The sequence below is a fragment of the Hemitrygon akajei genome, chromosome 16 (genome assembly GCF_048418815.1).
Source record: "Hemitrygon akajei chromosome 16, sHemAka1.3, whole genome shotgun sequence".
In the NCBI taxonomy this organism is placed as follows: domain Eukaryota; kingdom Metazoa; phylum Chordata; class Chondrichthyes; order Myliobatiformes; family Dasyatidae; genus Hemitrygon; species Hemitrygon akajei.
Window position 1 is genome coordinate 29,072,446 of NC_133139.1, and position 72,089 is coordinate 29,144,534.

General features: G+C 46.2%; 1 protein-coding gene across 1 annotated transcript; it reads right to left on the bottom strand.

Annotated features, from left to right (window-relative positions):
• Window positions 1-5,816: 5,816 nt before the first annotated feature.
• cilp2 (cartilage intermediate layer protein 2) lies at window positions 5,817-56,061 on the bottom strand. The gene is made up of 9 exons (XM_073068565.1): window positions 55,865-56,061; window positions 52,228-52,320; window positions 45,905-46,174; window positions 45,029-45,211; window positions 25,233-25,391; window positions 23,203-23,517; window positions 22,360-22,468; window positions 21,475-21,623; window positions 5,817-8,641 (listed from the first exon to the last, which is right to left on the bottom strand). Exons 1-9 carry the CDS (start codon window positions 55,929-55,931, stop codon window positions 6,270-6,272), a joined length of 3,717 nt encoding a protein of 1,238 aa, XP_072924666.1. The 5' UTR covers window positions 55,932-56,061; the 3' UTR covers window positions 5,817-6,269.
• Window positions 56,062-72,089: the final 16,028 nt, after the last annotated feature.

Here is a 72,089-nt window from a genome sequence, read left to right on the forward strand (position 1 = left end):
AGAATGCAAACTAGAAGTGAACAATTACACCTCTCCCCATGTGCCAAAGTTACTGTGAAATTGAAACTCAACAGACCCTGGAAATGCTTTTGAGGCTGAGGCAAGATGCTGGCTTGCCACGACCTTCAGATACAATGAAGTATTTCTCAAGTGTTGTCAACAAAGTAACGTGGAAAACACTGAAAATTCTACACCAAGATAATAATTCCCAGCGTTGGGGCCCTTTGAAAACATTGGCGAATAGTTCATTTGATTTCTTAAACCTTGGAAGTAATTTTTTATTTGTTTCTTGGCAGGAGGCTGATGTTTGGAATGCATAATCAGTTCCCTTTTGCCAAGATATTTCAGTGTCATTGGCCCAATTTTCTGCAATCATCTGCTTGCAGTGTGGCTTACAAAGCTGGACTGTCTGTCATTTCATATTTACAATCAGAGCCTTTAATGAAAGTCCAAGACCCATTGCTGATGGGATTAGGGAGGGCTTTCAAAACAAAGGAAGAACTTGAATTTTTCAGTGCTATTCATAACTCTAGGACATCCCAAAGTGCTTCCATGCCAATGAGATCCAGTATGTATACTTTTTGTTGTAATACTTGAAACAAAAAGTGTTGATCGCCAATTCTGGGGTCTGTTGTCAGTAGAAGCAAAAGAAAATTCAATATATTTGCGATATTCGGAAGGAATATGGGAGAATTAATGCTAAACCGAGTTAGACTGACCTCTTCAAGTCTGAGTTTTCTTTGGACTATCAATATTTACACAAGTTCTTCCCTCTTTTAATTCAAACACCCCCGAGTCTTCCAATCTTCCCAAATCTGCAGGCTCCTTCATTTGTGGCACCTGGCAAATCCCCAGTTTCTATCAGTTCATTTTTGGAGGCTGAACCTTCATGAACCTAAGCCTAAATTATGAAATTTCCTCCCTAGATTTCTCTGATTTATTTCTCCCCCTCTCGTTAAGCCTACAGTATCTCTCTGACCAAACAATTGGGCATCTGTCTTAATAGTTCCTTACTTGGCCCAGTGTCGGGTTTGGTTTGATAAGTCTGGTGAAGCTCAGGAGAAGTTTTACTGTGTTCAGGGCAGTAATTGAATTCAATTTGTTGTGATTTGATACAATTGCTAGAAGTCAAAAAGTCGGCCAGGGCTGGTTTTGTTCCCTAAAGGACGTAAGTGATTCAAATGTTTATGCCAAATATCAGTAATATTTACTGAGTCCAATATGCTACTTCCAGATTTCCACTGGTAGGAACTGGCTGGGAGCAAAGGAATTGTTTGAAATGAACATCCCAAAAGCCTGTCTAGTTGGCCTCTGCCATCATGACATTATGAAAGCAAGGTTGCTGTCTAATTACTGTAATAATCTCAGCGAGTGAGTTTGCAACAAACCCAGGCTAAGGAAGTTATGGTCACCTACCTACAGGAAAGGTGTAAATAAGGTTGAAAGAGGACAAGGATGTTGCTGGGTCTGGAAGATCTGAGTTATAAGGAAAGTTTGAATAGGTTAGGTATATGGAGAGCTATGGTCCCGGTGCAGTTCAATGGCAGGCAGTTTAAATAGTTTGGCATGGACTAGATGGGCCAAAGGGCCTGATTCTGTGCTGTACTTTTCTATGACTGTAAGCCCTTTCTGTTAGACTGTTATAGGACCTGGAACATAGAAGAGCACAGGAGAGGAACAGGCCCTTCAGCCCTCTATGGCTGTGCCAGCCAGGAACATTTCAACTAATCCCATCTGCCTGCCCATGACCTATATCCCTCCAATCCCACCATTTCCTGCCTGTTCATGTGTCTGGCCAAATGTTTTTTAACGGTTACTATCATATCTGCTTCACCCATTTTCCCTGAGAATGCATTCCAGATACCTACCACACTGTGTGTAAAAAGACTTGCTGTATAACCCTCCTTTAGACATTTCTGCTCTCACCTTAAAGCTATGCCAGCTAATATTTGATTATTTCCACCCCAGGTAAAGCACCCTGACTACTTACCCTATCCATGCCCCTCATAATCTTACATACTTCTGTTCCTCAATGCCCAATACTCTTGAGAATGCAATCTAAGTGGATCAGGCTCTGAAGTAACCCAGCACAGTATCATGGGCCCAGATGAAGCAGCTTTTCAGTCATAGTGGGGTGTTTTTCATTACTGGAGCAAAGTTGGTGCTTGTGAGTAATCTGATTGTTATTGATGTTGGGAGGATTCCTAAGAGTGAACATCACCGATTGCCTGTCACGGTCCAACCGCGTTGACATCATGGCCAAAACAGCTGGCCAGTTCCTACACTTCCTTGGGAAGCGAAAGGAATTTGGCGTGTCCGCATCTACTCTTACAGATTTAATTGACGCACCGATCTGGATGCACGCGGCTTATTATTGCAACTGCTCTGCACGTGACCACAAGCTGCAAGAGTTGTGTACACACAGCTCGCACATCACGGAAACCAGCCTCCCCTCTATAGACTCTGTCTATACTTCTCGCTGCCTCAGTAAAGCTGGCACCGCAATCAAAAACCCCACCCATCCCAGACATTCTCTCTTCTCCCCTCTCCTACCAGTCAGGAGATACAAAAGCCTGAAAGCTCGTCCCACCAGGCTCAAAGACAGCTTCTACCCAGCTGTTGTAAGACTTGGTAAATGGATCCCTAAGATGGACTCTAGACTTCGTAATCTACCACATTTTGATCTTGTATCTTATTGTTTGCTGCACTGCTCTTCCTCTCTGGCTGTTACATTTCATTTTACGTTGTTACTGTTTTAACTTGTTCTGCCTCAGTGCACTGTGTAATGATTTGGCCACCATGAAGTCTGCAAGACACTTTTCAATGTTTCGGCAATGATAAACCAGTTCCAAGATGTGTGCTATTCACAGATAAGTTTGATTTATATTGTAAGTTCACAAAGGAAATATCTTACATACAATCTGCTTTGTGTCTAGTCTTTCTGTAGCTAAACTGGACAGTTTCATCAGCACAGTACACTTCTGTTTTACAATGAATCTTGAAAAGAAACCTTACTTCATATTATTGAAACAATCTGCACCCACCCCCGCCGTGCATCCATCCTTCTCACCAATACATCTGGCCATCAGTGTTGTGCCTCCAAGTGGACCACAGCCATGTCGTTGGGTTTGGAGGCTCACGTCCCTCGATGACCCAGAGAGCTATATTGGCTGGAGTCGGGGCTTTATGCTTTGGCTCTTGGTAGGGTCACCCATGCCGAACAGGTCAAAGGTCAGTGGCCAGTGGTCCACCAGTCCTCCAGGTTTGTGGGGGGAGGGGTGGGGTGGGTGTTCAGCTCAGGGCTAACAACCCTGACAGGTAAAATGAAACTATCAACAGAGACAGCAATGAAGAATCATTACACATCTGAGTGTGACGGAATTCCTGAGTTTCCACCCAGAACTTGCGTGACTGGCAGAAGTGAAATCCGAGTGACGTGCTAATGGAAGCCTGAACTGTGTTAAGGATGGAAGATGTTCGTTGCTGCCCTAAACGGCAGGGGCATAACAGGCCTGGTGTCTCAATCAGGAGCAACGCACAGATCCAAGGCGGGGAAGGATAACAGGTTTCATTCTATATCTTTATTTGGGCAGCCTGATTGCTTTCGATACTCATTACTTATTGACAGGTTTTGAAGTAAACAGGATTGAATTCTCTGACTGCTCTTGGCAGGATTTCAACTGCCTTCCTTTAAGCCAAGGGTTCCCAACCTGGGGTCAGCTGGCCCCCGGTTAATGGTAGGAGTCTATGGTAGGTCGGGAAGCCCTCCACCATAAATCCAGTACCACTGTTTAGTATACCACCAGATCACTCTAACAATAACTCACCAGAGGCACTAACCCCCACCCCCCACGCCCAGCCACTGCTGAGAAGCATCGCACTGAACAGAGCAAGACCACTCTGTCCTGAGCTGCAGCATCAGCTCCACCACAGAGCAGCTTGAGATGGTCTCTCTAACCCCTTCCCCACATAACCCACCCTCTGGCTTCAGGTCACGCAGAAACCCCTGACCACCTCGTCTCTTCATAATTACAGGAGGCTTCAGTCACGTTAAGCTGCAGGACATTTTACCCAAATTCCAGCAGCACATCACCGTGGCCGTTAGGGAACAAATAGACTGGACCACGCTTATACAAAGCCACCCCACACCCTCATCTTGGCCTCTTGGCCACGTCTCCATAATGTTAATCCCAGTGTACTGACCTCTTTTGAAAATGGAGAAACCAGCCAAGAAGACCTACACTGTATGGCCTATGCTCAAGGAGCCCGTCACAAATGAAGAAGACTCAGACCTCGAGGAATACGCCTCATCTGTTACCGGCTACATCAGTAAGCTTGTAGATGGTGTTGGTACCTCAGGAAGGGTCACCCCACGGCCGGCCAGAAGCCCTGGCCGAACGCAAAGGTGCGCTGCCTACTTAGACCCCAGGACATTACTGTCAGGTCCAGTGGCAGAGCAACCAGGAGAAACCTCATCTCAGGCATCAAGAGGGCAACTACCTACACACTGAAAATTCAGGAATACCTGCCTGATAACAAACTCTGATGTATGTGGCTGACTATGCAGGAAAAACACCGTGGACTGTACCAGTGACACTGCCCTCCCTGACGCCCTAAACAACTTCTATACATGCCTCGAGGCATGCAACACAACAGCGTCCAAGAAAGCTACGCCCCTCCCAGGAGAGCAGCCGCTGTCTGGATCAGAAGCAGATGTGAGAAGGACTTTGCAGAGAGTCAACCCCCATAAGGCACTGGGCCAGACAACATCCCTGGCTGAGTACTCGGGGAGCGTGGCGTCTTCACGGACATCTTCAACACTTCACTCACCTAAGCTGCTGTCCCCATGTGCTTCAAATCAGCCACCCAAAGAAACTCTACACCTTCAGAACTAAACAACCACCGCCCAGTGGCACTGACACCAATTGTCAAGAAGTGCTTTGAACAGCTGATAATGGTACATATCACAAGCTCCATGCCTGGACACTCACGAGTATGCTTACTGACAGACGCCATAGCATTGTTACATTGTCAAGTTCACCGATGACATGACAGTGGTGGGGCTGATCACTAACAACGATGAGACGGCCTACAGAGAGGAGATGGAAGAGCTCGAGGACTAGCGCCAGGCAAATAGCCTCTTCTATAATGTTAAGAAGACAGAGGGGATGGTTAACAACTTCAGGAGAACTCTCTCCACTCACACCCCTCTTTACATCGGCAGCACAGCGGTGGAAACTACAAGCAGTTTCAAACTCCAGGGAGTGCACATCACACACAAATTCTCATGATCCCAGGACACATCCTATACAGTCCGGAAAGCTCTGAGGAAGCTGAAGAGAGCTGGACTATGCACATCCATACTCACGTCATTCTACATATGCACAGGAGAAAGCATCCTAGCAAAACGCATCTCTGCTTGGTACGGAAACTGCATCACAGCACAGAGGAAGGCCCTACAACGGGTAGTCAAAACTGCCCAACCCATCTCCGGCACCAGCCTACCCGCCAAAGGGCATATATACAAAAAGATGCCAGGAAAGGGCCAGTAACATCATGAAGGATCCCAACCACCCTGCTCGCGGACTGTTTGCCCCACTCCCATCACGGAGGAGGCTATGTAGCGTCCACACCAGGGCCACCAGACTCAGAAACAATTACTTTCCCCAAGCAGTAAGGCCGATCAATGCCTCCACCCACTAACCCACCCCTCCACACCCCCAAACATCACTGCTTTATCATTTGCTTTAGTCACCTCATGTACGGACACCCCTGTGCCTAGTGTCACTTTCTGAAAATACAATCAATCTGTTTAAAAGCTATCTTATGTATTTATATTTATTGTGTTTTTTAAATATTTTTACCGTGTTCTTTATCTTTTGTGGGATTTTTTTTGTGCTGCATCAGATTTGGAGTAGCAATTATTATTTTGTTCTCCTTTACACTTGTGTACAGGAAATGACATTAATCAACAGTCTTGAATCTTGAATCAAAACCCCCCAGTCCATTAGTTTATGCTTTTGTTCAGACCAGGATCCCAGAAGAGAAAGGATGAAACTTCAGCCAGAGAGGTATCACAATGAAGGGTTCACGTTTCACAATTGGGTGTGATCTTCCTTGACTGTGTCCACTGTTGTAGAATTCTTCACTTCTTGACTCAAAATATATAAAAAGTCACTTGGAAAACAAGCTGCAGTCACTATAGAGTTCAGTATGTACAGATTTTACAATTGAGCTGCCAATTCAGGGTCAAGGAAAGTCCATGCTGTCTACTGCCGGGCTTCTCTGCTCCTCTGATCATTTCCCCGGATCCTGCGATTCCTTTGCCCCAAGGGGTAGGGCACAATCCGTGACTGCACGGGTCGTGTTTGGACCATTCTCCTCATTTCCGCACCAATTTCTGCTATGGTCTCAGTCGGAGAGTTCTGGAGGCGCTGGAAGAGACTCTGGCGGGTCACAGGCTTCTCCTGACAGCTGAAGGTCAGTGCATTGCCTATGTTCACCTTCATCTCGCGGGAAAAGCCGTCCGAGGTGCCGTCAAAGCAGCGGCCAATGGCGATCTCCTTGGCCACCCTGGGGTTCTGGTCCGTCACTGTGTAGATGCCATAATTGTGGCCCAAAGGGTCAACGGGGGCCAGCATGCTAAATGCTGACGTGTCGTTGTTCACGGCCAATGGCGGGTGCCTGCGCAGGTACTCCTGCAACAGGCTGTTAATTGCAGTTCGGCGGCAGTTGCCCTGGGGTATCAGCGTCACAAGAGTGCGGTCCACTGCGCTTTGGTCGAACAGCATGCCACCGCACTTGAACTCGACGCAAGCCGACGAAACGTTGGCCCTGACCAGGTCGTGGACGCTGCGGGAGTCGCGGATCCCGTACAGCTGCCCCGTCGTCGCTGGGTGAGTGCCGCCGTAATTTCGCGACCTCACCATGACCTCCACTGGTCCATTTACCTTGACCTTGATGTAGCAGGCACGGAACTCTTGTGGGTTTGGCCACCAGGCGAGGTGGTCACCGGTCCAGCTGGTCAAGTCATTCTCCTCAAAAGGAACCACGTTGTATTCATACTTGTCCTTCTCCACTTTGTAAAACCTGAAGTGGTTGGCCGAGACCGGGGCGTTCTCGCAGTCCCTCATGTTCTGATATGCATATATCGGCCCATCGGTTTCGTCAATGTTGTTTGCGTTGGGCTTGGGAAGGTTGATTCTAAAGGCCGTTTTCTTCAGCTGCTTGTCATCGTGGTCGGTCCTCCTGTAGTCCAGCTTGCCCAGGAAGGGCTGAGATACCCCAATCACATTGGGGTTCATCTTAGGGCTTGAGGCAGCGGCTTCCAGCTCCTCGGCACCAAGAGTGGCTGTGACGTAAGCAGTGTAGGCATCCGGCCGGTCGGCGTCACAGAAGGCGGGGAGGCAGGCTCCATTGGGCCCGGTTATTACACTGTCAAAACGCCCCCAGGCCCGAGGGTTGGCCTTATAGCCGGGCAGCGGCTCAAGATTAATCAGCGAAACCACCGCTCCCTCCAACTGCTCTCCAGACAGGAACTTCTCACTCATGTAGGCCCGAACTTTAACATAGCAGCGCCTGCTCTCGGGAACGTCCAGGTTGAACAGCCGCCGCTCCCGGATCTCCATGTTGCCGATCAGGAACGTCCTCTCCTCGCGCTTGTTCCGCTTCCTCTTCTCAGCGTGGAAGAGGCTCTCCTCCTCCCAGAAACCGGTGTCTGGATTCAGTGACCAGAGCTTCATCTTCTGAATGTGCTCCGGCATCTTGACGCTGGCTGCGTCCAGGTACACCTGCGCTCCAGCCACATCCAGAGGCTGGTTAGACGCCTCCTCCCAGAAGTCTGCTGAAAACATGCCATAGGTTCTCAGTGGCTGGGCGTTGCCCTCACTGTCCACAAACCTGAGGTCGCTCGAAGCCGTCATGGCCAGACTGATATTCCTGGGGTCCAGAAAGGTCACACTAGCTTTGACCTTTCCACTGTAGCTCTCCCCGTTTCTTCGATGGAAGGAATTGGGTGGAATGTTAATCTCCCCAATGGTGTCCTCCCCTTCCATTTCCCCCAGAGGTATGGTGATGCCTTTACGGGAATCAACTTCGATTGTTTCTGACCTTCTCATCAGTTTAACCGTGTAGTACACCGCACCACTCCTGCGGTCAAAGGGCAAGACTTTAACCGTGTCCACAAACTTGCCCAGCCTGTCCACAAACTGCACAACGAGCCTTTCTGTCTCGTGAGGCACCTGAACGGTGAAGGTCCCCTTGTAGCTAGTCAGGCCGACGTGCTCACCCCCGATGAAGATCTGTCCGAACCGGAGGGGCTCCCCATTATCCGCTGCCACTGCCTGCCCTCGGATCAGCACTCTGGGCTCCGTGCACCTCTTGCAGCCGCACTTGGTTACCACCTTGACAGGGAGGGTGTATCCCTGGCAAGCGATCTCCTTGCGCTTCATCCGCTTCACCCCACAGCAGTAGCTGGTACCGTCCTTACACTGGAACTTGTTGTTCAAATTGCCAGCACAACCAACACTGGGACACTTGCCGACGTTGTAGTAGAAGGAATTGGTAGCGGGCTGGAAGCAGTCCTCGGGAAGTTTGATGAAGTGCTCCACTGGTTCTGACTTACAATTTGGTTGTCCTTTGGCTGAGGAAAAAAAGAGATACAAGCACAAAGAGATTAGGGTCAAAGCATTTGCAGCTGGCAAACAGGCCACTTAGCAACAAAGGTGAACATACAACACATTTCAGGGGACTCCACAGGGCAGCATGCACTCAAACACTGGCATTAGGACAAATGACCATATTCTTCATGAAAGGACAAGGAGTTAAAGAGCATTAGGTGGGCAGAAGATTTAGGGAGGAAGTTCCAGAACTTAGGGGTGAAAAGTAATCTACTGGAGGACCTCAGCGTGGTAGGCAGGAGCTGTGGGACGAGAGCAAATGTCAACATTTCGGGTCAAAGGACTGCATCGTGAGTGGTGCTGCTCTAATTTTGCTCTTGCTAATTGATCAGCTGAGCAGGTTTGTGATAAACCTTCAAACACGCAGGGCTGTGCCAATCTGCCACGAGGGTCCTTGTCAAATGCCTTATTAATATCCATGTGGATAACACCCACAGCCCTACCTTCATCAGTCACCTTTGTTACCACCTCGAAAAACTCAGTCAAGTTAGTAAGGCACAACTTACCCCACACAAAGTCATGCTAATTGTCCCAAATGCTCATAAATCCTATCCCTAAGAATCCTCTCCAGTATCTTCCTTACCACTGAAATGAGACTCACAGGTCTATAGTTCCCACGGTTATACTTCAATATTGGAAAAACATTGGCTCCTTGCTAGTCCCACAGGACCTGTGGCAAGAGAGGACAAGAAGATCTTGGTCAAGGCCCCAGTCATCTCTTTTCTTGCTGTCCTCCGTAACCAAGGGTATATGCCATCATCCCTAGGGGGACTTTTCCACCCTAATGCTCTTCAAGATTTCTTCTCAAAATGCCTTACCATATCAGCATGCTCCACACTGATCTTACTACCCTCCATGTCCGTCTCCTTGATTAATATGGATGCAATGTACTCATTTAGGATGTCACCCAACTCCTTGCCTCCAAGCACAAGGTAATTCTTTTTATCCTTGAGTTGTCAAACCTAGTTATCCTCTTGCTCTTGATTAATGCGTAGAATGCCCTGGGATTCTCTTTAATCCTTCTTGCCAAGGACTTTTCTTGACCATTCAATTTTATCATCCTAATCCTTACATATGGTTCCTTTTCCATCTTGATATAGCTCATCACTTCTCTTGACATCCAAGATTACTTTACTTAGCCATCCTTGTCCTTCCTTCTGACTGGAACGTACCTGCCCGGCTCATCTTTAAAACACCCTCCACATGTCAGATGTGAACCTGCCCAAACAGAGCAGTTCCAAATTAACTCTGCCAAGCTCCCGTCTAATACTCTTGTAATTTCCCCTTCTCCAATGTAATATTCTTCCTCAAGGGTAAAAGACACAAATTTAATAAATTCTCAAGGGGGATCTGCACAGATTTTAAAAAGTTTAATAAAACAGGATTGAAGGGGAAAAGCATTAGGAGCTGGCACAGGCATGGTGGGCCAAGTTTACTATTGTCGCATATACCAAGATACAGGGAGAAGCTTGTCTTGCACACTGTTTATACAGAACAAAATCATTACACAGAACATTGAGCTGGAATAAGGTAAAACGAACAGCACAGAATGAAATGTGGTAGCTACTGAAAAAGGTGTAGTGCAGGTAAACAATAAAGTGCAGGATCATTAAGGTAGAGGGTGAGGTCAAGAGTCCAACTTATCGTACAAGAGATCTGTTTAAGAATTAAGTAACAGTGGAATAGAAGCTGTCCTTAAAGGAATTTGATAACACCAGGCAAACTGCCTATAGAACAACGAGGATTTCCAAAGTTCATTCTGTACACGAAGCAATGTGGATCATCAAAAAAGTGCATCAAAGGAGTCTATTCAGCCCATTATGACCACACCATTTGAGAAAAGGGTTTCCAGCACTAATCCTCTGGCATTTCCTTTCTATTGTATGGATGGAAAAATGTGTTTCCTTATCTCCCCTCGTCCTTTAATTATCATAACTGGTATCTCCCCTTGGCTCCTAACCCCTGCACTAAGGGGAAGAGGCTTTCCTATTGAACTCTTAAGCCTCCATATGATCCACAAAAGTTTCTGTTTTTTTTTAAATATGCTATCTCCCTTATTCTCCATGGTTCTGCGAAGAAGAGGGTGCTGGATTACGAATAGTCTCCTGGCGTTTTTGAAGAGAACCTTGGAAGCTCTTATCTTTGTCATAGAACCATGGAGCGCTACAGCACAGAAACAGGCCCTTCAGCCCATCTAATCCATGCGATCTATTACTCCGCCCAGTCCCCCCCCCCACCCACGCCTGGAAAAGAGCCCTCCAACCCCCCTCCCATCCACGTATTTATCCGAATTTCTCTTAAATGTTGAAATTGAAACCACATCCACCTCTTCTGCTGGCAGCTTGTTCCACACCCACGTCACCCTCTTCAGCTTCTGGCTAATATTTAGCTTCAGCCAAAGTCAGCAGTCCAGAAAGTGATCCTCATCCCTTTTATAGGTGTACTACAAGTTAAATGCCTGGTTGCCACCTCAGCAAAAACCTGAGAAACCGGGTAAAATAAAAATGTTAGCATGAAAAAGGTGAGCTGCTATAAAAGGGTTCCTGTCAGGAGCTGCATAGCTCACAGCTCCTGTGCCACTGTCACATTGAATCCTCCAAGCTCAGAGTATTTTCAATGGCAGCCAAGTCCCATTGGGCTGAGAGGCACTTTCCACATTATCTTGTGCGCTAATCAACTCCCGTGCCCTGCGGTGCTGCAAGATACAGGCTCAGCAAACAGCTGTGATGTAACTTGGAAAAAAAAGGGTAGCAGACAGTGAATAAACTCAGCCTGGGAGATCCTGTGTACGAGACTGCAATGTTCCTTCAAACCCAACGTGGGCAGGAACCCGAAAGAAATGGATACGAGGGCCTTGGCCCTGCAACCTCAAGAAGAATATCTGGCCTACAATATTAAATACCTGTTTTAATAAATGTCAAAACTGAGAACAAATCAGAGCTCAGAAAAACATAATCATAGCACATCTTCAAGGCTAAAATGATAGCAACCACCTCAGACATGAATACTGATAATCTTTTCTTAACAGACACCTGAAACTTTGGAACATTAATAGAAACACACTGGGTCTTTTGAACCATCTCTGTAGATATGTAAGAAACCATATCTACCTCACATACATTGCTGAACTTCCTGTGCCACTAATATGCAACCAATCTTCTTTTTGATCTTTTCTTGAAGGCTTAAATCAGCCGCAGGCAAAGGGAAAACGAAGGGGGGTGTGACAGAAAAGGGTACATTGGCACCATTCAACAATCCAAGATTTTGTGTCCATTCATTTCCCATCCACCCAAACTGAAGACCTTACGAATACACTGCTCCCAACACTCTATTAATGTTGCCAGTATTGGATGAACAACTCTGTCCTTTTAAATGAACCCAATAAACCACTGCTACTGTAACCTGTGCAGATGTAAAAGTACTTCACCCATTTCTGCCAGTAGTGCCGAAAATGGGGATGATATAATCTCACCACAACATAATTTCAGTGCTTTGAGTTTGAACTTTATCTAGGAGCGTTAAGACTTCTGGTGAGGTGACCCACAAGCAACACGTCCATAATCAAAGACAGATCTGATTAAAGCAATATACATTTGTTTAAGTGACTTCCTACTTGCACCCCAATCACCTGAGCACATTAAAGACATTTTTACACTTCTCTAGAATTTTACTCACATGCACTTTCCATGTTAGCCTTGTATCCATCCACGTACCTAGAAACTTTACCACTGTTTAAGACTCTTGTTACTGTATAACTTGTGGTCAATGGTGGTTGTAATGTTCCTTTCAGAAAAACAAGTAACTCGAGTCTTTGCAGTTACTGACTTTCCCGTTCCTCTGCTTCATTAGTAGCTGCCTGCATTTTCCTAACTATATTGTTTATATTCCTACCTCTCTTCCACACTGTACCATCAGCATTTATTGATTTGGAAATGTCTGAGCCAACATTTAAGAAAATGTCATTCATCAACTGAACCTCTTGACCATGGCAGCATGCATTTGTGCACTGAGTTGCTGCCATATGATTGGCTGATTAGATATTTGCAAGTGTAGCTTCTAAAATGGCCAGGGCGCATAGAAAAGCAGGATATCACTTAAATGGAGAGTACAGCAAAGTGCTGCTGCCTAGAGGGATTTAGATGCCATTGTGCTTTCTGTTTCAGTTACTCCTTTCGGGAACGTGAATGTTATCAGGAATGCCAGTATTCATTGTCCACCCTGAGCAGGGAGACACACAGGTCAAACCGGGTAAGGACAGAAGATTTCTGTCTTTGAAAGATAGAAAGTTAGTACAAAGATTTAACAGCATTTGGGAACACAAGCAGAATGTTGTCCTTTACTATAAAGCAGGTAGAATAAAAATATAAAAGTCTGCTTTCAACTTTCGAGGCTGTTGATGAGACCGCACCTGGAGGACTGTGCATAGTTTTGGTTTCCTTATTTAATGATGGACATATATGTATTGGAAATAGTTCGGAGAAGGTTCATTAAGTTCAGTCCTGGGACGGAAGAGTTGTTTCGAGAGGAAAGCTTGGCCTGTACTTGTATGTGTTTAGAAGCTTCTCAGGGGTTTGACACAATAGATGCTGAGATGATATTTCCCCATGAGAAAGTCTAGATCTAGACATTGTTTCAGAATATGGACTCTCTAACTAAAGGTACAGATTAAAAGAATTCCTTCACTTAGAGACTGTGTATCTTTAGAATACCCTCTATCACAGGCCACTGAGAAGGAGTTACTGAATTCATTCATGGTGGAGGTAGATAGATTTTTGGTCTATGGATGTAGTTGTGTGTGTTTTTTTTGGGGGTGGGTGAAGGTTATACGTAATCAAGCTTTATGAGAAACGGGCAGGAGAGTGCAGCTTGGGCCAAAATCAGATTAATAATAATGTTACTGAATAGCCTCTTGCTACTGTTTCTTACATTCTTCAGAAAAACAAACATAAATGGATCTAATTTCTGGTCTGTTATTGGACTTCATAGGTTGTTATATTTGGAAAATTGCCTCGCATAAATTGGAATGCGAATTTTTCACACCATAACAATAAGCATATTTATAAGCGCTTCATTCTCTGCAAAGTTATTCAGGATAATCAGTGGTTGCAAGACGCAAATCATTCTTAGCTTACTCTGAACTGGCAGCACTCACTAGGAGCTGCTGTTGAGGGAAGATTTCACATTCTGGCTCTTGCTTGGAAATCCTTCTACCTTCCAGCCAGCCTCCCATCAGCTGAACGTCTGACAAAGCAGCAGGTAATGATCGGGTTTTCTTGCTCTGGGTCATTCCCCAGCCACACCACTTACCCTCAGGAAAACTATTGTGAGTTTGACGTGCCTCTAATATTGCAACTGTTCATAACTAAGAAATATCTTAAGTCTTCTCCATAAACGCCAACATAGCCACCCGGAGTACTGCAGTAGCAGCTCCACCTTCTTCCAAGCTCCTTATTTTGCTACAAGTGCACTTTGTTCTATATTGGCAAGAACTTACGCATCTGTCAACATCCTGAAACCAGTTATTTTTGCTTGTATTTTGTTCTCTGGTGGACTCACTGGGAAATTTTATATAGCCATTTATGTGAAACAATCTGAAGTTCCCTTTGAGCCTCTCCCATGTTAAATTGATGTGCAGCGACACAGCCCGGGGCATTTTAATAACAAGGACTAAGATTGGTTGAACCACGGCCTGGTCCAGCATCTATGTATACAAGACCGCTGACAATTGCTGGCCACAGAGTTATGTCTTCACTTCTTGAAAATAAAATGTAACTGCAGATGCTGCAAAGCTGAAATAAAGACAAAAAAACTGCTGGAAACTCTCGGTAGCTCAGGCAGTGTCCATACTTTTGTTTGTAGCTTTATTCCTCATCTGTTCTGCCTGGTGCTATCTGAACTCATGTAGTGGTCAGCACAACACCTTACAGTGCAGGTTCAATTCCCGCCGCTGCCTGTCCGCATGGGTCTCCTCCCCAGTCCAAAGACCTGCCGGTCGGTAGGTTAATTGATCATCGTAAGTTGTCCTGTGATTGGACTAGGACTATATCGGGGGATTGCTGGGCAGCACGGCTTGAAAGGCCAGAAAGACCTATTCCACGCTGTATCTCGATAAATAAGTAAACACAGTGAATTGTAAGTTGTAATGGCCACAGAGGTCAAAGTCTGACTGGCTTCCAGCAGCTCCTCCATCTTTTACCCCTGTAAACCTCGAGGTAAAAATGCGAGGGCAGAGGCTGTAGGGCAGAGGCAGATGAAAGGATATGGGTGTAAAAAGATAAAACATGAGTAACAAAGATAGATTTTGTTTTGCAGGATGAGCAAGGAGAGAAAGCAGAGAGTTACTGGTCAGGTAACTCGGGGATGAGGTCAATCATATGGTAAAATGCAAATTCAAATCCCACTATGGCAAACTGGAACTTGGATTTTAAAATCTGTAACTGCTAGTTCAAGTAACTGCGCCAATAAAGTTATCAGATTATCAGTTACACATCTGTCGCCCTATTACAGTCGACTAGGGAAGGAACACACACAAAATGCTGGCCATTGTTAGTCAGGCTACACCTTTACGTGATTCAGTGCCACTCCAGTCTGGACCAGAACCTCACACAAGACGCCGGAGAATGGTAGAATCTACCATCTTGAGCAGCAGTGTGTGGAGACAAAGATCCCCTTTGGGTCGCACACTGTCTGAGCTGGCCTGTCCGTCCCTGTCACAGAGTCTAAATGGTGGAACTGCCTACCCGTGTATGAGCACCTTCCCCTCAGGGAGTGAAGCAGCTGAAGGAATGGAATAAATGTCCATAAGTGTATCACTTGATTTCTCTCCATGCTCCGTATTCTCTGAGGTTCCAATGGAAACTCATCCCAAAGTGCCTTACAGATAACAAAACATAATTTCATCAGATAATTTGGGCACAACAGGATTCCACAAACATCAGCTTAATAATGAGCGCAATCTAAGTTAGTCCCAGTTGTGTCTGAAGTAAACCTCACAGAGGGGTGGGGGGGGGGGGGTGGGAGGAGATGCTGAGTAATAGTAAGAAGTCCTGCTTGCATATGAAACACAAGACAATTGAAAGGTGAAATAAACAGTTCCTTCTGCATCACGTTCTTGAAAGATCACAGGAATGTATAATTTTATATGGTCAGGTCATGAAGGGATGGGGGGAAAGGCTGGAAATTGGGGCTGAGAGAAAAAACAGATCAGCCATGATGAAATAGCGGAGCAGACTCGATGGGCCAAATGGCCTAATTCTCCTCCCATCTCTTATTGCTCCTGTATGTGGCCAAGAACAGCTGAGATTAGGGGGCCAGTGTGACAGCTGGTTTGGAATTCACCATTTTATTGCTGTTCCACTGCAGGTGAAGCTAGCCACTACCCCCCAGATCCAGGCAGCACCCGACCGAGATAGTTCACACTTATTTCCTCATGTACTAGCTGGGAGGACTATGTGGTGTTCTTCTTCATTAAACATAGAACGTAAAAAAAACTACAGCATGTTACAAGCCCTTCAGCCCACAATGTTGTGCCAACCATGTAACCTACTCTAAAAGCTGCAAAAGAATTTCCCTACTGCATGGACTTCTATTTTTTTTAAGCTTCATATACCTATCTAAGAGTCTCTTAAAAGACCCTGTTGTATCCGCCTCCAGCACCGTTGCTGGCAGCCCATTCCACGCGCTCACCACTCTCTATGTGAAAAACTTAACTCTGACATCCCTTCTGTACCTACTTTCAAGTACATTAAAACTATGCCCCCTCTTGTTAGCCATTTCAGTCCTGGGAAAAGGCCTCTGGCTATCTATACGATCAATGCCCCTCATCATCTTATACACCTCTATCAGGTCACCTCTCATCCTCCTTCACTCCAAGGAGCAAAAGACAAGTTCACTCAACCTATACACATAAGGCATGCTCTCCAATCCAGGCAACATCCTTGCAAATCTCCTCTGCACCTTTTCTATAGTTTCCACATCCTTCCTATAGTGAGGTGACCAAAACTGAACACAATACTCCAAGTGGGGTCTAACTAAGGTCTTATAAAGCCGTAACATTACCTCACGGCTCTTGAACTCAATCCCATGGTTGATGAAGGCCAACACACCATACACCAACACTGTCAACCTGCACAGCAGCTTTGAGTGTCCTATGGACACGGACCCCAAGATCTCACTGATCCTCCACACTGCCAAGAGTCTTACAATTAATATTATATTCTGTCTTCAAATTCGACCTACCAAAATGAACTACTTCACACTTACCTAGGTTGAACTCCATCTGCCCCTTCTTAACACAGTTCTGCATCCTACTGATGTCCCACTGTAACCTCTGACAGCCCTCCACACTATCCACGACACCACCAACTTTTGTATCATCAGTAAACTTACTAACCCATCCCTCCACTTCCTCATCCAGGCCATTTATAAAAATCACAAAGAGGAGGGGTCCCAGAACAGATTCCTGAGGGACACCGCTGGTCACCGACCTCCATGCAGAATATGACCCATCTACAACTAACTTCTGTGGGCAAGACAATTCTGGATTTACAAAGCAAAGTATCCTTGGATCCCATGTCTCCTAACTTCCTTGCATGGGGAGCCTTACTGAAATCCACCTACAGTACATCCACTGTTTTAAAGTTCAAGTTTACTTGATGAGTGCAGGGATTATTTTAAAAAAAAATTTTAATCCATTGGATGGTAATAGATGTGAAACCGAACGGAGAATTACTGGGAATGTTGACTTTACAACGGAGAAGAGGAAAACCTAGTTCGAGAATGACTGAAAGGCAGAGGCATGCAATTAGGGTGGCAAACTGTGTGTTAGTCTTTACACCAAGAAGCTCCAAGTAGAAGGTTCAGGATGTGTTCCTCCAGTTTTACAGGGTCCTCAAGAGACTGCCTGTGGAACATTGTTTCAGGTATAATTTCCTCACAAGCAATGGAAGGAGTATTGTGAATGTTCCAGACTGATTCCTGGTAATGGGGATAAAATGAGGTGTCAGTACAAATCTATTCACTTTAAAGAGGTGAGACATAATTTCTTTGAGAAGTGTCAAATGGTAGATGGCTCCCCGGCTGGGTGCCCAGAACCAGATGTCCTTATCTCAAAATAAAGATCATTCAGGTCAAAAATAATGAGAGATTTCTTCACAGGAGGAGAGTATATCTTTGTAATTCTCTGTGGAGACTCATTTCCAAATACACTAAAGACATAAACTAGTCAATAGGTGCTTAAATATTAAAGCAATCACAGGATGTGGGTGGTAGTGATAGTTGGTTACTACAGTGACAGTGACCAACCACGATCATATTGAGTGACAGAGCAAGCACAAGGGGCAGAATGGCCTACTACTGTTTATACTCCTTACTTGAGAAAAAAAGCCAAACTGCAAGTGCAAGATTAATTAACAGGAAGCAGCGGCCTGACAAGATTGTTAATAATAATGAGGAAGTGGCAGATTACTCAAAGCCTGGTGCCTCCTCCAGCAACTGCGACTCAGTTTAAATGTAACAGATTGTCTTTATGTTGGGCTCGTGCCAGTGGCTTCTGGAGCACGGATCTCATGCAGTCAAATGCAGCCACTTGGAGAGTAGTGTTTGTGGTGTATGAAACTGATTAACAGCTTAACACAAACAATCCCTGCACAGCTACTGAATGAACCCCAGATTCACAGTACAACTGACTGAATAGTTAGTCCGCGTAATGGGGTGGTTTAATGCGCTGTCTCAACAAATTCATCCTTTTTAAGTTAGTTTCAAAAACTGATGAAAAGTCTTAGGCCCTCTCTCTGCAGGCTGTGCCTGATCTTTTGAGTGCAACTGGCATTCTTGCTCATTTCAGATTTTTAACAACTGCAGGGTTTTGTATCACTTGGTTTGTGGTTTTGGTATATTTCTTTATATTTACACCTCCCCCCGGAGAGATGAGTTGCATTTTAACACGACTTCACCACTCTCCCATCGTCAATCATTCAGATCATTAGATCTCTCTTGATCTCCACCCTAATGTGAACATTCCCCGTGTTCCCTCCATCTCTCCTCATCCTCTGCAACTTAGAGCATCCTTCATTTCTATCTTTCTCTAAGACTGAATAAAATCCATCGACTTGAAACTTTACCCATTTCCCTCTCCACAGATGCTGCCTGACCTGCTGAGGTTTCCAGTTCTGTTTTTATAGGAGAAATAAAACAAAAAAGATTTGCATTTATATTGTACTTTTCATAACTTTTCTTCAAGCTGTTTACAACTAAAGAGTTGTTTATTCTTTTATATTGACATAAACACTAGAGAAATGCAGCAGTAAATTTGTTCACTTCAAGATCCCACGCAGAAATGTAATAACAATTGCTTTTGTGAGGTTGCTCGAGATGTAAATCAATATAAATATCAAACTGGACACGGGAGAGAACTGGCTTGCTCTTCTTTCAAGTATTCTTGTGAAACCTTTAATGTCAATTCGAGATGGCCAATAGAGCAGTGTTTAGCATCACATCCACGGAACAGAACTGGGGCCATTAATTGGTACTGTGATCAAGTCTCTGAGAAGTGAGCTTGTGAAAAATGTTTACGTATTTTTCTATGGGGCGGGGGAGAGCTTTTTCTGGCAGAAGTGGGAGGAGAAGGAGGGGGCTTGTCGATGGTTTTGCTGCTGTTTGCACGATGGGAGGGGGTCTTCGTAGTGCTGATGTTTCTATCATTGATTCTATGGGGTTTCTTGTTTCGTGGATGTCTGTGAAGAGTAAGAATTTCTGGTTGTGTACTGTATACGTTCTCTAGTATTAAAATGAACCATCTGAAACGCAGTATATGACCATTATATCGGAGGTTCAGTAACCAGCACCGTACAATAGGCTGAATGGCCTCAACCTGAACTATTCATGGATTCTAAGGAACCCCACAATGCGACTGGGCTTTGTGAAGTTCAGATTGTTTGTGGGCATGATTCCAGCTGAGTGCTATTTTATAGGCCAAGTTATCAACACGTTATTAAGGCTGTCTGAGTGAATCTATTCTGTGGTTTATAAATTAAGCACGCAGCTGTTAGACCAGTCACATAGCAGGATGCATCACCCGTTATGTCAGAAACTTGTTTAGTGGCATCTGATGTCTCATTCCCTTCCCCATGTTTAGTGCTTCTGTCTCCGGACATCATGTGAAAGAACAAAGGAGCCAAGGCAACAGTACACAGGTGACTTGGGAATGAGAGATTAATCTCAGCCTCATCCCCGGCCAACCAGAAACCAGTATAGGACCTTTATATATACAGTCTGTATTTTCGGATAATGAAGGCACTATAGAGGCGGCAACAGCTGCAGAATCAAAAGGAGATGCCAAACCTAAGGATGATAGAAATAAGATGAACTCTGTAACTGCCATTTGGAGCCCCCAACACTGACTCTGTATATCCCGGCACTGAATGAGGGATGCAATGGAGAATGAGGATCCCGGCACTGAATGAGGGATGCAATGGAGAATGAGGATCCCTGCACTGAATGAGGGATGTAATGAAGAATGAGGATCCCAGAACTGAATGAGGGATGTAATGAAGAATGAGGATCCCAGAACTGAATGAGGGATGTAATGGAGAATGAGGATCCCTGCACTGAATGAGGGATGTAATGAAGAATGAGGATCCCAGAACTGAATGAGGGATGTAATGGAGAATGAGGATCCCTGCACTGAATGAGGGATGTAATGAAGAATGAGGATCCCTGCACTGAATGAGGGATGTAATGAAGAATGAGGATCCCAGAACTGAATGAGGGATGTAATGAAGAATGAGGATCCCAGAACTGAATGAGGGATGTAATGGAGAATGAGGATCCCAAAACTGAATGAGGGATGTAATGGAGAATGAGGATCCCAAAACTGAATGAGGGATGCAATGGAGAATGAGGATCCCGGAACTGAATGAGGGATGCAATGGAGAATGAGGATCCCTGCACTGAATGAGGGATGCAATGGAGAATGAGGATCCCGGCACTGAATGAGGGATGTAATGAAGAATGAGGATCCCGGAACTGAATGAGGGATGTAATGAAGAATGAGGATCCCAGAACTGAATGAGGGATGCAATGGAGAATGAGGATCCCAGAACTGAATGAGGGATGTAATGGAGAATGAGGATCCCAGAACTGAATGAGGGATGCAATGGAGAATGAGGATCCCTGCACTGAATGAGGGATGCAATGGAGAATGAGGATCCCTGCACTGAATGAGGGATGCAATGGAGAATGAGGATCCCGGCACTGAATGAGGGATGCAATGGAGAATGAGGATCCCTGCACTGAATGAGGGATGCAATGGAGAATGAGGATCCCTGCACTGAATGAGGGATGCAATGGAGAATGAGGATCCCAGAACTGAATGAGGGATGTAATGAAGAATGCGGATCCCAGAACTGAATGAGGGATGCAATGGAGAATGAGGATCCCGGCACTGAATGAGGGATGCAATGGAGAATGAGGATCCCGGCACTGAATGAGGGATGTAATGGAGAATGAGGATCCCGGCACTGAATGAGGGATGCAATGGAGAATGAGGATCCCGGCACTGAATGAGGGATGTAATGGAGAATGAGGATCCCGGCACTGAATGAGGGATGCAATGGAGAATGAGGATCCCTGCACTGAATGAGGGATGCAATGGAGAATGAGGATCCCGGCACTGAATGAGGGATGTAATGGAGAATGAGGATCCTGGCACTATGTGCACAGCGTAACAGGGACAGAGGGTCCCAGCACTGAGAGTTTCAACAATCAGTTAGTTAATAGTTAGATGCCGTTTACTCACCTATAACTGTCAGGGTTGCTGGTGCTGATCGGATGGAACCAAACCCATTGGTAACGTTACAGTAGTATTCACCTTCCTGCCACCTCTTCAGGTCCCTCAACACAAGAGTACCTTCATTCTTAGTGTCAAGGAGTGTCCCATTGTGATACCTGGGTAAAAATCAAAGGGGAATGCTCAAATCAAATATTCAAATCCTGGATTATGAGGTATCAACAATAAGTTAAGAGCCAAGCAGTTGTCATCATGGTTCTGTCCTCCCCACGTACAAATAGAGAGCAGAGTCTTTGTTGCCTCATTCGATGATTCTTGACTGTCAAATAAACATCAAATCAGGTTTAATATCTCTAGTATATGTCGTGACATCTGTTTCTATCGTTGTTATGTTTTATAAGGAATAAAAGTAATATTTTTAATCTAAAGTGCCTTTGGGATTTTGTTTTCCAGTTATTCACAATCCTGAAGTCCGCTGTCCCACAATGTCACTTCAACAGCAAGTCCAGCAACCTGGATTACCCTCAGCTTCTTGAACTGCCACAGTTTGCCAGAATTCTCTTGTGAGGAGAGGTCCAGGATTTAGATCTAATGATGATATATTTCTAAATCAGGATTGGTAATCCCATGGTCAAGCTGTCCTTGTCTGTCTTCGTCCTACGTCTAATTCAGCTCCAATGTCTGTGGTCTGATGGTGTAGGAGTTCTGTTGGAATGACAGGTACACTGCTATATTCGAGACGCTATACAACACAATCACAAGCATAAAAGAAAAAAAGATTGTCAAATGCAGATTGAAATCCAGTCAAAGACTCAAATCAAATCCTACATTGGCTAACGCCCACCACAACCCACCCAGTCAGACACCTGAAGGAATGAAATCTTAAAATCTCACCAGAAATATTTGAGTGGTTTTGGAGCTCCTGTGGCTTTGCAACAGAAGGTCACCTGCTGATCTTCAAATCGCACTTTACTCCCTGGATGTTTCACGATGTAAGGGCTTTCTGTTGGCATGACAGAGAGTTAGTGAAAAGCAATCAGAACTTAGAGGAATCACACCCAAAACTAAGACAGTCATATGGCATTTCAAGAGCAGATTTCAAGGCTGATTATTTAAACATAAACTCTAAACACAGTTTTACACGTTTGATCCACATCTCTGGACCTGGATTCTGCAGAAGCAGAGTCATAAATGAAGTTATCTGGCTCTATGTGTCTACACTAGTCCTCCAATTATCCTCACTCTCAATTACCTTACAAAATTGTCCTTTAAGTATTTATCTAATTTCTCCTTTAGCAAGTCCTATTTGCACCACCCAGATCACAACGGCACTAAATGAAAATCATTCTCCATCACTGGCTCCTTTCCAGGCCTTTGTAGGATGTTTTCCAATTAAAATCTTGAACATTTTACAGCGGGCTGAATAAGATATCCAGAACTACAGTTATTCAGGGACTTTACTGTACTTTGGTACACACAAAGCACTGTTCAAGTCGGTTTCCTTCGACTACAATCATGCAAGCTGGACAGATTATTGTTTTGTAAAGTCATGAAGGGAAATGGAGTAATGCTGGCTGACTGGAGGTGAGAGACAGATGAACCAAACATTAGCTGAATGATTCCAAGAGCTGAACTATCATGATCACTTGCTGCTGTGTCTCACAGACCGTTTAGAAAGAAAGAGTTACCAGGGGTTACTTTGCCTCAATGAGTGCAGTGTATGAGATGATTACTGACCCACTCGCGTGAGAGTTGCCTTGATCACTGAAGTGTCTGTACTGTTCTGAACAGCTTGGAATACAGAAGGGGCAAACTTTTTGTGCTCGACCAGCACGCGGTTCCGGGTGTGGGCGCACACTCCAGGGATCCGGAAAGAACCCGTCTGATCGGTCGTCGTTAATGTCACCAGGGGCTGGTCCAGCATGGCTACTCTGCTGCCAATGAGAGGTGACCCATCAGTAGAATGGACCGTCCCTAGTAGGATGTGCTGGTCACAGATGCAACCATTGCATTCTTCATTCACCCGGCCCATCGTGCACACCAGGTGACATCCTGCAGGAAGACAATCTCGTCATTTGCTTTTATTAACCATATAACCATGTAACAATTACCGCACGGAAACAGGCCATCTCGGCCCTTCTAGTCCATGCCGAACACTTACTCTCACCTGGTCCCACCTACCTGCACTCAGCCCATAACCCTCCATTCCTTTCCCGTCCATATACCTATCCAATTTTTTTTTTAAAAGACATCAAACCTGCCTCTACCACTTCTACTGGAAGCTCACTCCACACAGCTACCACTCTCTGATTAAAGAAGTTCCCCCTCGTGTTACCCCTAAACTTTTGCCCCTTAACTCTCAACTCAAGTCCTCTTGTTTGAATCTCCACTACTCTCAATGGAAAAAGCCTATCCACGTCAACTCTATCTATCCCCCTCATAATTTTAAATACCTCTATCAAGTCCCCCCTCAACCTTCTACACTCCAAAGAATAAAGACCTAACTTGTTCAACCTTTCTCTGTAACTTAGGTGCTGAAATCCAGGTAACATTCTAGTAAATCTCCTCTGTACTCTCTCTATTTTGTTGACATATTTCCTATAAATCGGTGACCAGAACTGTACACAATACTCCAAATTTGGCCTCACCAATGCCTTGTACAATTTTAACATTACATCCCAACTCCTATACTCAATGCTCTGATTTATAAAGGCCAGCATACCAAAAGCTTTCTTCACCACCCTAACCACATGGGATTCCACCTTCAGGGAACTATGCACCACTATTCCTAGATCACTCTGTTCTACTGCATTCCTCAATGCCCTACCATTTACCATGTATGTCCTATTATTAACATTAGGGTTAATAAAACCTGATAGTTCATCTTATCTTCCACCCCGATACCTGTTCTACAGTCACCAAGGAGCAGATCCGTCAGTCCTGGGAGCAATCTGTGACCTGCCCAAAAACAACTATTGAAAGCATATTAAAATTCTTCAAAAGGGGTGCAGTGAAGACAGGGCCTGCGGGGGCATGTTGCATTCTAACCCCAGAGAGAAGGCAGAGTGAGCGTGGAGCAACTAAAAACCAACTGCAGAAAGACAACATACTGACCACTAAATAAACGTGGAGAGACTACAAGCTGACTACAGAATAAAGGTACACTCCATTTGTGAAGTGATCATATGCTCTCCTTGCAGACGTCCCATCTACTGTGACTGCAGATGTCCTGACCCACCATTCACTGTTCATTTGAAATGCACTAATCCCCCCAGCTCAGTAAAAATTTCAACTGGCCCCTTTAACTTCCATAAGACCCGAAGACATAAAGCAGAATTTAGGCCATTCAGCCACTTCTTTCAGAAACCCCCTGCAGATAATTGTTTTTCTAAAAGTTTCTAGGTTTTATAAAGGTGAAACCAGAGGAGAGTACAGGTCTTGATATGTGTGTTTATGTTATAAGAAAAAGGAGAAAACACTGGAAATACTCAGCGGGTCAAGCAGCATCTGTGGTGAGGGGCACAAACCTGATAACCAATTTCCGCTTTCATTTCTGATTTACAATGATTGAGTTTTTTTGCTTTTGACAATTTTTGGATTTCTCTGAGCCCTTCTGTCACTCAACATGGGAGCAGTTACCCTGCGGTGGACTGAACCCCCCCGACCACCCTCAGAGAGCCAGTAGAGTGAGTGCAAGAATCTCTCTTCGCATGGTTCAAGAGACCCAACCCACCACGTTCTCCACCTCATCTGACACGTATCCGTACCTGAGCAAGGCGATCCCACGCATTTTTTAACTTCAATTGGTCGACCAACACAAGTCTGCCCATCTGAGGTCTGGACACAATTTCGGTGGCGTAGGGTATGGCCGCTGCCACAGGTGACCGAACATGCAGTCCAAGGTCCCCATTCTGTCCAAAGTGCCTCTTGAAAATCAGACAGAGGAGAAATGGAATTCTTAAGTTCATAGGAGCAGGGGAAGCTACAAATATCCCAGTCTGGTATCTTTCCTCCTTGGTGGATCAAGATTTGGAATATGACATAGCATCAATCTAGAAGGGCAGCTCTCATTCAAGAAAAGCAGTACACAGTCACCTTATACTTACGTCAAGGCTATGCCTTGGTGAAATAGCCCAAGGCCCTTTAGTGAATCACTGGCAGGTAAAGTTTGGAACCATATTGGAAACCAAGTCACACTTTGGGACAAGTGGCCAGAGCTTTGTCAAAGATGTAGGTTTTAAGATGTATCTCAAAGGGAGAAAGATAAAGCAAGGAAAAGAGGTCCAGTTAGTGAATTAGAGGGCATAGGGGGTGCATACAGGGAGGAGGTAGAGAGGCTTGTCAAACAGTGCATCTGAGTCTCAATGTGGACAAGACAAACGAGATTAGTGTGAACTTCAGGAAGGCACCATTCGACCACTCTCCGTTGCACATTGATGGATCTGCCACGGAGAGAGTGGAGAGCACAGAATTCCTTGGTATGCAGATAACAGGCAATCTAACCTGGACCCACAACACCTCCTCACTAGTCAAGAAGGCACAGCAGTGTCTATACTTTCTGAGGCGATTGAGATGGGCATGGCTCCCTACCCCATTCCATCAACTTTCTTTTGAGACACTATCGAGAGTGTCCTGCATTGTGTGGTACGGAGGATACAAGATCGTACAGAGGATAGTAAAGACTGCCGAGAGGATCACTGGGTCTCCCTCTCCCCTATTTGTGACATTTACCCGGAGCATTGCAGATCAAGGACGCAAAGCATTGTTGAGGATCCCTACCACCCATCCCACAGCCTCTTTGACCTACTACCCATCAGGAAGGAGGTACAGGAGCATCAGGACTAGGACTGCCAGACTGGGCAATAGTTTCTTCCCTCGGACTGTGAGACTAATGAATACCCTGCCACCTCTGAGGTTTTGTCAGTAGGACAGCAAGTTGTTTACTGTTTGCCCGTGCTGTGCACTAGTCACTTTGAATTATATTTTGTTTTAAGTACTGTGTGTGATATACGTTTTGTGAGCGCCCCATGGTCCAGAGGAACGTTGTTTCATTTGTACATTTGTATATATGTACAGTCAGATGATAATAAACTTGAACTTGAACCCTTCCAAAACCACAATGCCCAGAACTGAGTATAGTTGCAGCCAGAATAGGAGGGGCCGATGCCATTAAAACTGAAGCTCAGTTACTGGAGATAATGTTGAGAACTTCTTCCTCTCACAGAAGGTAGTGGGAGTATAGAACCGTCTTCTCCTCCCCTTCCTCTAAACCCCCATCTCCCCAAAATGCAGCTGAGTAAAAATGTTCTGAGACCAATTTTGTTGAGTGAGAATATTTAAGCTTTGGAATCAAGTCAGATGGGTGGAGTTAAGATATGAATAAGGCATGATCCAATTGACTGGCAAATCAAGGGTCTGAATGGGCTGTTCCTTCTCCATTCAGGTGAGTTTATGCTGAAGAGATACCTTCATTTCAAAGCTCCCTCCATCCCGTGCTGAGAATCACCCCTGAATGGGTGAAGCCCTTTAGCTTCTCAGAGTGCCAGGGTGGGGTAACAGTTTCTGCTAATGTGCAATACCTTATGAATATGGATTTGAATACAACTCTTGATACTTATAGGGCAATAATGAATGCCATCCTTCCTCATTGAAATCCCAATCTACCTCATCATGTTCTTCCTCTCTATCCCACTGTAACCCTCACCCTTTACCCAGTCTATCCTACTGTAACCCACACCCTTTATCCAGTCTATCCCACTGTAACCCACACCCTTTATCCAGTCTATCCCACTGTAACCCACACCCTTTATCCAGTCTATCTCACTGTAACCCACACCCTTTATCCAGTCTATATCACTGTAACCCACACCCTTTATCCAGTCTATCCCACTGTAACCCACACCCTTTCTCGTCTATCCCACTGTAACCCACAGCCTTTATCCAGTCTATCCCACTGTAACCCACACCCTTTCTCCAGTCTATCCCACTGTAACCCACACCCTTTCTCCAGTCTATCTCACTGTAACCCACACCCTTTCTCCAGTCTATCCCACTGTAACCCACACCCTTTATCCAGTCTATATCACTGTAACCCACACCCTTTATCCAGTCTATCCCACTGTAACCCACACCCTTTATCCAGTCTATCTCACTGTAACCCACACCCTTTCTCCAGTCTATCTTACTGTAACCCACACCCTTTATCCAGTCTATCCCACTGTAACCCACACCCTTTATCCAGTCTATCTCACTGTAACCCACACCCTTTATCCAGTCTATATCACTGTAACCCACACCCTTTATCCAGTCTATCCCACTGTAACCCACACCCTTTCTCCAGTCTATCCCACTGTAACCCACAGCCTTTATCCAGTCTATCCCACTGTAACCCACACCCTTTCTCCAGTCTATCCCACTGTAACCCACACCCTTTCTCCAGTCTATCTCACTGTAACCCACACCCTTTCTCCAGTCTATATCACTGTAACCCACACCCTTTATCCAGTCTATCCCACTGTAACCCACACCCTTTATCCAGTCTATCTCACTGTAACCCACACCCTTTCTCCAGTCTATCTTACTGTAACCCACACCCTTTATCCAGTCTATCCCACTGTAACCCACACCCTTTATCCAGTCTATCTCACTGTAACCCACACCCTTTATCCAGTCTATCCCACTGTAACCCACACCCTTTATCCAGTCTATCCCACTGCAACCCACACCCTTTATCCAGTCTATCCCACTGTAACCCACACCCTTTATCCAATCTATCCCACTGTAACCCACACCCTTTCTCCAGTCTATCCCACTGTAACCCACACCCTTTATCCAGTCTATCCCACTGTAACCCACACCCTTTCTCCAGTCTATCCCACTGTAACCCACACCCTTTCTCCAGTCTATCTCACTGTAACCCACACCCTTTATCCAGTCTATCCCACTGTAACCCACACCCTTTATCCAGTCTATCTCACTGTAACCCACACCCTTTATCCAGTCTATCCCACTGTAACCCACACCCTTTATCCAGTCTATCCCACTGTAACCCACACCCTTTATCCAGTCTATCCCACTGTAACCCACACCCTTTATCCAGTCTATCCCACTGTAACCCACACCCTTTATCCAGTCTATCCCACTGTAACCCACACCCTTTATCCAGTCTATCCCACTGTAACCCACACCCTTTATCCAGTCTATCCCACTGTAACCCACACCCTTTATCCAGTCTATCCCACTGTAACCCACACCCTTTATCCAGTCTATCCCACTGTAACCCACACCCTTTATCCAGTCTATCCCACTGTAACCCACACCCTTTATCCAGTCTATATCACTGTAACCCACACCCTTTATCCAGTCTATCCCACTGTAACCCACACCCTTTATCCAGTCTATCTCACTGTAACCCACACCCTTTCTCCCGTCTATCCCACTGTAACCCACACCCTTTATCCAGTCTATCCCACTGTAACCCACACCCTTTATCCAGTCTATCGCACTGTAACCCACACCCTTTATCCAGTCTATCTCACTGTAACCCACACCCTTTATCCAGTCTATCCCACTGTAACCCACACCCTATATCCAGTCTATCCCACTGTAACCCACACCCTTTATCCAGTCTATCTCACTGTAACCCACACCCTTTCTCCAGTCTATCCCACTGTAACCCACACCCTTTATCCAGTCTATCCCACTGTAACCCACACCCTTTATCCAGTCTATCCCACTGTAACCCACACCCTATATCCAGTCTATCCCACTGTAACCCACACCCTTTATCCAGTCTATCCTACTGTAACCCACACCCTATATCCAGTCTATCCCACTGTAACCCACACCCTTTATCCAGTCTATCCCACTGTAACCCACACCCTTTATCCAGTCTATCCCACTGTAACCCACACCCTTTATCCAGTCTATCTCACTGTAACCCACACCCTTTCTCCAGTCTATCCCACTGTAACCCACACCCTTTATCCAGTCTATCTCACTGTAACCCACACCCTTTCTCCAGTCTATCCCACTGTAACCCACACCCTTTATCCAGTCTATCTCACTGTAACCCACACCCTTTATCCAGTCTATCCCACTGTAACCCACACCCTTTCTCCAGTCTATCCCACTGTAACCCACACCCTTTATCCAGTCTATCCCACTGTAACCCACACCCTTTCTCCAGTCTATCCCACTGTAACCCACACCCTTTATCCAGTCTATCCCACTGTAACCCACACCCTTTATCCAGTCTATCTCACTGTAACCCACACCCTTTATCCAGTCTATCCCACTGTAACCCACACCCTTTATCCAGTCTAACTGTAACCCACACCCTTTATCCAGTCTATCCCACTGTAACCCACACTCTTTATCCAGTCTATCCCACTGTAACCCACACCCTTTATCCAGTCTATCCCACTGTAACCCACACCCTTTCTCCAGTCTATCCCACTGTAACCCACACCCTTTCTCCAGTCTATCCAACTGTAACCCACACCCTTTATCCAGTCTATCTCACTGTAACCCACACCCTTTATTCACTCTATCCCACTGTAACCCACACCCTTTATCCAGTCTATCCCACTGTAACCCACACCCTTTATCCAGTCTATCCCACTGTAACCCACACCCTTTATCCAGTCTATCTCACTGTAACCCACACACTTTATCCAGTCTATCCCACTGTAACCCACACCCTTTATCCAGTCTATCTCACTGTAACCCACACCCTTTATCCAGTCTATCCAACTGTAACCCACATCCTTTCTCCAGTCTATCCCACTGTAACCCACACCCTTTCTCCAGTCTATCCCACTGTAACCCACACCCTTAATCCAGTCTATCCCACTGTAAACCACACCCTTTATCCAGTCTACCCCACTGTAACCCACACCCTTTATCCAGTCTATCCCACTGTAACCCACACCCTATATCCAGTCAATCGCACTGTAACCCACACCCTTTATCCAGTCTATCCCACTGTAACCCACACCCTTTATCCAGTCTATCCCACTGTAACCCACACCCTTTATCCAGTCTATCCCACTGTAACCCACACCCTTTATCCAGTCTATCCCACTGTAACCCACACCCTTTCTACAGTCTATCCCACTGTAACCCACACCCTTTCTCCAGTCTATCCAACTGTAACCCACACCCTTTATCCAGTCTATCTCACTGTAACCCACACCCTTTATCCAGTCTATCTCACGGTAACCCACACCCTTTATCCAGTCTATCCCACTGTAACCCACACCCTTTATCCACTCTATCCCACTGTAACCCACACCCTTTATCCAGTCTATCCCACTGTAACCCACACCCTTTATCCAGTCTATCCCACTGTAACCCACACCCTTTATCCAGTCTATCCCACTGCAACCCACACCCTTTATCCAGTCTATCTCACTGTAACCCACACCCTTTATCCAGTCTATCCCACTGTAACCCACACCTTTATCCAGTCTATCCCACTGTAACCCACACCCTTTATCCAGTCTATCCCACTGTAACCCACACACTTTATCCAGTCTATCCCTCTGTAACCCACACCCTTTATCCAGTCTATCCCACTGTAACCCACACCCTTTATCCAGTCATCTCACTGTAACCCACACCCTGTATCCAGTCTATCTCACTGTAACCCACACCCTTTATCCAATCTATCCCACTGTAACCCACATCCTTTCTCCAGTCTATCCCACTGTAACCCACACCCTTTATCCAGTCTATCCCACTGTAACCCACACCCTTTATCCAGTCTATCCCACTGTAACCCACACCCTTTATCCAGTCTATCCCACTGTAACCCACACCCTATATCCAGTCTATCGCACTGTAACCCACACCCTTTATCCAGTCTATCCCACTGTAACCCACACCCTTTATCCAGTCTATCCCACTGTAACCCACACCCTATATCCAGTCTATCCCACTGTAACCCACACCCTTTATCCAGTCTATCCCACTGTAACCCACACCCTTTATCCAGTCTATCCCACTGTAACCAACACACTTTATCCAGTCTATCCCACTGTAACCCACACCCTTTATCCAGTCTATCCCACTGTAACCCACACCCTTTATCCAGTCTATCCCACTGTAACCCACACCTTTATCCAGTCTATCCCACTGTAACCCACACCCTTTCTCCAGTCTATCCCACTGTAACCCACACCCTTTATCCACTCTATCCCACTGTAACCCACACCCTTTATCCAGTCTATCCCACTGTAACCCACATCCTTTCTTCAGTCTATCCCACTGTAACCGACACCCTTTATCCAGTCTATCCCACTGTAACCCACACACTTTATCCAGTCTATCTCTCTGTAACCCTCACCCTTTATCCAATCTATCCCACTGTAACCCACACCCTTTATCCAGTCTATCTCATGTAACCCACACCCTTTATCCAGTCTATCTCACTGTAACCCACACCCTTTCTCCAGTCTATCCCACTGTAACCCACACCCTTTATCCAGTCTATCTCACTGTAACCCACACCCTTTCTCCAGTCTATCCCACTGTAACCCACACCCTTTATCCAGTCTATCCCACTGTAACACACACCCTTTATCCAGTCTATCCCACTGTAACCCACACCCTTTATCCAGTCTATCTCACTGTAACCCACACCCTTTATCCAGTCTATCTCACTGTAACCCACACCTTTATCCAGTCTATCCCACTGTAACCCACACCCTTTCTCCAGTCTATCCCACTGTAACCCACACCCTTTCTCCAGTCTATCCCACTGTAACCCACACCCTTTATCCAGTCTATCCCACTGTAACCCACACCCTTTATCCAGTCTATCTCACTGTAACCCACACCCTTTCTCCAGTCTATCCCACTGTAACCCACACCCTTTATCCAGTCTATCCCACTGTAACCCACACCCTTTATCCAGTCTATCGCACTGTAACCCACACCCTTTATCCAGTCTATCTCACTGTAACCCACACCCTTTATCCAGTCTATCCCACTGTAACCCACACCCTATATCCAGTCTATCCCACTGTAACCCACACCCTTTATCCAGTCTATCTCACTGTAACCCACACCCTTTCTCCAGTCTATCCCACTGTAACCCACACCCTTTATCCAGTCTATCCCACTGTAACCCACACCCTTTATCCAGTCTATCCCACTGTAACCCACACCCTTTATCCAGTCTATCCCACTGTAACCCACACCCTATATCCAGTCTATCCCACTGTAACCCACACCCTTTATCCAGTCTATCCCACTGTAACCCACACCCTATATCCAGTCTATCCCACTGTAACCCACACCCTTTATCCAGTCTATCCCACTGTAACCCACACCCTTTATCCAGTCTATCTCACTGTAACCCACACCCTTTCTCCAGTCTATCCCACTGTAACCCACACCCTTTATCCAGTCTATCTCACTGTAACCCACACCCTTTCTCCAGTCTATCCCACTGTAACCCACACCCTTTATACAGTCTATCTCACTGTAACCCACACCCTTTATCCAGTCTATCCCACTGTAACCCACACCCTTTATCCAGTCTATCTCACTGTAACCCACACCCTTTATCCAGTCTATCCCACTGTAACCCACACCCTTTCTCCAGTCTATCCCACTGTAACCCACACCCTTTATCCAGTCTATCCCACTGTAACCCACACCCTTTATCCAGTCTATCTCACTGTAACCCACACCCTTTATCCAGTCTATCCCACTGTAACCCACACCCTTTATCCAGTCTATCTCACTGTAACCCACACCCTTTATCCAGTCTATCCCACTGTAACCCACACTCTTTATCCAGTCTATCCCACTGTAACCCACACCCTTTATCCAGTCTATCCCACTGTAACCCACACCCTTTCTCCAGTCTATCCCACTGTAACCCACACCCTTTCTCCAGTCTATCCAACTGTAACCCACACCCTTTATCCAGTCTATCTCACTGTAACCCACACCCTTTATCCACTCTATCCCACTGTAACCCACACCCTTTATCCAGTCTATCCCACTGTAACCCACACCCTTTATCCAGTCTATCCCACTGTAACCCACACCCTTTATCCAGTCTATCCAACTGTAACCCACATCCTTTCTCCAGTCTATCCCACTGTAACCCACACCCTTTCTCCAGTCTATCCCACTGTAACCCACACCCTTAATCCAGTCTATCCCACTGTAACCCACACCCTTTATCCAGTCTACCCCACTGTAACCCACACCCTTTATCCAGTCTATCCCACTGTAACCCACACCCTATATCCAGTCAATCGCACTGTAACCCACACCCTTTATCCAGTCTATCCCACTGTAACCCACACCCTTTATCCAGTCTATCCCACTGTAACCCACACCCTTTATCCAGTCTATCCCACTGTAACCCACACCCTTTCTCCAGTCTATCCCACTGTAACCCACACCCTTTCTCCAGTCTATCCCACTGTAACCCACACCCTTTCTCCAGTCTATCCAACTGTAACCCACACCCTTTATCCAGTCTATCTCACTGTAACCCACACCCTTTATCCAGTCTATCTCACTGTAACCCACACCCTTTATCCAGTCTATCCCACTGTAACCCACACCCTTTATCCACTCTATCCCACTGTAACCCACACCCTTTATCCAGTCTATCCCACTGTAACCCACACCCTTTATCCAGTCTATCCCACTGTAACCCACACCCTTTATCCAGTCTATCCCACTGCAACCCACACCCTTTATCCAGTCTATCTCACTGTAACCCACTCCCTTTATCCAGTCTATCCCACTGTAACCCACACCTTTATCCAGTCTATCCCACTGTAACCCACACCCTTTATCCAGTCTATCCCACTGTAACCCACACCCTTTATCCAGTCTATCCCTCTGTAACCCACACCCTTTATCCAGTCTATCCCACTGTAACCCACACCCTTTATCCAGTCATCTCACTGTAACCCACACCCTGTATCCAGTCTATCTCACTGTAACCCACACCCTTTATCCAATCTATCCCACTGTAACCCACATCCTTTCTCCAGTCTATCCCACTGTAACCCACACCCTTTATCCAGTCTATCCCACTGTAACCCACACCCTTTATCCAGTCTATCCCACTGTAACCCACACCCTTTATCCAGTCTATCCCACTGTAACCCACACCCTATATCCAGTCTATCGCACTGTAACCCACACCCTTTATCCAGTCTATCCCAGTGTAACCCACACCCTTTATCCAGTCTATCCCACTGTAACCCACACACTTTATCCAGTCTATCCCACTGTAACCCACACCCTTTATCCAGTCTATCCCACTGTAACCCACACCCTTTATCCAGTCTATCTCACTGTAACCCACACCCTTTATCCAGTCTATCCCACTGTAACCCACACCTTTATCCAGTCTATCCCACTGTAACCCACACCCTTTCTCCAGTCTATCCCACTGTAACCCACACCCTTTATCCACTCTATCCCACTGTAACCCACACCCTTTATCCAGTCTATCCCACTGTAACCCACATCCTTTCTTCAGTCTATCCCACTGTAACCGACACCCTTTATCCAGTCTATCCCACTGTAACCCACACACTTTATCCAGTCTATCTCTCTGTAACCCTCACCCTTTATCCAGTCTATCCCACTGTAACCCACACCCTTTATCCAGTCTATCTCACTGTAACCCACACCCTTTCTCCAGTCTATCCCACTGTAACCCACACCCTTTATCCAGTCTATCCCACTGTAACACACACCCTTTATCCAGTCTATCCCACTGTAACCCACACCCTTTATCCAGTCTATCTCACTGTAACCCACACCCTTTATCCAGTCTATCTCACTGTAACCCACACCTTTATCCAGTCTATCCCACTGTAACCCACACCCTTTCTCCAGTCTATCCCACTGTAACCCACACCCTTTATCCAGTCTATCCCACTGTAACCCACACCCTTTCTCCAGTCTATCCCACTGTAACCCACACCCTTTATCCAGTCTATCCCACTGTAACCCACACCCTTTCTCCAGTCTATCCCACTGTAACCCACACCCTTTCTCCAGTCTATCCCACTGTAACCCACACCCTTTATCCAGTCTATCCCACTGTAACCCACACCCTTTATCCAGTCTATCTCACTGTAACCCACACCCTTTCTCCAGTCTATCCCACTGTAACCCACATCCTTTATCCAGTCTATCCCACTGTAACCCACACCCTTTATCCAGTCTATCGCACTGTAACCCACACCCTTTATCCAGTCTATCTCACTGTAACCCACACCCTTTATCCAGTCTATCCCACTGTAACCCACACCCTATATCCAGTCTATCCCACTGTAACCCACACCCTTTATCCAGTCTATCTCACTGTAACCCACACCCTTTCTCCAGTCTATCCCACTGTAACCCACACCCTTTATCCAGTCTATCCCACTGTAACCCACACCCTTTATCCAGTCTATCCCACTGTAACCCACACCCTTTATCCAGTCTATCCCACTGTAACCCACACCCTATATCCAGTCTATCCCACTGTAACCCACACCCTTTATCCAGTCTATCCTACTGTAACCCACACCCTATATCCAGTCTATCCCACTGTAACCCACACCCTTTATCCAGTCTATCCCACTGTAACCCACACCCTTTATCCAGTCTATCTCACTGTAACCCACACCCTTTATCCAGTCTATCCCACTGTAACCCACACTCTTTATCCAGTCTATCCCACTGTAACCCACACCCTTTATCCAGTCTATCCCACTGTAACCCACACCCTTTCTCCAGTCTATCCCACTGTAACCCACACCCTTTCTCCAGTCTATCCAACTGTAACCCACACCCTTTATCCAGTCTATCTCACTGTAACCCACACCCTTTATCCACTCTATCCCACTGTAACCCACACCCTTTATCCAGTCTATCCCACTGTAACCCACACCCTTTATCCAGTCTATCCCACTGTAACCCACACCCTTTATCCAGTCTATCCAACTGTAACCCACATCCTTTCTCCAGTCTATCCCACTGTAACCCACACCCTTTCTCCAGTCTATCCCACTGTAACCCACACCCTTAATCCAGTCTATCCCACTGTAACCCACACCCTTTATCCAGTCTACCCCACTGTAACCCACACCCTTTATCCAGTCTATCCCACTGTAACCCACACCCTATATCCAGTCAATCGCACTGTAACCCACACCCTTTATCCAGTCTATCCCACTGTAACCCACACCCTTTATCCAGTCTATCCCACTGTAACCCACACCCTTTATCCAGTCTATCCCACTGTAACCCACACCCTTTATCCAGTCTATCCCACTGTAACCCACACCCTTTCTCCAGTCTATCCCACTGTAACCCACACCCTTTCTCCAGTCTATCCCACTGTAACCCACACCCTTTCTCCAGTCTATCCAACTGTAACCCACACCCTTTATCCAGTCTATCTCACTGTAACCCACACCCTTTATCCAGTCTATCTCACTGTAACCCACACCCTTTATCCAGTCTATCCCACTGTAACCCACACCCTTTATCCACTCTATCCCACTGTAACCCACACCCTTTATCCAGTCTATCCCACTGTAACCCACACCCTTTATCCAGTCTATCCCACTGTAACCCACACCCTTTATCCAGTCTATCCCACTGCAACCCACACCCTTTATCCAGTCTATCTCACTGTAACCCACTCCCTTTATCCAGTCTATCCCACTGTAACCCACACCTTTATCCAGTCTATCCCACTGTAACCCACACCCTTTATCCAGTCTATCCCACTGTAACCCACACCCTTTATCCAGTCTATCCCTCTGTAACCCACACCCTTTATCCAGTCTATCCCACTGTAACCCACACCCTTTATCCAGTCATCTCACTGTAACCCACACCCTGTATCCAGTCTATCTCACTGTAACCCACACCCTTTATCCAATCTATCCCACTGTAACCCACATCCTTTCTCCAGTCTATCCCACTGTAACCCACACCCTTTATCCAGTCTATCCCACTGTAACCCACACCCTTTATCCAGTCTATCCCACTGTAACCCACACCCTTTATCCAGTCTATCCCACTGTAACCCACACCCTATATCCAGTCTATCGCACTGTAACCCACACCCTTTATCCAGTCTATCCCAGTGTAACCCACACCCTTTATCCAGTCTATCCCACTGTAACCCACACACTTTATCCAGTCTATCCCACTGTAACCCACACCCTTTATCCAGTCTATCCCACTGTAACCCACACCCTTTATCCAGTCTATCTCACTGTAACCCACACCCTTTATCCAGTCTATCCCACTGTAACCCACACCTTTATCCAGTCTATCCCACTGTAACCCACACCCTTTCTCCAGTCTATCCCACTGTAACCCACACCCTTTATCCACTCTATCCCACTGTAACCCACACCCTTTATCCAGTCTATCCCACTGTAACCCACATCCTTTCTTCAGTCTATCCCACTGTAACCGACACCCTTTATCCAGTCTATCCCACTGTAACCCACACACTTTATCCAGTCTATCTCTCTGTAACCCTCACCCTTTATCCAGTCTATCCCACTGTAACCCACACCCTTTATCCAGTCTATCTCACTGTAACCCACACCCTTTCTCCAGTCTATCCCACTGTAACCCACACCCTTTATCCAGTCTATCCCACTGTAACACACACCCTTTATCCAGTCTATCCCACTGTAACCCACACCCTTTATCCAGTCTATCTCACTGTAACCCACACCCTTTATCCAGTCTATCTCACTGTAACCCACACCTTTATCCAGTCTATCCCACTGTAACCCACACCCTTTCTCCAGTCTATCCCACTGTAACCCACACCCTTTATCCAGTCTATCCCACTGTAACCCACACCCTTTCTCCAGTCTATCCCACTGTAACCCACACCCTTTATCCAGTCTATCCCACTGTAACCCACACCCTTTCTCCAGTCTATCCCACTGTAACCCACACCCTTTCTCCAGTCTATCCCACTGTAACCCACACCCTTTATCCAGTCTATCCCACTGTAACCCACACCCTTTATCCAGTCTATCTCACTGTAACCCACACCCTTTCTCCAGTCTATCCCACTGTAACCCACATCCTTTATCCAGTCTATCCCACTGTAACCCACACCCTTTATCCAGTCTATCGCACTGTAACCCACACCCTTTATCCAGTCTATCTCACTGTAACCCACACCCTTTATCCAGTCTATCCCACTGTAACCCACACCCTATATCCAGTCTATCCCACTGTAACCCACACCCTTTATCCAGTCTATCTCACTGTAACCCACACCCTTTCTCCAGTCTATCCCACTGTAACCCACACCCTTTATCCAGTCTATCCCACTGTAACCCACACCCTTTATCCAGTCTATCCCACTGTAACCCACACCCTTTATCCAGTCTATCCCACTGTAACCCACACCCTATATCCAGTCTATCCCACTGTAACCCACACCCTTTATCCAGTCTATCCTACTGTAACCCACACCCTATATCCAGTCTATCCCACTGTAACCCACACCCTTTATCCAGTCTATCCCACTGTAACCCACACCCTTTATCCAGTCTATCCCACTGTAACCCACACCCTTTATCCAGTCTATCTCACTGTAACCCACACCCTTTCTCCAGTCTATCCCACTGTAACCCACACCCTTTATCCAGTCTATCCCACTGTAACCCACACCCTTTATCCAGTCTATCCCACTGTAACCCACACCCTATATCCAGTCTATCGCACTGTAACCCACACCCTTTATCCAGTCTATCCCAGTGTAACCCACACCCTTTATCCAGTCTATCCCACTGTAACCCACACACTTTATCCAGTCTATCCCACTGTAACCCACACCCTTTATCCAGTCTATCCCACTGTAACCCACACCCTTTATCCAGTCTATCTCACTGTAACCCACACCCTTTATCCAGTCTATCCCACTGTAACCCACACCTTTATCCAGTCTATCCCACTGTAACCCACACCCTTTCTCCAGTCTATCCCACTGTAACCCACACCCTTTATCCACTCTATCCCACTGTAACCCACACCCTTTATCCAGTCTATCCCACTGTAACCCACATCCTTTCTTCAGTCTATCCCACTGTAACCGACACCCTTTATCCAGTCTATCCCACTGTAACCCACACACTTTATCCAGTCTATCTCTCTGTAACCCTCACCCTTTATCCAGTCTATCCCACTGTAACCCACACCCTTTATCCAGTCTATCTCACTGTAACCCACACCCTTTCTCCAGTCTATCCCACTGTAACCCACACCCTTTATCCAGTCTATCCCACTGTAACACACACCCTTTATCCAGTCTATCCCACTGTAACCCACACCCTTTATCCAGTCTATCTCACTGTAACCCACACCCTTTATCCAGTCTATCTCACTGTAACCCACACCTTTATCCAGTCTATCCCACTGTAACCCACACCCTTTCTCCAGTCTATCCCACTGTAACCCACACCCTTTATCCAGTCTATCCCACTGTAACCCACACCCTTTCTCCAGTCTATCCCACTGTAACCCACACCCTTTATCCAGTCTATCCCACTGTAACCCACACCCTTTCTCCAGTCTATCCCACTGTAACCCACACCCTTTCTCCAGTCTATCCCACTGTAACCCACACCCTTTATCCAGTCTATCCCACTGTAACCCACACCCTTTATCCAGTCTATCTCACTGTAACCCACACCCTTTCTCCAGTCTATCCCACTGTAACCCACATCCTTTATCCAGTCTATCCCACTGTAACCCACACCCTTTATCCAGTCTATCGCACTGTAACCCACACCCTTTATCCAGTCTATCTCACTGTAACCCACACCCTTTATCCAGTCTATCCCACTGTAACCCACACCCTATATCCAGTCTATCCCACTGTAACCCACACCCTTTATCCAGTCTATCTCACTGTAACCCACACCCTTTCTCCAGTCTATCCCACTGTAACCCACACCCTTTATCCAGTCTATCCCACTGTAACCCACACCCTTTATCCAGTCTATCCCACTGTAAACCACACCCTTTATCCAGTCTATCCCACTGTAACCCACACCCTATATCCAGTCTATCCCACTGTAACCCACACCCTTTATCCAGTCTATCCTACTGTAACCCACACCCTATATCCAGTCTATCCCACTGTAACCCACACCCTTTATCCAGTCTATCCCACTGTAACCCACACCCTTTATCCAGTCTATCCCACTGTAACCCACACCCTTTATCCAGTCTATCTCACTGTAACCCACACCCTTTATCCAGTCTATCCCACTGTAACCCACACCCTTTCTCCAGTCTATCCCACTGTAACCCACACCCTTTATCCAGTCTATCCCACTGTAACCCACACCCTTTATCCAGTCTATCTCACTGTAACCCACACCCTTTATCCAGTCTATCCCACTGTAACCCACACCCTTTATCCAGTCTATCTCACTGTAACCCACACCCTTTATCCAGTCTATCCCACTGTAACCCACACTCTTTATCCAGTCTATCCCACTGTAACCCACACCCTTTATCCAGTCTATCCCACTGTAACCCACACCCTTTCTCCAGTCTATCCCACTGTAACCCACACCCTTTCTCCAGTCTATCCAACTGTAACCCACACCCTTTATCCAGTCTATCTCACTGTAACCCACACCCTTTATCCACTCTATCCCACTGTAACCCACACCCTTTATCCAGTCTATCCCACTGTAACCCACACCCTTTATCCAGTCTATCCCACTGTAACCCACACCCTTTATCCAGTCTATCTCACTGTAACCCACACACTTTATCTAGTCTATCCCACTGTAACCCACACCCTTTATCCAGTCTATCTCACTGTAACCCACACCCTTTATCCAGTCTATCCAACTGTAACCCACATCCTTTCTCCAGTCTATCCCACTGTAACCCACACCCTTTCTCCAGTCTATCCCACTGTAACCCACACCCTTAATCCAGTCTATCCCACTGTAACCCACACCCTTTATCCAGTCTACCCCACTGTAACCCACACCCTTTATCCAGTCTATCCCACTGTAACCCACACCCTATATCCAGTCAATCGCACTGTAACCCACACCCTTTATCCAGTCTATCCCACTGTAACCCACACCCTTTATCCAGTCTATCCCACTGTAACCCACACCCTTTATCCAGTCTATCCCACTGTAACCCACACCCTTTATCCAGTCTATCCCACTGTAACCCACACCTTTTATCCAGTCTATCCCACTGTAACCCACACCCTTTCTCCAGTCTATCCCACTGTAACCCACACCCTTTCTCCAGTCTATCCCACTGTAACCCACACCCTTTATCCAGTCTATCCCACTGTAACCCACACCCTTTATCCAGTCTATCCCACTGTAACCCACACCTTTTATCCAGTCTATCCCACTGTAACCCACACCCTTTATCCAGTCTATCCCACTGTAACCCACACCCTTTATCCAGTCTATCCCACTGTAACCCACACCCTTTATCCAGTCTATCCCACTGCAACCCACACCCTTTATCCAGTCTATCTCACTGTAACCCACTCCCTTTATCCAGTCTATCCCACTGTAACCCACACCTTTATCCAGTCTATCCCACTGTAACCCACACCCTTTATCCAGTCTATCCCACTGTAACCCACACCCTTTATCCAGTCTATCCCTCTGTAACCCACACCCTTTATCCAGTCTATCCCACTGTAACCCACACCCTTTATCCAGTCATCTCACTGTAACCCACACCCTGTATCCAGTCTATCTCACTGTAACCCACACCCTTTATCCAATCTATCCCACTGTAACCCACATCCTTTCTCCAGTCTATCCCACTGTAACCCACACCCTTTATCCAGTCTATCCCACTGTAACCCACACCCTTTATCCAGTCTATCCCACTGTAACCCACACCCTTTATCCAGTCTATCCCACTGTAACCCACACCCTATATCCAGTCTATCGCACTGTAACCCACACCCTTTATCCAGTCTATCCCAGTGTAACCCACACCCTTTATCCAGTCTATCCCACTGTAACCCACACACTTTATCCAGTCTATCCCACTGTAACCCACACCCTTTATCCAGTCTATCCCACTGTAACCCACACCCTTTATCCAGTCTATCTCACTGTAACCCACACCCTTTATCCAGTCTATCCCACTGTAACCCACACCTTTATCCAGTCTATCCCACTGTAACCCACACCCTTTCTCCAGTCTATCCCACTGTAACCCACACCCTTTATCCACTCTATCCCACTGTAACCCACACCCTTTATCCAGTCTATCCCACTGTAACCCACATCCTTTCTTCAGTCTATCCCACTGTAACCGACACCCTTTATCCAGTCTATCCCACTGTAACCCACACACTTTATCCAGTCTATCTCTCTGTAACCCTCACCCTTTATCCAGTCTATCCCACTGTAACCCACACCCTTTATCCAGTCTATCTCATGTAACCCACACCCTTTATTCAGTCTATCTCACTGTAACCCACACCCTTTCTCCAGTCTATCCCACTGTAACCCACACCCTTTATCCAGTCTATCTCACTGTAACCCACACCCTTTCTCCAGTCTATCCCACTGTAACCCACACCCTTTATCCAGTCTATCCCACTGTAACCCACACCCTTTATCCAGTCTATCCCACTGTAACCCACACCCTTTCTCCAGTCTATCCCACTGTAACCCACACCCTTTCTCCAGTCTATCCCACTGTAACCCACACCCTTTATCCAGTCTATCCCACTGTAACCCACACCCTTTCTCCAGTCTATCCCACTGTAACCCACACCCTTTATCCAGTCTATCTCTCTGTAACCCACACCCTTTATCCAGTCTATCTCTCTGTAACCCACACCCTTTATCCAGTCTATCCCACTGTAACCCACACCCTTTATCCAGTCTATCCCACTGCAACCCACACCCTTTATCCAGTCTATCCCACTGTAACCCACACTCTTTATCCAGTCTATCTCTCTGTAACCCACACCCTTTATCCAGTCTATCCCACTGTAACCCACATCCTTTCTCCAGTCTATCCCACTGAAACCCACACCCTTTCTCCAGTCTATCCCACTGTAACCCACACCCTTTATCCAGTCTATCCCACTGTAACCCACACCCTTTCTCCAGTCTATCCCACTGTAACCCACACCCTTTATCCAGTCTATCTCTCTGTAACCCACACCCTTTATCCAGTCTATCTCTCTGTAACCCACACCCTTTATCCAGTCTATCCCACTGTAACCCACACCCTTTATCCAGTCTATCCCACTGTAACCCACACCCTTTATCCAGTCTATCCCACTGTAACCCACACCCTTTATCCAGTCTATCCCACTGTAACCCACACCCTTTCTCCAGTCTATCCCACTGTAACCCACACCCTTTATCCAGTCTATCTCACTGTAACCCACACCCTTTATCCAGTCTATCCCACTGTAACCCACACCCTTTATCCAGTCTATCCCACTGTAACCCACACCCTTTATCCAGTCTATCCCACTGTAACCCACACCCTTTATCCAGTCTATCTCACTGTAACCCACACCCTTTATCCAGTCTATCTCACTGTAACCCACACCCTTTATCCAGTCTATCTCATGTAACCCACACCCTATATCCAGTCTATCTCACTGTAACCCACACCCTTTATCCAGTCTATCCCACTGTAACCCACACCCTTTATCCAGTCTATCTCACTGTAATCCACACCCTTTATCCAGTCTATCCCACTGTAACCCACACCCTGTATCCAGTCTATCTCACTGTAACCCACACCCTTTCTCCAGTCTATCCCACTGTAACCCACACCCTTTATCCAGTCTATCCCACTGTAACCCACACCCTATATCCAGTCTATCTCTCTGTAACCCACATCCTTTTCACAACCTCGCATGATCTGTCCAGATTCCACTCAAAGCAAGTATTTTTCACCCTATCTCAGTGTTTTACAATAATAATAATCCATAAATACTAAATGATAAATTTCTGATTGTGTTTGAATCTCTGGAATTTCTTGTGATGAGAGACCTGGATGGGGATGGTGAGGACCCAAGTGTTGGAGTCTCCAAGACTCAAATCGAGACTCGATACGACACAGACGAGAACAGGTTCCAAACTAGACACTAGATGGCATCCAAAGTTGAGCTGACAATTGAACCCCGTACCTCAGTTCAGGTGCTTTTTAAATATTAAAATCTTGATGTCAAAACATGGCTGCTGATAGCGGGGCGGGAACGAACCTTTAAAGGGGCTCCGCCAGCTCTCCGTAGTCCGGAGAGTCGATGCATCTAAACTCCGAAAGCTGGCACAGTCGGGTGCCTATTGTAACAATACCTACCCCAGAGGGTTGTGGAGGCTAGATCAAAGCAGTTATTTAGAGAGACCGGGGGTAACTTTTTGAAAGATGAGGGCTATGTGGAACTGGCAAAGAGGAAATGGTATTTGGTGCGGAGCAGCAGTGATCATATTGAACGGCAGGGCAGCTCCCCCCCCCCCCCCCACAAACTTCTGTTTTCTAGTGTGTTTGCTCTCACCTTGACATGGGGGCATGTTGCATTCTCGATGCTCGATGGCTTTTCCCTGGCACCTCGGAAGTGTGAGATACCGAAAGCGCACGTTATCCGTACAAGTCCGCTGCCGAGCTTGGACTCCCGGTCCTCCACAGGCTGTGGCCGTACACGGACTCCACTCTGACCACTGTGACCAGCGGGTGTGGACTGCAGATGGAGCAGACAGAGAGAATCTGAGTGCAGAGACCACGATCACATGTCGCAATGTGCTCTATTAGTTCAACGCGACCACCCCAGAACAACAATGTATATCAGTCCTGCTGAAGGGTCTCGGCCCGAAATGTTTACTCTTCTTCATAGATGCTGCCTGGCCTGCTGAGTTCCTCCAGCATTTTGTGTGTGTGTTGTTAATTTATATTTGTGTGGCTCCTTTTAGTATAGCAGAAATATTCACAAAGTGAGGGGGGGGGGGGTATCAGAAAAGTATATTCATGCCCCCAACAAGTTTTTAGCATAGTTGAGCAAATGTCAAAAAAAAAGTTTTAAACAAAGTCTTGGAGGAGGAGAAGGAGCAGGGAATTTTTGAGAGAGAATGAAGGGTGGGAGTGGGGGAGGTGGGGGTTTGGGGAGGGAGGAACGGGGTAGGGTCTTTGGAGTGACGAAAGCAGATGAGAGTGGAGAGGGAGGTTGGGGAATATGAGTGGGGTGGGGGTGAGGGCTTGTGAGAAGTGTGGTGGAGATTTTGGGTGTGGAGGGTGTCAGAGGGTTGGCGTGGGAGTGAGTGAGTGGGCTTGTTGGCAGAATGGGGCTGGCGTGGCTCTGTTCACAAACAGCTGGAGAGAAGAAGCCCGCGGAGCAAGAGCCAACCCCAGCAGGGTCAGAAAGAGAAAGACAGCCTACCTAGAGGGCACTTGAATCGAATGTGGTAGTTGGAGCAAACCCTGCCCTGTGGCTGCTCCTTGTTCACACACCAGAAGCCCTTGTCGGGGCTGTAATGGACCACCTCCCCGGTCTGGTCCGCCTTCACCCAGTCGGTGGTGCGTGCCTCGATGGATGTGGGCCGCACGCACACGCGCTCCCGGTAGTAGAAGCGGATCGCTTCCAGCCGCTCGAAGTCTCCATGCCCACCGGGATGGTCGATGTTGAACCAGGAGGTCCACTCCGTCACATCTGGGAGCAACAAATCATGAACATCAAACAAACAGCTTGAATTTGTCTTACTCCTATTGGATGGTAGAGGCGTCTAAAACTAGGTTTAAGGCAAGGTGAGAGGATCTGGGGAGGGAACTTTGCCGGTGGTTGGATCTGGAACACTCTGTTGGGTGGTGGGATAGGAGACAAAGAGTCTTATTACATTTAAGAAACATCAGGACAAGGGAAACACAGGGGAAAGCAGAGGCTGGAACTTGGAGTAACATACATGATGCTGGAGAACCTGGGGGGGGGGGGGGCAACATTAGTGTAGGGAAATGCACAGTAGACATTTCCAATTGAGACCCTTCATCTGGACATCTAGTCAACCGTCCATTTCTAGCCACAGATGCTGCCTGACCTGCTGAGTTTTTCCAGCATAGCTTGTTGATCCCTACAAGGGAATCGGCTGCTCTAAGTCTGGTATTATATAACAATATAGGGTAAATCTTCAGGAATGTCAAAAACGTAGAGTTGCCAGCAAAGTTGCCAAAAGTTGAGGTAAGGCAACATGAGTGGAAAAAAATAGCTAATGCCTTATCCCTTCTGCCTTTTCTGTCCATTTAAAATCTTGTAACAATGTGGATTGGGAGTGCCTAACTAACAGAAATAAATGGATTATTTTCAGATTGGCCAAGTTTGGAAGGAATTTGTGTTGGGGCCTCAACAAATTATTAACTGTATTAATAAGTTGGACGAAGGAGCCACGTAGACAAACTTGCAGAAAAGTTGTGAGGAGGACACAAAAGAGCCTGTGTAGGGATATGGATAGGTTATGTGAGTGATATCACGCTGGCATTTGGAAGGTAGCGTGGGGAAATATGAGATCCACTTTGGAAGGAAAAAGCGAGAAACCAAATTATCATTTAAATGGAGCGAGATGACAAAATGTTGTAGCCAAAGGTAATTAGAGATTCTGATACGTGAGGCACAAAAGTTTACATTCAAATACATACATCAAGTCTTTAGGAAGGCTATGGAGTGTTGATCTTTATTTCAAGGGACATGTGTATTAAAGAAGGAAAGTTTCAATGCAACATTGCAGGGTGCTGGTGATGCTGCGGTTTGAGAACTGCGTACCACTGCTCACGTTTAAAGAATGCATTCTTGCATCGCAGGTACTGCAGAAAAAATGAAGAGATTAACATACGGAGAAAGATTGAGAAGGTGATCTTATTGAAGCGTATGAGATTCAAAGAAGGTAGAAAGAGTTGTTGCTAAGAGGAGGTTTCTCACAGTGGGATTCCTAAGACAGCATGCTTCCAGATGAGACAATCGACCATTTAAGGTGGAGACAAGAAGATTTCTTTTCTCATGGTTGTAATTCTTTGGAACTCCCCCACCACAGGAAGCAGGGAAGGCGAAGTCACTGAATATAACCAAAATAGAGATTTTAAACATTAGCTTCATTTGTCACACGTGCATCGAAACATCCAGTGATGTTTTGCGTCAATGACCAACACAGTCCGCGATTGTACTTGGGGCAGCCCACAAGCATCGCCATGTTTCCAGCACCAACGTAGCATGCCCTCAACTCACAAACCTTAACCTGTGCATCTTTTGGACTGTGGGAGGAAACTGGAGCATCCAGAGGAAATCCATGCAGTCACAGGGAGAACATACAAACCTGTCACAGGTAGAAGTGGGAATTGAACCCCCTATCGGTGATTGCTGGTGCTGTAACCATTACACTGCCGTGCCCTCCTATTAGCAAACATTTAAATTACAAAGGGTATGGGAAGAGAATGGGAAATCGGTGTTGTGCCTCAGATTGGATCAGCCATCAGCCATGGTTTTACTAAATGTTAGAGTAGGTTTGAGGGACCAAATAGCCTGCTTCTTCTCCTCTTTCTCATGTGTACCTTGGTCACCCATCTCCCCTCCACCAACTCTGCCAAAACAAGTGGGACATTACTGTATGCATTTGACAAAACGCAAAGTTAGAGGAGTGGAATTAATCGAAGAATTCACTCCAAGAGCAGTGAAGATACAAATGGCCAAGGAGCCTCCCAGACAGAGTTTCTTTGAATGACATTGGTTGGGCTTGGAGTATTGTCTTCAGTTCTGGTGCTGTACTTTTGAAAAAAATGTGGTTATGCTGAACAGAATGGAAAGATTCACCGGCATATTGCCTGGTCTGGAGGACATTATTCATAGGGAGATTGGATGGGGTGGGATTGTTTTCCAGAGAGAAGGGGACTGGGGTATGATTGTGTAGATGTAGATAAAAGTATTATAGATATGGCAGATAGAATATTCTACCCATTATAGGGGTATTAAAAACAACAGAGGATTGAGGGGAAAGTTTTTTTGTTACACCCTGTCAGTGGAACTTGCTGCTAGAGAAGGTGGTAGCATCAGATTCAGTCACCTTGTCTACGAGACATTTAAACAGGCACTTAAATTGGCAAGCCTTAGAAGGATATGGGCCGAATGCAGGCCAATTGGTTAGTGTAGATGGCAGAAGGGTTGGCACGGACATGATGGGCTGAAAAACCTTTTCCAGTGCTGTAGAGCCCTTTGTGACTTTGGATCATGTTGGGAAGGAGGAAGAAATGGTGGGGAGGAACCAAGTTAGAATTTCTCAGTTCTGGTAGAATATTGGGTTGTGATGGGCCTAGATGGAGGATGCACACAGCGACAGGTGACCAGCTGAAATCCACAAAGAGCCCAAAATTGATAAAATCAAACAAGAAGATATGGCAATCGCTGATCAAGCCCTTTCAAGGGGTTACTTGGCCGTGAAGGCACGCTGTTCCTTTAAATGAGTCGGTGACAAGCTCAGTGACCTGGTTACTTGCGGATGGTTGACCGAATGGTTGCATTAGGTGGGCTGTCAATCACGGCCACCTCCCAGGCACACAGTGTGTTTTCTTGCTCACGCTGCAGGACTGCCATTCAAAGCCACTGGATTTCCCAGGGAGCTTTGGTCATTGATCACAATTTTCTGATCAGCACCATACTTAGCATCAAAACGGCCACATCCAGCCGTCACCTCTTCTCTGAGTCAGCGGCCTCTGAGACCAGGCCCACTTGAGAGACTAGAGCACAAAAAAAAATACAAGCGCCACTCCTGTCTCACAGGAGGAACTCCGTACGGTCAGAGGGGCAGAGCCGAGAATCACAGTATTGTCCGAGAGGCAGTGAAGAGGGAAGGGCAGTCCTGGAAAGGTTGTCTGCACAAACACTGCAGTTTGGGAGGGGCTGTGCCAGGGAGGGGTAGTGCAGCAGGAACTAGGGGCTGTGCCCAGGGTCACAGTATTGTTGGAGGAGCAGTACCAGATGAGCTCTGCACTGGAGGTGGGGTTAGTGCCGAGGGATTGCTGCACTCTCAGGGGTTAGTCCAAGGGAACACTGCAGTGCCACACTGTCAAAGGGGGCAGCCCCAAGGAAATGCTGCACAGCCTAAAAAGGCAAGGCCAAGGGAATGCCACTCTGTTAGGAGGGCACTTGCTGTCGCTGGTGGAGGATTAGTGATATTGAGGGAATGCCCCTCCCTCCGAGGGTCAGGGACAAGGGTATGCTGCATTGTGGAAAACCGGTAGGGCTGAAGGAGCACCAAAACTATGGGAAGAGCCATGCTGTGGGTTTAAGATACCTGAGGAATGGAATTCAAGGCTATCACACATTCCCTTTGTCTACTGAAACTTAGTAGAGTGTTAGAATCCTAATGAGCAATCTCATCAGCTAAACAAAGGAGAAAATGTTGGAAGTGCTGAACTCTGCAGTCAGTGGAGAGAGAAAAACAGAGTTCACATTTCGAGTTCAAAAACCAAACTACTTGGAGGATCTGATGGTTCACACAGCATCCATGGAGGGAAATGGGCAGTTGGCATTTCAGGCTGAGGCCCTCAATCCAAACTGTAAGTGAAGATGAAGGAACTGGATTGCAGACCAGAATGAGGGTGTTACGATAGGCTCTGGCTGTATTGGAACCTAGGTGCAGAGCAAAGTCTGACTCTGATGTAGAGGCGGCAGTAAGAGTTGATTCATAATAATCGCAGAAGAACATCGGTGGCTCGGTCGAGTGACACCGCGAGATGTAGCATTCTGAAAACTAGGAGCCCGCGATTAGACCTAATCAGGCATCCACTTGTAAGGGGTTTCTTCTTTTATGTTACTGCTAAGGCTAATAAAATGGCTTCTTTGGTATGTTAACTGCTGAGAAAGTACTTCTCTCTCGCAGCTTGTTTGGGTTATAATTACTGATAGAGAGAATTGTATTCATTTGCTAACCAATTGGGATAGATGTTATTCTTTCTTGTGTGTCTGTAAGCTATTGTTTTCGCGGGCTTTGGGGAGAAGGCGCAATGGGGACCAAGAGAGGAGACGCAACGCTGTAAGCTGGGCAACGGAACGGGCCCCGAGTGGGAGTCCGAGGCCCAGGGTCTTCAGCGAGGGGAGGAGACACGGGCAGAATCGAGTAGAGCTTTAGGTTGATCACCGAGGGCGGTCCCTTTCGTGAGTTGGCGGAGTTCGGAGGACATCGACTGGAGGAAGGGGGACCTGGTTCTGCAAGAGCTCCAACGATGTGTGCACAAACTGGTTAATAATGGCGCCTTTTTCTCTTTGTTAACAGTTCTTATGTTGTTCCTTTACTGTCTACATAGTCAGAGTTATAAAGTGAAATCATTTAACTCTCATATGGTGTACTGTCTGTTATTTGGCGTGTTGGGGACATCACACAGCATCTACACAAACTTGATTACTCAGTTTTCTGGGGCCAAAGGCTGCTCCCACTAGACGGAGCCTGAGGCTTACCGGGGGCTACACGCTTAAATAATACAAGTAACATGGAATCCCTGAGCCCGTCAAAATAAACTGAACAAGCTTAAACAAAAGGTACCAGGAGACCGCATTACAGAGCGAGTAGCTCAAGGAAAACGCAGGGAACTCTGAACTATCAGTAACTGTCATTAAACAACAATTAACCAATTCAGGTGCTCCAAAAGCCTCAGAGCCCAATGCTCTCTGGTACCCTGTACAGGCCTGAAGAACTCAGTAGAGGACCCTCCTCACCTGACGGCCCAGGGACACCTGAAAACTCAGGATCCAGGGACAACTTGAGAGACGTGGGGAACTCGAGAGGGAGACCTGAGAGACACAGGACCCTGAAACTGGGATCTCAGGCACTTGTGAATTGAAAGGCTTGGAACGGAGAACTGGAACCGGAAAAACTCAGAAAGTAAAGTAGAGAAGTTCAGAACATAAACTCAGGACATGCACTGAGAATAGACGGCACACCCTCCTGCAGCTATCGATGTCAAAACACCACTGTTCAACCTCCACTGGGTCCATTACTTGGCATGGTCCTTCTGTCACAGTGTGTGCTGACAATATCAGAACCCACAGACTCTGGTGTAAAGACTGCGAGAAGGGCGTATTCATAAAAACTCCAAAACAACATCAGTGGCTCGGCCAAGCAACACTGCAAGAAGTAGCATTCTCAAAACTAGGACCCCACGATTAGGACCAATCAGGCATCTGCTTAAATAATGCAAGTCACATTGAATCCTTAAGCCTATCAAAATAAACTTAAGAAGCTTAAATACAGGTCACCCAGGAGACCGTATTACAAAGAGCGAGTCACTCAAGGAAAACTCAAGGAACTCTTAAATATTAATGACTGTCCATAAACGACAATTAATCAGTTCAGATGCTCTAAAGCCGTGGAGCCCAATGCTCTCTGGCGCCCCACACAGGCCTGAAGAATTCATTACAGAGGAGCTCAACCTAAATCACCTCATTTCTCTACACAGATTTTATGGGACTCCCTGAATTCCTCCAGCAGCAAGGGTTTTGTTCCAGATTCCAGCATCCACTTCATGTTCCATACTGATAACTGCTCATTAGAATGGCCTTGCTGAATAAAAATGAGGGGTGACCTCGTTGAAACCTATCGAATAGGGTGGCTATGGAGAGGATGTTTCTTTTGATGGGAGAGTCTAGGACTAGTGGACACTGCGTTTTCTGTTTTGTCTCAGATTTACATCATCTGCAGTATTTTATTCTCATTTTACTGTTCTGTTTACCTGAACGCAGTTTCTGTACCTCGTTGTTACTCAGTTTCTGATTCCTCCGATTCTGTTTCGATTTCTGGAGTCTGGGCTGGCTCTCTTTGGCAGCTGTGGAAAGTATGAATGGAAACAAACCATTTAAAAAGAACAGATTTTAAAAACATATAAAATGCTTGAGGAACTCAGCAGGTGGATTCATCTATAGAAGGGAATAAACAGCCAACATATCAAGCCAAGATCCTTCATCAGAAAAATGCAGGAAATATTTGTGTCTTGATGAAACAATCATCGACTGTTCATTCCCTCCATAAGAAAACCTGACCTACTGAATTCCTCCAGCACTTTGTGTATATTACTCTGTATTTCCTGTATCTGCAGAATCTCTTGTGTTATATGGTTATATAGGACATCAGTTGAGAGTTAAGGGGCAAAAGTTTAGGGGTAACACGAGGGGGAACTTCTTTACTCAGAGAGTGGTAGATGTGTGGAACAAGCTTCCAGTAGAAGTGGTAGAGGCAGGTTCGATTTTGTCATTTAATAAAAAAAATTGGATAGGTATATGGACAGGAAAGGAATGGAGGGTTATGGGCTGAATGCAGGTAGGTAGGGCTAGGTGTGACTAAGCATTCGGCACGGACTAGAAGGGCCGAAATGGCCTGTTTCCGTGCTGTAATTGTTATATGGTTATAGTTTTGAAAAAACTTGTCTTAACAGTAACACTCACCTGACAGTCAACATCAGACCCAAAATAAATATTGGGAGCAGGAGTGACGAGGAATGGAGATAGATTTCCAAATCTCTCTGCTATCAATTAGGCAAGAAATTGTTTGAAAGCATTGTTCAAAATTTCAAACAGGATCATTTAAACTTTGGGAGATATCAATACACTCACACACGTACATTTCCAAACAAAACAGAGGGAGCTTTTCTTAATATCTGCTCTGTACTGTCCTTTCTTCAGTGGTGTTTAACGGGACAACAAATCTTTCCTCCGCTTTAACCTTTGCTGTCCCTGCCCTGGATGGGGCAATGAAAAGGGGGCTTTCCAGTGTGCCTAATCCATTTGGCCCCTGTGCTGGGAGTGTTTGCTGAGGCTGTGTGGAGGAGCCTCTTCTCTGTATCTAATCAGTGCTATTCCCGTCACAATTTTTAATAGCGTGGACAGTGAGAGAAAATAGAGCAACAGTAATTTCAGCCGTTCTTGGTATCATTTTACGAGAAGCGGCACATTAAAGGCAGCGTGGTTGTTTATTATGAAGAAATATTTAAACAGTTAGACTATTTAGACCATTAACTCACCCAGCCCATGTCTCTTCTCTTCAGTCTGTCTTTTGTACTTTCCCTGCCATCCTGCAGATTTCCCTTTATGAATATTACCTAATTCTTTTTGAATGCATAGCTTCTGGAAATGCTTCCAGTAAATGAACTATTCCTTTCTAAACCGATTTAAAGCTGTTTTGTTGTCTGCAATGTGCGTAGGTCGTCCTGACGCTGTGAAGGCTTCTATAGAAATGTGCAAGTCGTGAGTGATGTTGGGGAAGGTTGGAAGGATAAGCTGAGATGATCGTGGGTCTCATGAAACATGAACTTTCTTTCTCTGTTCTCTCAGTTTCAACCTCAACACCTCTGGAACGATGGGCTGGATGGCCTTCTGTATCATAAGCTTGGTTATGACAGTTCTATTCAAGTCCACAAGAGGAGCCTGTTATCCAGGTGATGTTCTTGGAACAATGCCGCGGAAGCACTGAGCTCGGGGGAATTGTGTCTTTCAAATGAAACGGGTCAAGACTCTTGTCCTCTCTTAGGTGGATACAAGAATCAAATTGCTTCACTCAGAGAGTGGAGGATTTCTCATCAATTCAGCTTGACTTATTTCTTTCATTTTAACATCATAGATTTAGGGGATTAGATCATTAAGTATTACTGCTTGTGGGATCTTGCCATGCACAAATTGACAGCAACGTTTCCTATATCACACCCCAGTTTTACCTTGGTTGTAACAGAGTATCTATCTGGTTGTATCACTTGGTGCTCATAATTCATCAGTTAAGCTTGTTGTGTATTTAATATTTCAATAATATTTGTGTAAACTTGTATATATATTGGTTGGTTAAGCTTTCTTGTTCATTTAAGTGATTAATTACGGGTTATATATAAAAATGTGTTAAATGCATGTGTCATCAGACTACTGTGTGATAGGCATGCGCCTCATTAAAAGTAAACTCGAAGTTAGACCTGCATTTTGGACTCCCGTGTGTTCCTTTGAATTAGTTTAATGCTTTGAAGTCATGACAAAGCTCTTTCCCTCTGTAGGTACAGACAAGTCCCTATTTTGCCCTTGCTATTGTCTTCTTGACACATGTAAGCAAGGGGATCAGAGGTCAGTGTCCAATTCTGACACATCTGTTCATTTCTTCTGCAGGGCCCTGGACAGAGCAAGTGACGTTCTCACCCACACTGTTAGTTTAGCCCCCAGTGGATGAGAAAGACTGGTCCTTGGAAGGGATGAGTGAAGGGAGACGTGTGCAATAGGGGAGAGTGGAGATTGTTGTTTGGTATAATTCTGAGAAAATTTATCCCACCATCTCCTTCAGCTTAGCTGGGAACATCGATTTATGTTGGTTACCCAAGAGATGCTCAAATGCACTGTTCATTTTGCCTCACATCCCGTAGAGAGTCAAGAGCTACATCACATATCAACAAGAATCTCCTCACGGTCCTGATTGTCCCAGATGCTGATATATTATTCTGTTGTTTATCATGTTAAAAGCAGCTAAACATGGCACAGCTCAGACACTGAATATGGGAGTTCCCCACTTAATTCCCCCAGCTATTTCACCCCAAATTTGTAACAACTGTCCGAACTGTTAGTCAGAGAAGATACCAATGTTAGCACCAAAAGCTCGAATTCCACATGTGGTGTTCAGTCCCTGATAAAGAGACCTCAAAAAGCCCGGAAGCCATCAGAACACTTTTGAAGTGTTGTTATAATTTTAAATAGAAAGCATTTCAGCAAATGTGCATAGCGAGAATGCCACAAAGAGCACTGTGATGACTACCAAATAATCTGTTTTAGAAATGTCGATTGAGGACTAGGATTTGAGCTTAGGACACCAGGAAGAACTCTACCTCTCTTGTTCAGAATCGAAAACTGTGATCACTTATGTTCATCTGAGAGAGAAATCCTGAGAGCTTCCACCTGGATTGTGTGTTCAAATCTGCGGAATAGTTTCAACCAATGATCTTCAGGCTCAGAAAATAATCCACCGATCAAGAACAGACATTAAGTTAATGTGTCCGTGCCATCACATAGAACCCACAAATTTAATAAGCTCAGATTTTCAAAAGTCCACACAAGAATTAAGTACGGTCAGGGGGAAAATGTACGTCCTCAAGAAGGAATAATTTCAGAAAAAGTAATAAAGGGAACAAGATGTAGAAGAGGTGAGTGAAATCATTGTCACTTGAAAGCAGATGAAGGCTCAGATCTAACAATCAAGAGTCAATTGATTAATTTTCTTTCAAAACTTTGCAAAAACACCAGACAATTAGTCAAATATTATTACAGACTCCTATAAAGGAAAGTCCAGTTGAAAACAATATTCAGGAAAATAGGGACCTTTCATATTTATACTATTGAAAAGTGTCTTACCTTGAGCTGAAATGTACTGTTGCAAGACAAGAAAGATGAGGAAAATCCAGGCTGCTGATCCCTCCATCTCCTTCTCCACTAAACGTGGAAGTCGCTGCCTCTTAGGAAGACCTCAAGTTGTTTTATTTAAATATAAAAATACAGTGGAGTCTTTGTAAAGTACTTGTCAGGTCTGTAGGTCAGTGGAAGGTAATGCAGTGCTGAGGCTGTGGAGAGCAGAGACTGTGGGCTGTGACAGCTCACTTGCCCTTATATATGTTACTGGGTCAACCCCGTTTGATTGGTCTAAGGTTGCAGTCCACATTCCTTACCCTGAGCTTTCTGTGATAGGTGATGTAAGGAAGGGGGTGTGGGGGGAAGTGGGTGAGGACGTGATTTGAAAGAGAAATAAACTAAGTGAATTCCCACTTACGTTCTTTTGCAAATATAAAGACTTTAAAAAAAGTATGTTCCTTCCCCACCTGGCCTGCAGGAGCCAAATGTTTGCAAATATAACTCCCAGAGCTTGGCAGGAATCTCACAATCAGTTTAAGCCCCGCTGTGCCCAAGAATCCATCTAAAGTCTGTGCTTGCTGATGATCAGATTTTTTAAAAAATAGCCCTAAAACTCAGGTTGGGAAACGCTCGAGGGATTTAGAGCTTTGAGACAGCTTCTGTAACCTAATTCACCCTTCACATCTGTTGGCTCACTCCTGGAGTATGCCTCATGTGAAAGAGACACTCTCACTTGGACACCAAGACCTCATTCATTAGGCTGTGCATTGACTATTCAGCAATGAAGCTATACGTTTTAGTACACTTCACACAACCTCTGGGATGGATACTTATGAAGTCTCAAGCTTCAAATCCAGTGAGTTACCAAGGGAATGATGTCTGTCAAGTGAGGCATTAAACAGGGTGCCCTCCCAGTTGGGCAAGGAAGATCCAACACTGCCAGCTGAAATTCACTACAGCGCACTGAGCAATAATAATTCCTCAACAAATATAAATGGAATACTTTTGTGTCCCTGAATTCCATTTGTGGGTACTATGGCAAGATCAGCTCCATATTTCCCCAGTGCAGCAATGCCTACACGTCAGAGAACTTCGCGCCCCTCATAGATCTCCAGCTCAGCTTCAATACTATATTCAAGTTTGCTGATGACAACACTGTCATAGACTAAATCAAGGGTGGTGATGAATCAGCATATAGGAGGGAGACTGAAAATCTGGCTGAGTGGTGCCATAATAAAAACCTCTTACTCAATGTCAGCAAAATCGAGAAGCTGGTTATTGACTTCAGGAGAAAGAAGCCAGGGTCCATGAGCCAGTCCTCATTGGAGGATCAGAGGTGGAGAGGGTCAGTAACTCTAAATTCCTTGGTGGTATAATTTTGGAAGACCTCTCCTGGACCCAGCACGTAAGTGCAATTACGAAGCAACCACGACAGCACGTCTACATCGTTAGGAGTTTGCAGAGATTTGGCATGACATCTAAAACTTTGAAAAACCTCTCTAGACGTGTAGTGGAGAGTATATTAACTGGCTGCATCATAGCCTGGCATGGAAACACCAATGCCCTTGAACAGAAAATCATACAAAAAGTAGTGGATATGGCCCAGTCCATCACAGGTAAAACCCTCCCCACCACTGAGCACATCTACATGAAACACTGTCGCAAGAAAGCAGCATCCATCATCAGGGACCCGCACTGCCCAGGACATGCTTCTCATTGCTGCCATTAGGAAGGTACAAGAGCCTCAGGACTCACACCACCAGTTTCAGGAACAGTTACCTCCCAACCATCAGGCTCTTGAACCAAAGGGGATACCTTCACTCAACTTCACTTGCACCATCATTGAAATGTTCCCACAACCAATGCATTCACTTTCAAGGACTCTTCATTTCATGTTCTCAGTACTTATTGCTTATTTATTTATTATTATTTTTTCTTTTTGTATTTGCACAGTTTGTTGCCTTCTGCACTCTGGTTGAACGCCCAAGTTGAACGTTCTTTCGTTGATTCTGTTATGGTCGTTATTCTGCATATTTATTGTGAATGCCCACAAGAAAATGAATCTCAGGTTTGTACATGGTGACATATCTGTACTTTGATAATAAATTTACTGTGAACTTTTTGAACTTTATTGAGCACCCAGTTGGCTGTAAATCTCAGTGACCATGTACCAGTTTGGCAATGTACCTTTGTTACCATATACCTATTCTATCGTGTATCTTTCCTACTTGTGAGCGGCTGTGGGATGTTCTCATCACCAGCCTGAGGACTTAGCCCCGTTTGTCTTGCCCTTTACCGCTCTTCCGGTAAAACGGTGGCGGGTCTTCCGGTAAGATGGCTGTGTGCTCAGACGCAGCCGTCACTCCAGGTCCAACCAGAGGTGCATTTGTTTGCCTTGTGTGTCTTCTATATGATCACAAGACACTGCTGGACACTAGGAACGTCAAGTATTACAGGACTATCCCATCAGTGAGTTGCTCGATAGCGATGGAACTGAACTTATTGTTGTGTTGTCGTCTGGAATTGGTGCATAACCATTGTGCATGATCCAACAAACAGAGTGAGTGAGTGTCTTGGGCGTTTTTGTGACCTTGAGACCCTGTTGGGCATTGCTAACATAATATACTGCTAGTCGGGTTCACTAGTTCATTTGCAAGACTGACAGCGGAGTGGCTGCGTTGCCTCATTTGTGGGCAAGGACTAGGCCTAGGCCCAGGGTGTCGTCTGTTGCAGCCACCCAGGGGAAGAGAGCCGAGGCGGTGTGAGAGAAAGCAAGGACCTCTGTTGGAATCCATACTGGGTGGAGGGCTGGCCCCTCCTGTCAGTGCTGCCCTTCAACATTCACTCTCTACTGTCCTCTGGTCTCTACTCAGTGCTGCCCTCCAGTGCTGGAAGTACAAACTGTACCAGGACAATCGACAGTCATGCCTCTCAGGGACGTGGGCTATATTACCTTCTCTTTTTGTGACTGCATGTTTTCCTGAATTCATAACCGTATGCACTGTTTGTGCTGTGTGCTGATGGTAATGTGTTCTGCACCTTGGCCCTGGAGGAGCACCGTTTTCATTGAATGATAATTAAACTTGAGCTTGAACTGTGGCTGGTGAGGTGAGATTAAAGATTCCTCCTGAAACATCATCTCCATCCCACTGCTAGTTCACAGCAAGTACTGCCATTCCTTCTCAGAAAGGAAAAAGTGCTGTGGGTACCTCCCAGTGCAAATGTTCGTAAGTTGCAGTGACGGTGTACAGAGCATGATCCCACACATAGCAATCCTATAAGGGCCAGATACACAGAGACTACGGATGCTGGAAGTCAGGAGGAACTCAGCGGGTCAGGCAGCATCTGTGGAGGGAAATGGGCAGGCAAAGTTTTTAGTCAACAACCCTTCACTTCTGGAAAGAAAGAAAGAAAGAAAGAAAGGAGGTAGCCAATATGAAAAGGTTGGGGGGTTGAGGGTAGACCAAGAGCTGACAGGTTGATTCAGGTTTGGAGGTGACAGGCAGATTAGGGAGGGGGAAATGGAAAAGATGTAAGAGGCTGGGAGGTGATAGGTGGAAGTGACAAAGGGCTGACAAAGATGGGATTTTATAGGAGGAGACAGTGGACCATGGAATAAATGGAAAGAGGAGAAAAAGGGAACTGGAGGAGGAAGGTGGATGATAGGCAAAAAAAAAGACGGGGTAGGGGAAAGAGATGAGGTGATGAGCAAGTGGGATAAGGTCAAAAAAGGGGGATAGAGGGGAGTGGTTACTGGAAATTGAAGAAATATATATTCATGCCGTAAGGTTGGAGACTACCAGACAGAATACAAGGTGCTTCTCTAAGCTGCATCCAGCCTCAACTAGGAGGCGGAGGCGGCTGTGGACAGACAGGTCAGCGTAGGAATGGGAAGTGAAACTAAAATGGCTGGCCCTGGCTGTTACCAGAGGATGGAGCAAAGGTGCTTGACAAAGCGATCCCCCAATCTGTATCATGTCTCATTGGTTTAGAGGAGCCTGCACCAGGAGCACCAGGTGCAATAAATGGCCCCAATGGATTCGCTTGTGTGAAAGACTGTCTCGACTGAGGGAACAGTGTTGGCCAGGGCACTGAAGAGACCATACTCTTCAAAGCCATGGTCTTATCTGTCTCAGTACCTCACTTTGATCAAAACTAGGGCACAACGCATGTTTTATTCCGAGGCTGATGAGTTAACCCTGATACCTTGCAGATGCCTATAGTGATATACGGTTCTTCACTGGGGCAAATAAGGGTAGACCTCCCTCCATACATGCACCATGGTAGCATAATGGTTAGCACAACGCTTCGCAGCACCAGCGACCTGGGATCATTTCTCACCGTTGTCTCTAAGGAGTTTGTACGTTCTCCCCGTGAGTATGTGGGTTTTCTCCAGGTGCTCCAGTCTTCTCCCACAGTCCAAAGACGTACCGTTGGTAGGATAATTCGTCATTGTAAATTGTCCCGTGATTAGGCTGGGGTTAAATCGGGGGGTTTCTGGGTGGTGTGGCTCAAAGGGCCGGGAGGGCCTATTCCACGCTGTATCTCAATAAAAAATAAGTAAGTAATTACCAGTTTTGAATCCTCTAACAGCAGAGCAATGTAAAGATACACCCAGTGGCCACTTTATTAGGTACACCTATACTTATGCCTGTTCATGCAAAATTCTGATCAGCCAATCACATGGCAGCAACTCAATGCATAAAAGCATGCAGATGTGGTCAAGAGGTTCAGTTGTTGTTCAGACCAAACATCAGTTGGGAAAAGAAATGTGACCTAAGTGATTTTGACCGTCAAATGATTGCTGGTGCCAGATGGGGTGGTTTGAGTATCTCAGAAACTGCCGCCCTCCTGGGATTTTCATGCACAACAGTCTCTAGAGTTTACAGAGATTGGTGAGATAAACAAGAAAAACCAAGTTCTGTGGGGGAAAACACCTTGTTAATGAGAGGGGTCGGAGGAGAATGGCCAGGCGGGTTCAAGCTGACAGGAAGGCGGTAGTAACTCAAATAACCGCGTTACAACAGTAGCATGCAGAAGAGCAGCCCGAAACACACAACGCGTCGAACCTTGAAGTGGATGGGTTACAGGAGCAGAAGACCACAAACATACAGCCTGTGGCCACCCGATCTGGTCCAGGAAGTACCTAATAAAGTGGCCACTGAGTCACTGAAGAAAACACAACCTTTAAACGTGCAGATAACACAGCTGGTAGATCAATAGCAGAAAAGGAGAAGAGAGCAATTTTATTGAAGGAAGCTGTCAGAGTGAAAGAGTTAAGGATAATTGCATGAGCAGATGGACTCCAATAACCTCATTCCCTGTGTACTCAGATATTTTTATTTCTTGGACACAAACATGAAGTTTACATGTTCTTTCTGGCTCTGAAATTCTGTGTAAATGGGAAGTGATTTGGAGGTTTGGAATTTTAATGCTGTGATCATGAGGATTTCGATATAACGTGCAAGATGGGAAGTGATTTGGGAGCTTGGAATTTTTTACCAGTCTATATGTGCTGTGCTGGAGCATTTCCACTGTCTGATCTGAAGTCTACAGTGAATATTATTCAGATCAAAGCCACTGAATTATATGACCAGATGGAGACCATTCAGTTGTGTGTTCCTGTTCTAGGTCTTTGCAAAGCTCTACTTCATTGCATTCTCTCCTCAGAAACCTCTGATGTGAGACTCCTCCATTAGCCCCTCTGACAGACCCTTTAGTAACACCTCTCTGACAGTGTGGAGCTCCCTCAGTACTGCCTCTCTGACAGTGTGGTGCTCCTTCAGTACTGCGTCTCTGACAGTGTGGTGCTCCCTCAGTACTGCGTCTCTGACAGTGTGGAGCTCCCTCAGTACTGCCTCTCTGACTGTGGTACTCCCTCAGTACTGCGTCTCTGACAGTGTGGTGCTCCCTCAGTACTGCGTCTCTGACAGTGTGGAGCTCCCTCAGTACTGCCTTGCAGTGTGTACAGTGCTCCCTCAGTACTGCCTCTCTGACAGTGTGGTGCTCCCTCAGTACTGCCTTGCAGGGTGTACAGTGCTCCCTCAGTACTGCCTCTCTGACAGTGTGGTGCTCCCTCAGTACTGCCTTGCAGGGTGTACAGTGCTCCCTCAGTACTGCCTCTCTGACAGTGTGGTGCTCCCTCAGTACTGCCTTGCAGGGTGTACAGTGCTCCCTCAGTACTGCCTCTCTGACAGTGTGGTACTCCCTCAGTACTGCCTCTCTGACAGTGTGGTGCTCCCTCAGTACTGCCTCTCTGACAGTGTGGAGCTCCCTCAGTACTGCCTCTCTGACAGTGTGGTACTCCCTCAGTACTGCCTCTCTGATAGTGTGGTGCTCCCTCAGTACTGCCTTGCAGGGTGTACAGTGCTCCCTCAGTACTGCCTCTCTGACAGTGTGGAGCTCCCTCAGTACTGCCTCTCTGACAGTGTGGAGCTCCCTCAGTACTGCGTCTCTGACAGTGTGGTACTCCCTCAGTACTGCCTCTCTGACAGTGTGGTACTCCCTCAGTACTGCCTCTCTGACAGTGTGGTACTCCCTCAGTACTGCCTCTCTGACAGTGTGGTGCTCCCTCAGTACTGCGTCTCTGACAGTGTGGAGCTCCCTCAGTACTGCCTCTCCGACAGTGTGGAGCTCCCTCAGTACTGCGTCTCTGACAGTGTGGAGCTCCCTCAGTACTGCCTCTCCGACAGTGTGGAGCTCCCTCAGTACTGCCTCTCCGACAGTGTGGAGCTCCCTCAGTACTGCGTCTCTGACAGTGTGGTGCTCCCTCAGTACTGCGTCTCTGACAGTGTGGAGCTCCCTCAGTACTGCCTCTCCGACAGTGTGGAGCTCCCTCAGTACTGCGTCTCTGACAGTGTGGAGCTTCCTCAGTGCTGCGTCTCTGACAGTGTGGAGCTCCCTCAGTACTGCCTCTCTGACAGTGTGGTGCTCCCTCAGTACTGCCTCTCTGACTGTGGTGCTCCCTCAGTACTGCATCTCTGACAGTGTGGAGCTCCCTCAGTACTGCATCTCTGACAGTGTGGAGCTCCCTCAGTACTGCCTTGCAGGGTGTACAGTGCTCCCTCAGTACTGCCTCTCTGACTGTGGTGCTCCCTCAGTACTGCCTCTCTGACAGTGTGGTGCTCCCTCAGTACTGCGTCTCTGACAGTGTGGTGCTCCCTCAGTACTGCCTTGCAGGGTGTACAGTGCTCCCTCAGTACTGCCTCTCTGACAGTGTGGAGCTCCCTCAGAACTGCCTCTCTGACAGTGTGGTGCTCCCTCAGTACTGCCTCTCTGACAGTGTGGTACTCCCTCAGTACTGCCTCTCTGACAGAGTGGTGCTCCCTCAGTACTGCTTCTCTGACAGTGTGGTGCTCCCTCAGTACTGCCTTGCAGGGTGTACAGTGCTCCCTCAGTACTGCGTCTCTGACAGTGTGGTGCTCCTTCAGTACTGCGTCTCTGACAGTGTGGAGCTCCCTCAGTACTATCTCTCTGACAGTGTGGAACTCCCTCAGTACTATCTCTCTGACAGTGTGGTGCTCCCTCAGTACTGCCTCTCTGACTGTGGTGCTCCCTCAGTACTGCCTCTCCGACAGTGTGGAGCTCCCTCAGTACTATCTCTCTGACAGTGTGGAACTCCCTCAGTACTATCTCTCTGACAGTGTGGTGCTCCCTCAGTACTGCCTCTCTGACTGTGGTGCTCCCTCAGTACTGCCTCTCCGACAGTGTGGAGCTCCCTCAGTACTATCTCTCTGACAGTGTGGAACTCCCTCAGTACTGCCTCTCTGACTGTGGTGCTCCCTCAGTACTGCCTCTCCGACAGTGTGGAGCTCCCTCAGTACTATCTCTCTGACAGTGTGGTGCTCCCTCAGTACTGCCTCTCTGACAGTGTGGTGCTCCCTCAGTACTGCCTCTCTGACAGTGTGGTGCTCCCTCAGTACTGCGTCTCTGACAGTGTGGTACTCCCTCAGTACTGCGTCTCTGACAGTGTGGAGCTCCCTCAGTACTGGCTCTCCGACAGTGTGGAGCTCCCTCAGTGCTATCTCTCTGACAGTGTGGTACTCCCTCAGTACTATCTCTCTGACAGTGTGGAACTCCCTCAGTACTGCCTCTCTGACTGTGGTGCTCCCTCAGTACTGCGTCTCTGACAGTGTGGAGCTCCCTCAGTACTGCGTCTCTGACAGTGTGGTGCTCCCTCAGTACTGCGTCTCTGACAGTGTGGTACTCCCTCAGTACTGCGTCTCTGACAGTGTGGAGCTCCCTCAGTACTGGCTCTCCGACAGTGTGGAGCTCCCTCAGTGCTATCTCTCTGACAGTGTGGTACTCCCTCAGTACTATCTCTCTGACAGTGTGGTACTCCCTCAGTACTGCCTCTCTGACTGTGGTGCTCACTCAGTACTGCGTCTCTGACAGTGTGGAGCTCCCTCAGTACTGCCTCTCTGACAGTGTGGTGCTCCCTCAGTACTGCCTTGCAGGGTGTACAGTGCTCCCTCAGTACTGCCTCTCTGACAGTGTGGAACTCCCTCAGTACTGCCTCTCTGACTGTGGTGCTCCCTCAGTACTGCGTCTCTGACAGTGTGGAGCTCCCTCAGTGCTATCTCTCTGACAGTGTGGTACTCCCTCAGTACTATCTCTCTGACAGTGTGGAACTCCCTCAGTACTGCCTCTCTGACTGTGGTGCTCCCTCAGTACTGCGTCTCTTACAGTGTGGAGCTCCCTCAGTACTGCGTCTCTGACTGTGGTGCTCCCTCAGTACTGCGTCTCTGACAGTGTGGTGCTCCTTCAGTACTGCCTCTCTGACAGTGTGGTGCTCCCTCAGTACTGCGTCTCTTACAGTGTGGAGCTCCCTCAGTACTGCCTCTCTGACTGTGGTGCTCCCTCAGTACTGCCTCTCTGACTGTGGTGCTCCCTCAGTACTGCGTCTCTGACAGTGTGGAGCTCCCTCAGTACTGCATCTCTGACTGTGGTGCTCCCTCAGTACTGCCTTGCAGGGTGTACTGTGCTCCCTCAGTACTGCCTCTCTGACTGTGGTGCTCCCTCAGTACTGCGTCTCTGACAGTGTGGAGCTCCCTCAGTACTGCGTCTCTGACTGTGGTACTCCCTCAGTACTGCCTCTCTGACAGTGTGGTACTCCCTCAGTACTGCCTCTCTGACTGTGGTGCTCCCTCAGTACTGCCTCTCTGACAGTGTGGTGCTCCCTCAGTACTGCCTCTCTGACAGTGTGGAGCTCCCTCAGTACTGCGTTTCTGACAGTGTGGAGCTCCCTCAGTACTGCCTCTCTGACAGTGTGGAGCTCCCTCAGTACTGCGTTTCTGACAGTGTGGAGCTCCCTCAGTACTGCGTTTCTGACAGTGTGGAGCTCCCTCAGTACTGCGTTTCTGACAGTGTGTAGCTCCCTCAGTCCTGCCTTGCAGGGTGTACAGTGCACCCTCAGTACTGCGTCTCTGACAGTGTGGTGCTCCTCATTACTGCCTTACAGGGTATACAGTGCTCCCTCAGTACTGCCTCTCTGACAGTGTGGTACTCCCTCAGTACTGCCTCTCTGACAGTGTGGAATTCCCTCAGTACTGCGTCTCTTACAGTGTGGAGCTCCCTCAGTACTGCCTCTCTGACTGTGGTGCTCCTTCAGTACTGCGTCTCTGACAGTGTGGAGCTCCCTCAGTACTGCGTCTCTGACTGTGGTGCTCCCTCAGTACTGCCTCTCTGACTGTGGTGCTCCCTCAGTACTGCGTCTCTGACAGTGTGGAGCTCCCTCAGTACTGCATCTCTGACTGTGGTGCTCCCTCAGTACTGCCTTGCAGGGTGTACAGTGCTCCCTCAGTACTGCCTCTCTGACAGTGTGGTGCTCCCTCAGTACTGCGTCTCTGACAGTGTGGAGCTCCCTCAGTACTGCGTCTCTGACAGTGTGGTGCTCCCTCAGTACTGCCTCTCTGACAGTGTGGAGCTCCCTCAGTACTGCCTCTCTGGGTTGAACTCCATCTGCCAGTTCTCAGGCCAGTTTTGCATCCTATCAGTGTCCCACTGTAACCTCTGACAGCCCTCCACACTATCCACAACAGCTCAACCTTTGTGTCATCAGCAAACTTACTAACCCATCCCTCCACTTCCTCATCCAGGTCATTTATAAAAATGACAAAGAGGAGGGGACCCCGAACAGATCCGTGAGAAACACCACTGACTGTTGGAGTGGATTCCCTTCATGGAGGACGTATGTGTGCAACTTTGTTCAATGGGGGGTGGGGGTCGGGATCCAGTGGCAAGGAGTGGAAGACGACTGGGGACCCTTCACTACTGCTGCCTTCATCTGCATTCACTGCAATTGCGATGTGTCTTCACTTTCTCCCAGCTCCACGGTTGAGGTCTTTGTTGTCACTCTCTGTCAAGAACCTCCCCCTTGATCTTACCACCATGGTGGTCCTACCAGGAGCCAGGCGGCAGATGGCTAAACTCCAAACGGCGTCTCTCTCGTGACGTCAGGACCTCACAAGCCTCTCCACCACCACAAGGTGGCAATACCCCCTCGCTGCTGTCCCTCTGACAATGCAGCATTCCCTCACGTATCCAATCACCCTCAAATCCCTGTCATAGGTTTTTAACCGACACTGGCCCGGGGGTGAAAAAACAACCCCCTACATACATACGGTGTATTAGATCACAGGGAGACTGCTCCCTGCCTGTTGGAGGGTGTAAGAAATACTGTATACAGTGCTGGAAGCCGTCACCCAGGTGTAAGAGTAAAACTACAACAGAGGGTACAAATGCCCTTCTATGTCACATTGCATAGTGCAGAAAGCTAAAACGATACCCTGGAGCAAACGAGAACTAAAATAAAGTTGAAACCACTAGAGTGCTAATCTCATGGTTTTATGACACTTCAGCCCCTCGATTAGATCCCAGTAATCCTTTATATAACTCCTCCCCCTGCCCTCTGAATACCTTGATATGCTTTCAGCCTGCAAATTGCTAATGTTATTCCTAAAGGAATTGAGGGTTAGGATATGATTTGGGTGGGATATATAATTCTTAAATGGTACTTGGATTGTACAGAATAATCCTGTCCTTGCAACTTGTTTTTATAGGTGTTGAGGCCTCGTCAAGACATTTCCAGAAATACTAAACGAACAATTACATCTGAAGAGCCTGACACACCTAGTCTAGTAGCCCTGTCTCAGAAAGAAAATGTGGGCTATTTGGCATGGCAGAGCATCAGAAGTAGCTTCTGGATTTGCCCTTGGCCTGGTGCCACACCCATCTGGCATCTTGCAGGAGTTCTTGTTGTTGGGATTGAGGATCTTGACTCTTCCTCTTTGTAATCCCAAAATGTTACCAAGAGACCAAAAAAGCACTGCTTCCTGAACGAGACCAGCCAATTGAACCATCTAGTCTAATTGAGTACACCATTGTGAACGCTCGCATAATTTCCTGTGTTAATTAGTTGAATATAATAAGTGGAATGCCCTATTATTTGACCAATTGATGCTTGCACAGATTGCTGTCGGTGTTAATGAAATTATTGATTATATATAATTGATTAATGTAGTCCGAAGGAAGTTATTAACAGACTGGTCAAGTGGGAACAAACGTTTTGAAAGGAATTCAAGTTGGAGAGGTTTGAGGCAATGCACTATAGGGGAAGAACAAGACAAGGCAAATCATTGTGATGGGATTCTAACACTGCAGAGGAAAAGTGCCATTTCTTACTGCAGGGTCCTACATCCCTGTCGGTAATTGTAAAGTTAGATAAGGTGGTTAAGAATGCATATGGGGTACTTTTCTTTATCAGCTGAGTCAAAAGAGTGGAGAATAGAGTAGCGTGCTCAGGTATAAAGTTAAAATAGGACGCAAATCCAACTCAACCCACAGCCAATCTCAACCCACCCCAAACACAGCCAATTCAGACCTGGCCAGTCTGAACCTAAACTACCACAGTAAACCCAAACCCATTGTAATCATGGCCAATTCAAACTAGTCTTTCCTATTATAAGACCATAAGATATAGGAGAAGAACTAGGCCATTCAGCCCACCAAATCTGTTCTGCCCGTCAATCATGGGCTGATCCAATACTTCCAGTCATTTCCACTCCCCTGCCTTCACCCCATACCCTTTGATGCCCTGGCTAATCAAGAATCTATCTATCTCTGCCTTAAATACACCCAATGACTTGGCTTCCACAGCCACTCGTGGCAACAAATTCCACAGACTTACCACCCTCTGACTAAAGCAATTTCTCTGCATCTCTATTCTAAATCCTTCAATCTTGAAGTCATGTTCTCTCATCCTAGACTCCCCTACCATGGGAAATAACTTTGCCATATCTGATCTGTTCAGGCCTTTTGGTCATTCTACAGAATAATTTATTGCTGTGCTCAGCGTGCTTTTCAGAACCAGTATAATCCCAGCCCAGGCGCAGATCCATGGTCTCTCGAGACCGACGGATGCCACCACCAATCCCAGCCTAATCAAAAGCTGCAGAGAATGCACTGAGTGATACCAGGGAGAACAGCCCAGCTGGGATAGAGTGTTGAGTCAATTTAACCCAAGTGTACAACTGATCTGACCTGAGCCCAACCATGTATACAGGTACTGACGGTCTCACACCAGGTAGCCAGGCTCCCAGTCGGGAAACCATGCTGAAACTGTGTAATCGTTTGTTAGGCTGAAAACCGGATAGTGTGTGTAATTCTAGCCTCCACACCAATGAAAGGTGGCAATAGCACTGGAGAGACTGCAGGAGATATACAAGGATGAAGTCCAGACGAAGGCCCGAAATGTCGACTGTACTCTTTTCCGTGGCCTGCTGAGTTCCTCCAGCATTTTGCAGTGTGCTGCTTAGATTTCCAGCATCCACAGACTTTCTGGTATTTGTCAGACTTTTTTTGATCTAATTGTGTTTTCTTATATTTAAAAAGTGTGTACATTTTTATTGATTTTCGTGAATGCTTGTTGTTTGTCTTTGTGGTGCATTTGTCTGTTGCTATTTTTTTAACAAGGGTGAGGATGGAAAGCATGCCAAGGAGCTGGCTGGATTCGAACCTGAGAACGTCAGGATGTATAATGTATACATTTCTCTAACATTAAATGTACCTATTGAAACCTATTGACCTTACCTCGGCGTCTGGTGCGGGCGCCACGACCCCACCAGCCGGCTTTCTCATGAATGCTGCTTATCTGATAATATGTGCCTGAGACAATGCCGCAGGCTTTTCACTACACCTGTGCTTATGATCACAAACTCAGCTTTGAATTTGTCTTTGATCCTGCCTTTAAGGGCCACTTGCTCCAATTCTTCCATTCAGTCGTTGTTGTCGAGTGTTTCAGTTTACAAACCGGGGGAAGAGATTTCCTTTGGAGATGCAAGTCAGATGTTTTGGAACTTATCCCTGTGACCTGTGGCCTTAGTGTAAATCTTCCATTGAGGAATTACATGCTTTCCTTAATTTCTTTGGAGGATTGTGCATCCTGGAATAGTTTGATAGTTCTGTCACTTGAATGAAGATGAAACTGAGAGCATTGAGAAATAGCGAAGGAATTTCATCTTTAAATCATTCCATATTTTTCCAATTTAAATACCAACCAAAATCTGATTTTTTTTTTCAAAAGAGCAGAAAGATAAAGATAGTCACAGTACTGAGGAAAGTTCTGTGAACATTTTCTTAGAAAAACAGCCAGTGTTAAATGGAAGATTTAAATTCAGATTCAAGTACATTTACTATCAAGGAATGTAAAAAATTATACAAAATTGAGATTTGTTTGCTCACGGGTAGCCACAAAGCAAGAAACCCAGAAGAACCCAATTAAAAGAAAACAAAAGAATAGAAGTAAAAGTAAGAGACCAACACTTGACGTGCAAGAGAAAGAAGAAAAAAACCACAAATCATGCAAACAATTGAAGCGAACAACATTTCGATTTACAAGTCCACGTTAAGATTATTGGAAGTGGCCCAGATTTACTGGAGTGTAATCTCTGTGGGAGCCTCTCAAAGTCCAACCCTGCATCTCATCATGAGAGGTGGAAGCGGGTAATCCATTGTATCCACTGTACAGAGATTGGCCTATACAGCTAACAGGGCTCTGGTGAAGCTGTATCAGGCAATGCCTGTACAGTGGATACAATGGTTGACAGAAACATAGAAGAACTACAACTGTACCATCGACTTTGGACAATGGAGACGGGAGGTCATCAATGGCCTATGCTCCACGGGTAGCCAAGGGCCCAGGAAGAAGACGAATCTCCTTGAGAAGCAATTTCTTACCTCAAAAACCTTTGACGTGTCTCCTCTCATTTGTCTTGCACTTTCAAAGGAGGCCATTCAGCGCATTGCGTCTATGCCAGCCTTCAAAATAATCCCATCAACTCCCTTTTTGTTGTAACCTATTACCGCTAAAATGCCCATTAGCTCCTTCCTGATTCTCCCACCCAGCCTGGAGGACTTCCTGTAGCCCGAGCATGTAGGATTGTGCACTAAGTGATCATCCCCACCGCTTAGCAGGATATGGAGAAACGAGATGTCTCTTCCTACGTCTCGATTTCTTCAAGCCGTGATCTCAGCAGTGCTTAAATAGAGTCATCATCTGCTTTCTAATGGGCACTGACACATGCTAATTACTCAGTTTAATTTCAGCTGGTGGACACATATAAATGGGAGTAAGACCATAATTGCATCTTTTAATGATTAATCTTATTCTGTGTTGGAAAATCCTGTGTGAGAGAAGTTATGGATTGAAATGGATGCTATTAATCATAATCTGTTTCAAACAGTGGGCAGGTCAGAATATTGAGCAGCAGAAGTGGAACTTAGTACAAGTTAGGATTTGGACTGAACATCATTAAAACTTGCTGTGGTTTAAACTGCCAAATGTTTTGACCCATCCACTGTCAGTATGAATATTGATGTCAGATATTGCATATGAACAGTAAAAAATTGGCAGAAAAGATTAACTGTTGAGTCCAATTGATTGGCTGCTTTTACAGAAGATTATCAATCATAATTGTAATAGGTGAGACACAAGTTTCAATTGCCTCTGATGGGGAAATCGTGGATGGAAGGCCGTTGTTAGAAATGGATACCGTGGGTCAACTGAGCTCTTCAAAGTGGAACTGATGGGCATTTGAAATTAAAAAGCAAACATTGGAAACTTGGAATCAAATCAGAAAAGGGCTGGTCAGGTAATACCTGCAGAGAGAAATACAATGAAGGCTGCAGCAAAGCTGGTTAGAGACGAACATTTTACTTGGAGGACGTACAGGGAACGCTCTATTGGGCAGATTGCATTAGACAAAGAAATAAAGACCTTCTGGGTTTGACTATTCTGTGATTCGGTACAAAATGCAGACTTTTCTTCTTTTTAATGACACAGGACAGGAAGAAGCCCTTCCTGCCCAATGAGCCCCAGCCACTCAATTACACCCTTGTGGCCAATTATCCTACTAACCCATACACCTTTGGAATTTGGGAGGAAACCAGAGCACCCATAGGAAACCCATGCAGTCAGGAGAAGAACGTACAAACTCCTTAATGAAAGCAGCAGAATTGAACCTACATCACTGGTGTTGTAACAGAATTATGCTACCACTGTAATACCATGCTGCCCAATCTCCTTTTTTAGGAATCTCCTTGTTTTTTTATTAAGTCCATTTCTTCTGGCTTTGGCAACTGGTTTTGACTTTAAAGCCAATTGACCAACACTCGGTACTTGGTGGGATATGTCATGGGTGTGCAGAAAGCCGAGCCGCCTTGCTGGAAACGTATGTAGTGACAAGCATGTCCCTACATCCATTATCAAGGACACAACAAAAACCACGAAGATGACTTTTATTTATTACAAGCCTCAATGAGTCAACAACAATCCAAGATCTGGCAAAGTAAGAACATTAAAATTTGCTTCCCTTTTCTACAATGGAGCGTCTGTTCAGAGCTGGGCAGAGTTTACAGACAGTCCCTAAAATTTAGGCGTCAGAGATCAACAGCAGTTCATGAACATTAAGTAGGTGATGATAGCAGCAGAGAGACACGCGTAAGTGTGTAGTGTGGAGTCAGTTGATTTGTTACCTCTGTGACTGTGACAGATTAAGCTCATTAAACTCATTTACTGCTGACATCAGTAAATAGGTCACATTTGGAATTGAGCAGATTAATAGAAATATGAAGATCAATGAGGCCTAGAATTTTATATTTGGAATATTGTATATTCTAATTCTGATCTTATTAGTCATTGAGAGAGAACATTTACTCAGATTTTTAGCAAAAT

What these genes read in the sequence shown, in the direction of transcription:
- cilp2 (XM_073068565.1), bottom strand. Translation starts at nt 55,931, where the DNA reads ATGGAGGGATCAGCAGCCTGGATTTTCCTCATCTTTCTTGTCTTGCAA. An exon ending in ACAGTACATTTCAGCTCAAG is followed by an intron (nt 52,321 to 55,864) that starts GTAAGACACTTT and finishes TACTTTCCACAG; the next exon opens with CTGCCAAAGAGAGCCAGCCC. An exon ending in AAACCACTCAAATATTTCTG is followed by an intron (nt 21,624 to 22,359) that starts GTGAGATTTTAA and finishes ATTTTTACCCAG; the next exon opens with GTATCACAATGGGACACTCC.